This window comes from Chlamydotis macqueenii, chromosome 12 (genome assembly GCF_036417535.1).
Source record: "Chlamydotis macqueenii isolate bChlMac1 chromosome 12, bChlMac1.mat, whole genome shotgun sequence".
Lineage (NCBI taxonomy): Eukaryota > Metazoa > Chordata > Aves > Otidiformes > Otididae > Chlamydotis > Chlamydotis macqueenii.
In genome coordinates this window covers 5,704,130-5,776,218 of record NC_141567.1, presented here as the reverse complement: position 1 = coordinate 5,776,218, position 72,089 = coordinate 5,704,130, and the positions used below count along the sequence as shown (strand labels likewise).

The 72,089-nt window shown below is 40.1% G+C and overlaps 1 long non-coding RNA gene across 1 annotated transcript; it reads left to right on the top strand.

Annotated features, from left to right (window-relative positions):
* The first annotated feature begins 32,857 nt into the window (after window positions 1-32,857).
* Window positions 32,858-52,582, top strand: LOC147599224 (uncharacterized). The gene is made up of 3 exons (XR_015259931.1): window positions 32,858-32,967; window positions 34,967-35,049; window positions 50,798-52,582. It is a non-coding gene; the product is annotated as an uncharacterized LOC147599224 (long non-coding RNA).
* The last annotated feature ends 19,507 nt before the right edge of the window (window positions 52,583-72,089 follow it).

The following is a 72,089-nucleotide window of genomic DNA, read 5'->3' as shown; positions in this document are numbered from 1 at the left end:
CTGAGCCAAGGTTAAACTGAACTTAGCCTTTGAACTTTTACCAAGAATGTAAAATTAAGTTTAAATTCACTTTTATGGAGTGACCTCTTTTGACAAATTATGGCACATATGCACGCACACACATGCACATGCAAACAAAAATATACTTACATAATCCAATCAAAACATCCATTTAAATTACCGTGAATGGATTGCACATTTCCACATTTCCTTAGAAACTGAACGTCACAAAGTGATAGTGCTTTGGTAGCAATTGAATTATATCAAGTTTCTTTTCAGGTTACCGAGCACCAGATGAAATCTGGGGTGGAAGAACAGAAAAGAAAATTAGTCTAAAATGAGTTTTAAGTTGGTGTTTGTTCTTTTGTTCATTTTTACTATTACAGTGGTGAAATGGCAAGTGAAAATATATTAGGAACACTACAAACAGGGAATTTGAGTTTGTACCCCGAAAAGCTCAGAAAGGAATAAATAATTCCAATTCAGTATCCATTGGGGTCCTTTGTTTTATGCGTTTGCTTGACTATTTAAATCCTTCTGAGATAAGGGGGAGTTGTTTTTCTATTTGCTTTTTTCAAGTTAAAAAGTGCCTTGTGAGAAAGATTACCTGGCTTCTCCAGAGGGTTAAAAAAAATCCAAACAAAACAAAACACTTCGTAGCCTTGGAGCGAGTAAATAGAAAAGTAGAATAGGGAAATAAAGGAAAAAGCAAATTTGGCCTTGAAGGTGTGGAAGCTCTAGTGATAAGTGAGAGGTAACAAACAATGTAGGAAATTGCAGCCGTGGTTTTGAGTTTTCTTTTCTTGGTTCCATCATTTCAGACTCTCCGTTTCCTTTTGTTTACGTGAATTATCAGGCGCCCCAGGCGTACATCGGGCACCTGTTGCCTTATCAGATTGGCAGCACCATCTGACTCCCTAAGAGGGTGTCACTGACACCGCTTCTTCCCAAGACCAGGAGGAGGTGTGCTGAGATCAGCATCACCCCACACCACACACAGCAAGGTGTCCTCAACCCACCCAAGAGGAGCTTCGGCCTCTTGCCGGGAGGATTCAAGGTCGCTTTTGATGTGCGGGAGAAGAACAACTCTTGACCACAGCAAGACTGTTAAAAGCCAGACCTACTTTTTGCCAAAGTGGTTGGGAAGGCTTTTTGTTTCTCACAGCAAATGAGCCAAATTCTGAGTTTTAATTTTATATATATATATATATAAAATAAAATGCTTTGGGGTTGTTGCTAACTGCACAGAAATAAATCACTTTTTGTAAATCTACTGAAGTTGTTGGCTAGGGAACAATTTGCTGTTTGTCACAGTTAATGATGTTCGTGGGCCTGAGAAAGCCTTCTTTGGGCCTGCTAAATTATTTGTTGTAGCAGAGCTGTGTCACCACTGGTACATCACGCTGCTTCGCTCGCAAACATCTGTGTTTCTGTTGCTCATCCCGCTGCCGAGAACATCTCCACTGCCCTCACACGCATTAACGCCGTGCCAAGGAGGCGGTGATGCAGCCAGCCAGGCCAACGCACGCTCAAGCAGAGCTCTTAAAGAGCAACCAGGAGGCCTTTGTACACAGGCCACAAAGCCTCTTTTTATTTGTAGCCCTTCTCAGTGCAGCCGGCTCATTGCTGATGCTGATGCTGCAGCAATTGCAGCCTTTTCTCCAGGCGTGGCGGCACCGGGCTGAGCGTTGCTCTGGTGGGGTGCAGCGCCCCGGAGCTGCCGCATCCTGTATCCCTGTGCCCCAACAAAAGCCCCTGCGGGGGCTGCATCAAGGGGATGCCTTGCTGGGACCCCTCCTAAGGGTGGCACATACCTGGCAGGCCTGGAAAGGGAAGGCAAGTGGAGGAGTCTCAATGCGCCAACAGTTACCACTAGACTGGCTCCCCTGTGGAGATCCCATCATGATGCCCCATGAACAGGATTTTGGGAACTGCTCCCCTAAGGGACACATTTTAGTGCAGCCATTGGTACTAAGAGCTAAAGGAGGTCGTTGGCCGTGGTTATTTAGCACATGAGGGTATCACAGACAGGCTAACATGAGGAGATTCCTGTCTTTATTTGAAGCGAAGCATGGTAGGTAAGCATTTTCCAAAGAGAAAAAAAAAGAGAGAGAAGATATAACTCACACACCTAAACTAAGAAAGGAAATAAAATCGGGGCCTTTAAACTTCCTGACGTAGCCAGAGTATTGACAGAATGTCACAACAGTAAACTCTTTACATACCTGTATAGCACAAGTGAATTTGGATGCATCTGCAGCACTGTGTGTTCACCATGTCTGTGTGTTGGATCCCCTCCCTCCCTCCCTCCTCTATTTTTCCTTAGGGGAGAGATGGAGAATGCCAAAGGATTTGCCCAGAGCACGGCTACAGGAAAATAAAACCCGCCTGTGTAAAAAGGAGTCCTGCTTTTTCACCCGAGGATTGCATGGGCAGGCAAAAAAACCACGTGCCATGTGCACACTCGTAAGTTGTGCAGAGACCCATTGCGAGGACACACAAGAGGTGCAAGCCAAACAGGGAAGATGTGCTTGACTGCCTGAGTTACACCAGCATTTTGGGGTTTCACTGAGCGTAAATAGCCCAGGTTGATAAGAACAGTTTTAGCAAAATCGTTGATTTATTTAGGAATAAGGGGAGAATGACTTGCATCATCCTTTTGTAACACTGGAAAAAATCCAGGTTTAACTAAACTGAGTGGCACTGATTTAAAACCAATGTGAGGAGAATCAAGCCCAATGGGTTTTAAATTTTCTGTTAAAATGCTTACTTGCATTTCCTCAATAAATACAGTCTGTTTTAACGCATGGGAATTAACCTCTTTAATGGTGCGTGCTTCCTTCTGGTTGATGTGGGAGCTGGGTATTGATGTGTGGGTAAAGATTATGTGCTCGCTTCCATGGGACTGGAGCTGAGTGAAGTCTGGGGGGACTGCTGGGAGCTTTATGGCAAGCAAAGAAATTCCTCAACCTCTTCACTGTATTGAGGAAAACCCAACTAAATCTGACCAGGGACAGCTACAATTTGCTGTCCTGTTCTTCTGATATTACTACTGTGCTATATTTTTTCACTAACTTCCTCCATCTCCCACCCTAGAGGGTAGCACGTCCATATATTTCTGTTTTCTAGAGTTACACTGTGTTTGGGACATATACTCACCTCTTCTTCCTGGAATAGCTGTGCATCTTGGACAAAAAAAAAATATTTAAAAAAAAATTATAACATATCCCTAATGTTTTTCAAAGCTTTGTGGGTCTCAGTTTTCCATACACATCACTGCAATTTTCCTTCTTTCAAATAGGAGAAGACTACAGGACTTAAGAAGGGAGCTAAAGGTCTTAGTTTAATTCGTACAAATTTGGAATAACTTCTGCAATTTTTCCTATGTAGGGTCAGACTGCCATTTTTTTTTGTAATCATCGAAAGCAAATCTGGATGGCCAAACACACAACTTCAGATAAAATCATACATAAACCCTAGAAAAAACGGGATTGGCAGCTAAATTTTATATATGGTCTTTATCTCTATCTTGCCTCATGTTTTTGAACTTGTAGGAAATTGGTGACACTTAGAAGCAGATGTGAGTTGAGTGAATTGGCCTTTTTTTTGCAGTAATAAGGAGAAAATGTGTGAAAAATGAGAGCTAAAAATCTTCCCTATGCAATCTTAAACCAAACATTTGACTCTTTCCGGGGAAAAAAAAAAAAAAGATAAGACAACATACTCATGACAGATGTTGGTTACATTTTTAGTCACAGCACTCAATGCAGGAGGAAGTCAGAAACTACGTAGCGAAGCACAGACAGCAAGGGATCAGCAGAAAAGTTTCTAAGGTGGCTCGGTCACCAAAATGTTTGAAGACCCAGGGCTGTATTTCAATTAACTTGCTTAACATCAAAGAGAACACCTTGTGAAAAAGTAAGTTTTCATTATTACTCCCAAAGTTTGCTCTGAAATCTTGGATTTAGTCAAACTCTAACTCTAAATCCAACCTCCAGAAGTGGAGGTCCATACGTAATGAAGCCAAAATGGAAAAAAGTTGTATTGTGCACTGTCCCGGTTTCAGCTGGAATGCAGCTAATTTTCTTCCCAGTCACTGCTGTGTTTTAGAACTTCTGAAAAGTGCAAATGAAAGGGAGGAGATGTTTCTATCTCCAGTCACACACTGTAATTTTGTCCTTTTTCTTAGCGGTTTTAGACAAATGGACTTTAACTTGAAAAAAAAAAAAAGTAATTTCTTTCTTTTTGTTGAAAGATAAATTCAGATGTGTTGATGGAGAGTCCATGCCTGGCCTAGCAGAGTCTGCCCATGGCACTAGAGCTGAAATGTTTTACTCCTTCACGGTAAGGGCAGTTGAGGTATCACGTAAAGAGTTTGCTCAAGAAGACCTTCACACGCTCTCTCAGGAAGAAAGCCAAAGGTCCTATTTGCCTAGAACGGATCGATCAGGTCTTTGTATATCTGGTTTAGAGGATATCATCCTGATAACTTTGCCAGACTTTGCATTTCCCATATTAAAGGTGACCCAGAGCCTAGAATTTAATTCACCAATAAAAAGATGTGAACAATCAGTCAAGCAATTTTGGGAGGAGGAAAAAAAAGAAAAGAAAAAACAACAACCCTGCACATTTGGCTAGCAGGCCAACTGAAATTAAAATTATTGTTTTCTTCCTTTAACTCAAGAAATCTCATTATATTTATAGCTGATGTCACAGTAAAAACTTTTACTGAAAGCAGCATCCATTAAAAAAAAATAAAATAAAATCAGTCACGCTAGTTCAGGTGAACGGAACAATAATAAAATATCTTCCCTTAAACATTACCGAGTTCTCATTGCATACCCCAGGATTAAGCTGTGTGAACGGGCAACAGGAAAAACCCAGGAGTCTCCAATTACAGGAAAGAGCTGCTCTTTATTTATTTAATTTATCCCCCCCTTCTCACTGTGGAAGGGGGAAAAGGGGAAGAAAAAAAAAAAAAAAAAGAAGACCAAAAAAAAGCCCTTGTAACCGACTCCAAGAGCTGCCCCTGCTTGGGCGTTGGAACACAGGAGGAACAAGATAAATTCCTCAAAATTCTAATTGGGGAACAGTTGACTTAATTGGTGGCCATTTGGCAGACAATGGGAAAGGAGCCCCGGCTGGCGCTGATGGCACCCCGGGGGGATATAACCTTGCAGCGGGCCGGGGAGCGCCGGGACGGATTGTTTCCTGAGAAGAAACCACGAGACCAAGGGTTGGATTAACCCTCCGACTGTCAAGCTTTATTAGAAGTAATCAGGCTGGATATAGCAAGGGTTAAACGCAGGAAACTGAACTGGCAATGATGACATATGTCTCTTTTAAAAAAAGAAGGAAAGCGAGGAGGATTTGGGGAAAAAAAAAAAAAATTACATCTACATGAACCACAGCGTAATTCTTTCTGGTTCAGATGAGGGACCGCTGGCTGTTGGGTTTGCCCACGTCACCTACTCGGATTTTCTGGTTTTCCCTGGGTTTACAGGCCGTGTGTGATTCCTGGCTTCTTTTGAATAAACTGGAGTCAGCACTGAAAATAAATTTCTATGGGTCCGATCCTGTTCTGCGCTGAGCAGCCAGCATTACAAGCCAAGAAAGGGTCAGACATTTAGAGGTGCACAAAAAACTTTTAAAAAGTGGCTTTGTGCCATACTCCCAGGATGTGCAGAATGATAAGGAGAGGTTTTATCAATTCAGCAGATAAAATTAAATCAGATCCCAAGATTTCGGGAATTGTGAATCAGAGGTGGTTCAGATACTTCATAAAACCCCCCTGAGCACTCCTGTTCCTTGCACATCCCAATCCAGAGCCTTTCCCAGTCAGTCCCTTCTGGCCCTTCTGTGGGTCAGATTTTCTGGATGGAGAGAGCAGATTGCCAGGAGAATATTTTAGGCACCTGAACTCTTCAGCAAGCACACCGAGAGCATCCCACCAGCTCAGCTTTCATCTTTTTCAACGCATAAAATGGCAGCATATTTATATTTGTCACACACTTGTACAGCAGAAAAGAAGGAAGAGGGGGGTCTGTGTATGTGTATATTATTTTCATGATTTAAAATGGAAACAATTAACCTCAGGGTCAGGCATTCCCAGGCAGTTAATGACCACCTGGATTAAAAGCCCTTAGCTTTGCCTCAGGCCCTCAACTCCTGCAGTCAGTCATTAACTGCTGGAGATTCCCCTCCTGTCAAAAATCATTGTTTAATTATAAAGATGGGACTGAACTCAAATTGTCACTCTCTTTTGCCCCTGAATTTTGGAAAAAAAATCAGAATTTGAATTCAGATCCAAGCATTGCTGTTCAGGGGCATCACTGCTTAATTATAAACCTATCAGTTAATTACTGACTATAAATTTCTGACACCCAATTGGTTATCCAACAGCTTGCTAACACTGCGGCAGAGCCCATATTTTGGTCAGACCAGAGTGTCCATGGCAACCCACTGGCCAACATGGGGAAAAGGTAATTACTGGGGTTATTTCTCTAGTTTCTTCATCAAAGTCACTGCCAAATCCTGTTCAAAGTGAGCAATGTTGCCCTCCAGTTGGGGAGTTCATTGCCTGCTTCCATCTCCGACTTAAGGGTCCTCCATTTCCCTCAAATGTTGCAACAGGTCATCACTTCCAGGAATTTTTCTCCATCACTATTGCTCAGATGTGAGTAGGTTCAGGATGCCAGGGGAAGCAAGGAACCGTTCTCCAGTCCCTTCTCCCACCATACCCAGTCTGAGGTCACTGCCCTGCCAATCGTGAGCCTCCGGCAAAGCCAACAGCTTAGTTAACTTTTTTTTTCTCTATGTCCTGGTTCCAGCGAGGATAGAATTAATTTTCACCTGAGCTGGGAAGGGAGCTGGAGCTGGTGGCACCTGTGGCTGGGGGTCACAGTTGGGATAGGTTACCAATGAGCCCAAGGGCTGTTCCATCCCACATGATGTCAGGCTCAGTATATAAAGTAGGAATGGGGCTGAGGGGCAGGTTTTGCTACTTGAGATGGAGCTGGGCATCAGGATCCACTGTGACCTATTGTACTGTAAGTTACATGTTTAAGTATTTTTTTTTGTTATTAGGATTTTTTTTTGTTTTGTTTTCATCTCTGTTTTTGTTTCTCTGTTCTCTTAAACTGTTTTTATCTCAACTCATGAGTTTTGCCTTTTTTCTTTTCCTGATTCTCTTCCCCGTCCTGCTGTGGGGAGTGGTGATGGGGGAGTGAGTGAGCAACTGTGTGGTATTTAACTCCTGAGTGTGGCTAAACCATGATACTCTATTAAACACTGAAGAAAGAAAAGACGAAAATAGTAATTTAAAAAAAGAAAAGAGTAAAGGGTATCTGGGCATATGAAGTATTTCACCTGTGTTTGAAACTAAGAGAGGAACTACCAACTGAAAACCCATTGCAGAGGGTTGACCTTTACGACAGAAGGTTGCAGAAATCAGATTTGATCTGTAGTCACCTGTCTGCCTCTGCCCCTTCCCCGAAATGTCAATCTTGCAGGGAAATTTGGTTATACAAGAGAAGAAAAATCCTTGTAGGCAAAAAAGAAAAGAAACTGCTCTTTCTTAAATATAGTCCTCTCAATTCATATTCATTTCCAGTTAGCGTGGCAAAGCAGGCCACAAGTCTCCTCCATCTAGGAAATCTGAATGGAAGTTTCTCGTATGGATGTAGTCAGCAACTGCGTAGTTCAGTGGAGATTTTTAATTTAGGACTACGAGGGAGAAATTGCCAGCAACAGATCCAATTCAGCGTGCAACACGGAATTTAAAGGGGGAAAAATATGTGAATAGCACTGAATATCATTTGAAAAAAAGCAAATAGTGTGTTTGATTCTCACTATATTTCAGCAATGTTATTGAGCAGACATATGTTCAAAATGCATTTGGGTACCAAAATAGTACCTCAGCACTCTGCAGGCACCAAAGTCTGAAATCCAAACTTGTGAGCTGGGAACTCCTGCCGAGCAGGGATTGAGTTGTCCTGAAAATCCCCCGGGGGGTTCTGCCCAGCCCCAGGCTGAGCAGGTGGGACTCCAGCACCCTGCATCCCCCCGGGGTTGCTGCGCTGCTCTGGACAGAGGCAGGAAAGATAAATACAGCAGGGAGAGGATTCGGAGTGCTGGATCCTGGGAGGATCGAGGCATTTGCTGCCCTGACTCAGGGTATCTCACGATACCCCTATTCTTTGCCTTTCTAATTATTATGTAACTACTCAGCAAATTATTTGATCAGAAAATTGAGTTTTGAATTCACCTTATGAGGAGCCTTAGTTTTCCCAGGTGCCAAAACCTGGCTGAAACCCTGCCTGCTTCCCCTCTCCAGGTAGCAGCTAAAGCAGATCTAAAAAACCCGGGGTTGCACCCAGACTGAATTATTTCCTTTGTTTTCCCGTTGCCTGACAGCTCAAGCAGAGTCGGCTCCCTGAGACTTGGGTCCTTACCATTTGCATTCTCCGTGTACAGCCCTGCCTGGCACTTCCCATCTAATAACTGCGCCTTTGGTTTATCTATAATCCACCCCTGTCACCGTATACCTGTAGTGCACCTTTATCTCTAGGCTTCGTATCTCCCGTACAGAGACCGTTCAGCCCTGGGGCTTGTCAGTTTTATGATTCATGGGTATATTGTACCTAAGATCCTACAAAGAAGGTCTTGAAGTAATTTAAAAAAAAAAAAAAAAAAGGAAAGAAAACAGGTATTTCAGATGGCATGCTGTGAGAAAGAAATCCCTTATTGACTAGTCTAATCTTGTATAATGTAATCTAATAATAAAGCCTGTTCCCAGAGGTACTGCTCAATAGATGTTATAGTGTTAAAACATGTTTTATGCTGTGTTCTGAAACATATTAAGTGTAACAAAATTGTCCAGCTACTTCTTACATACCAGCTACTAAATATGGCATGAATGCTGTCAATAAAGTAAGCAGTTACTATATTTTAGATTTCTCCGAGGCATAGGATTCAGTTATACTTTCACTAATCAATTAATTGGCTGCTCATTACTGGCACAGATTGCTCGCAGCCTTTCAGGCTATGCTCCCTCTCTTCACTGGGTGCTGGATGCAGAGCATCCTGCCCCGTGTGCTGGGGCCGTCGGTCCAGAGGATGCTGGGCCACTGCCTGCTGCTTTAGGTGCACGTCATCCCTTCTGAGCTGGGAACCACCTCACAGCAGCGCTGGACAGGAGAGGACTGGTGCAACTGTGCAGTGCAGCCTTCGGAGGCTTGAGTGCCTATGTTTTACTCATCGTACTGGAGCAGGTTGAAGAGGATGTCCAATGTTTCAGGCAATCCTTATCTCCCCATCTCTTGGAGCAGCCTTTGTCTCAAGCACCATATCAGGTTCTTGTCTTGGACCAAAGAACATAAAAATCTCCCGATCATTCTCTCCAAAAAGAAAAGGAAAGAAAACTCCATGTTCCCAGCTCACACTGTTACCATAATGTGGTGTACAGAGATGCCATGCAAAGAATTACCTGAGCAGAGGGCTATCCAGCTGTGGGGCTGGGATGCACTGTAGGAATGGGAGTGACATGCAGGGAGGGGGAAAAAAAAGCAGAAATTTCTTCAGCTGGGCTTGGTGCCACTGGAGATGGTCGTATAAGAACACCTCAATCACTACTCCTCTTCAAAGGTACCAAACAGCATCAAAACAGCAATGCGGAGGGGGTCAGTGCATGCTGCCTGCCACCCAGCCTAGGCAGAAATTTCCAAATGACCTCAGTGACAAAAAAAAAATCTGTCTTTCTGAGATGCTTTTTGAACTCCAGACCCCATCCTCTTTCTCAGTACATGAATTTTCTTTGGACAGGTGCTAGGTCTTTTTAGTGTAGTCACAGATTAGAAATTCTATGTCTGGGATCCCTTATGATTATTTTTTACTGGGTGTGTGAATGAATCACACAGAGTACTTTCCATTCCTTGATTAAGTGAGTGCGACTCTTAGAACAAAGTTTTTAATAATAAATGTTCTATTTACAAATTCATAATTTGCAAATACTCCAGGCTTCTTTTAAATTGCTAGTTTTATGGAGGCTTCTTTCAGTAAACTGACTTGTACAAGTTTGATTTTATTTGTAGAAAGCAGACACAAAATAGGAGTGAAGGCAAGGAATGACAATGCTGTTGGGGTTTTTTTCCCTTGAATGAAAATTCTTGGAAAATTAGTTGCTAATCCTTTTATTAGGTCCAGGAAAGAATAAAAAATAATGTTGTTATTGTCATATGAAATGAAAAATTAAATCTAATGTATTCGGACAACAGCAATACTACTGACACGAATCTTATACTACTGATAGATTTTAATAGCAATAATTAGTACAAATATTATTAGTGACTTAATTGCCTGATCTGTAGATACATTGTACACACACTAGAAATTAGCAAAACAGAGTAGAATTACATACCGATATCTAGATCTTCCATATAATCATCATAGAAGCGTGCATGGACTCTATGTGAAAAGGTATACATGTTCTCCTGAAAATTATGCCAACAATAGTTTTGAAGTGCCAAGATATATATTGTTCCTTCCAGACCTGAGAAATAGAAAAGGACTGGCCATGGACAAATATGAATAATTAAAACAGATTCTCAGCATATTTTATATATGCAGTTGCTGCTAGCATCTGAGAAACATTGCCTTAAAATATGTGATGTGTCCTGACACAATTAGCAATTGCTTATCACAGAAACAATCCAAATTGTGTCCTCAATATGCTTAATTGTGTATTTAAATTAAACACAGGCAGTCCATGTAAAGTAGAAATCAATCAATATATTGTAATTAATATAATCATATCTCTCTGGAGGTCCAGCAGGTGTGTTGGATATAGACAGAGGTGCAGATTGTGTAGGTTCTTCATACAACAGGACACTCATGTGGTAGGAGGCCTGAAATACAGATGATAAATATAGGCATATATTAAGTAATATTAAACATAGGTACTTTGTTATGGACCATGAAATTGTTCGTCTTTGTCATCCTAGTATCTTTTCAGAGTATAGCAGAATCATCGCTCTAGAAAACATTATGTGTTGACATCCAATTGGTACTTAACAATAAAACAATTGCCTTATTAAATTTAAATTAAATCTTGTTTAAGATAAATTTAATTTAAAGTGTGGCTTAAATGGCTCACAAGAGCAACAAATGCCCTGAATGAAGCAGTCCCAAATCATTTGTACTGCTTTATTATTTCAGCCAGATAGCTGTTTATTATTTTTGTATTACCATTTTAATTTACTGATACCCCGCCTGCTCACATAGAGCTATTTGAACAACCAGAACTACAGAGCTGTCAGAGGCTTTCTAATTCTAACCCAGAGCTACGAACATTCTTCAGGAACTTTTGCAAGCAGACAGAGTCATTAACATCATTTGACCATTTCATTTCAGGATTCATTTTACGCAGCTGGACCTGAGCCGTTCTGCAAATAAGACATGCCTATAATCGACAAAACATAGAGCTGACCCTGAGCAAAAAAAAAGTTATTTATATCAGCTAAAGGTGCTTACGCTTTTTGGAGTTTCTTACAACAGATTTTTTTTTTCTGTGTTTTGTTTTGTTTTGTTTTTTTTTCCTGAAAAAGAACAGCTGCAAAATAATCCTCATCCCACACGTACTTTAAATGGTATCAGCATCAAATAATAACCTATAACTGGTGCAAGCTCTCTGGACATGGTTACCATCACAATAGCTTTTTAGATTGTTTCTGAAAAAGTGACTTTTCCTCCTTAAGCAAAAACATCAGACAGGTATGGTCTGCATTTTATATTCTAGTGAATGGAAACCCTCAGCATTCCAATTCCCTGAAAATTTTCCACATTGATTTGTAACCTTTGGGGGAAAAATTCTTAATTCTCCATGGTTTCTGATCACTTAGGCTTTTCTGGTCTTGGGTAACACAGCATGCCACATGTTTTCCTAACAAATTGCATTCGGACACTTTCCGACACTTTCATTATTTTAACTCAGGTAATAATTAGTCACTGTCAGAGCTAAGACTTAGGTTGTGCAAATCAGAATAAATTTACCTTGCTGTAGCAGCAGTCACAAATGAAGCAATAAATTAGAAATAGCAAATTGTTACGGACTTAAGAGATCACAACTCACAATCGCTACCTGAAATCCAGGAAATGTTACGGCGCTGCCAAGATTTCCTTGAGAGCTTAATTTTTCCAGATAACTTTGTGTTTCGAGAATGTTATTGCAAAAAGCCCTGGAGATATTATACTCATGACATTCCCTAAGAAAACACAATGGGACTCTGCTATTGCAAAAAAAAAAAAAAAATAAAATGACCAAAGACTGTTTCTTATTAGTATGAAACGCATGTCTTTTGAAGGTCTTCAGGGTTCAGAGTCTCTCCTCCTCCCTGGTTTCCCTCTCCCTTATTCTTACAGTTTGTATAGATTAAATGCACAGTGCAACCCCATGGGTTCTCTGTTGTAGAGCTGTGTCTAATATGAGACCACTAGACACTGTCACATAAAATCCATTAAAGTCCATCAGATGCACTGTCTTGGTAACATTCGGCTCATTGTCACTGGGCTGCTGCAATGAAGCATAGAGTGCCTGCTTTGAAACTTGATTAAAACAATTCATTAAAAGTAAGGCGACTAATCAGAACACAAGGGTTGTCTTCGTGGGACTTGAAAAGTTCATTAGTGCCCCCACTAAGGAAAACCAGGAACGGGAAAAAGAAAGAGCCAGGACAGAGAAAGAGAGAGCCCTCCCTCCTCTTCCTCCCCTCCTTTTGTAAGCTGTTTTCTGGGGGCTGAGGAGCCAGAGTCCTTCCCCAGTGCTTTAATTGGCTTGATCTGATCCTCCAGCATTGTCCCAAAGCCTTCATCTGAAATTGTTGGTCATTATGGTTTGGTGTCTCTTTTTTCCTTAAATAACTATAGAAATATTACTGGGTGCAGTTTTTCTCCTAATTTCACTTTTCTCACTAAAGAACCACATATTTCATTATGCCCTTCTGTATAAAAGCACAAGAAACAAGCAGAAACAGCATCTCAATCACTTTCTACAGTGAATTCTTTGCTTGTTTTCTTTCAAAACCTCCTCAGATTTAATTTTTAACTCCCCAAAAATAAAAACATTTGAAATTGAAAATTGTTTTGAATTCATCAAAACAAAGCAGTTCTAGAAACCATAATTTATGCTTTTGAATTGCCAGGAAAATATTTAAATTTTTCATTTTCTTTCTGAACAAATTTATTTTCAATTTTAAAATGAAAACGGCTCCAGTAAATCAGCGTATTTTGTCCAAGCTCTGATGTTGACCCTAAAATTCTAACTAACCTGTCCAAAACTCATCAACAGGGATACTTGAGCATAAATGTATTTCTTCAAAGTCTTGTTAAAAGAAAAAAAAAAAAACAAAAAAAACCAAACTCTTATAAATGATATCGGTGTGTAGAGGCTGCTCACCCAGCTTTTGAGGATGCGCGGGGCTGCTGCAGGTCTGGCGTATCGTGTTGGCTGTTTGCAGAGATGCATTAGCTCCTAATCTGCACAGGTAAATAGCAGTAAATTCACAGAGCCGATTTCACGGTGTTAATGTTCTCGTGAATAGTAATAGCAGAGCACCACTCCAGACATCCTTCAGGAGGGCTGTGATTTACGTGATGTGGGAAAGGTCTATTCTCTTTGTTCAATATAAACCATAAACAAAATTTGTCCAAATTACTATTATGAAAAGTAGCTTCACAATATTGTATGAATCTTTCTACATCCTATATCTGATCTAAAGTTTATGCCTGGAAGATGGACTACTTGCATTGCAGGAACTCTATAGATTATCTCCATTACCGATTAAATAGACCGGCTTTTCCTGCGCCTCCTGCCTACCCATTTGTTACCTCCTTAAATGAGTGAAGGGTCTTTTGATTACAGGGTTCTTTGCTCAGGAAACCACCATATTTGCAAACACAAATGCATATATACACTCTAATGAATAATGAAGGTTATTTATGGCTTGTGCTTGAAATAATGGTTGATTTTGGAGTGCCTTTCATAAAACCCACATCAGAAAGTGTGTTATGTCCTGACATTTTCATTGCAGTTCAAGTAAAATAGTCCTCGGAAATTGTCTTGCTACCAAATTGCAATCATAAAGGCATGGCTTCAGACTCTGAGAATCACTTCAGATTGTGAACTTCTGGATAATATATAACATAAAGAGTTTAATTGAATCAGCCAGTTGGGTTTTTGCCCAGAAAAGTAGAAATTTAAATGCTGATGCAGCTTTAGCTTCCAATGACACAAGTCAGCACTCCTTAGATTGGATTGTAAATAATCTTATTTGAGGATATGCAGTATGATAGGGATACACTTGTCCGTAAACTTGCTAGCAAAAGTAATTAAATAATTCCATTGTGTACTAAGACATATGAAAAATCACTGACCCCAAAGAAAGATTCGATAAGTATTTACCAGCAGCTAGAAGAAAATACTGACTTTTAAGCTACACTTGTCTTATTTTGGAGTTGCTAGGACAAAAGAAAATGAAATAATAAATCAAAATGCAGCAACAGCAGAATCTGTTTCTGCCCCCTGTTTGAAGACACTTGTGGCAAATGCCTTTCAGCCCACTTGGATGGCAATGCAAATCCACTGTCTGAAGGCAAGCTTGGTTCACATCCCAGTGTTTAAAAGTTCATTTGGATTGGTGTCCTGAACATCTCAAGTGAGGTTTTTCCATCTTCACCCATGCCTGACAGAAATAGGAAAATACATACAAATATATCTTCCACCTGATCCAACATAAGGTATCACATCCATTCAATACCAAAAATAAGGGAATCTGGTCAATGTTTTTTACTGAAAACAATAATTATCCCCAAGTCACAAATATAACTTTTTTTTAATTATTTCCCAGAATTTTTGCACTTGCTTAACAAGAAATGCTAATAGTGAAAAATGGAACAATTCCAAACTGTACCTTTAAACACTTGTTACACCTGCAATACTTTCTTGCTTTTTTTTTTTTCTGAGATAATGTGAAAATGAACAATCGAAAGAAGGGAGTAAATAGAAGTGGAGCAAAAGTTCAAAAAAGTTAAAACATTGGTTCTGTATAAGAAACACAAAGCTGCATATTTTAAGCGTTGAGGTTTTTACAATTTAAAGTATGACTCTCATTTACAATTTTTCAAGAAAGTAAAAACATGAGTGAAGGGTTTTCATGAAATATTACTGATCTCCAAGTCCAGTGAGGTGCAGTTGTTCAAGTAAGAGGCACCTCATCTGAAGTACAAGGGAAAAAAAAAAGTTGCCTTAGTCAGAGAGAGCTTAGTTAAATGGAGATGATGGGTCTTTTTACTTAGCAGTGTGTGTAGGAAAGCTAAAGAATTTGTATCAAGTGTGAATTAAGGATTCACACTTCAGATGTTCTTATTTCCCTAGCCATACTACTCACAGAGCTTAAATGCTACAGCTGCCTTGATCCATTCTGCATCATGTTGGCATGAAGCTTCATTTTATAACATCTTTATTTTATTTCTCTGCAGTCTTTCTATTTCTTTTCCCTTTACCTATTTCTTAGTTATGATTAGCACTATGCTTGCAAGGAAACCATCTGTAGCTGGTGCAAACCTCAATGCACTTGTTTCATCCAACTGAAGATGTGACTAGCTATGCCTTTCACCAGAAATACTCGAGATGCCTCCAAAATATCAAATTTGCTAGGTAAAATATAGATGCATCTCTTTTTTCTAATTACCATCTTACCAAAAACCTCTGAAGGCTGAAAACCTGATACACAAGAATATATGGATAATATGGCTAGGTCACCTTGGTCACTGCACAAGGTAAAGGCTGTTGGCCAAGACAGCATGGCTGTGTTACGTTCATTTTCTTAGTAGTCCACATGCCAGTAGGGACCACAGAGTTAGGGGAAAATTACATCCACTATACTTTTTTTTTTTTTGGTGCTAGGCATACCATCACCTGCCTCTGTAAAGTAATTCTGACCCCTCATCTTGCCACAGGTCTGTATCAAAGGTAGCTCAGCCAGGATGGAAAACCAGCACCCCTGTTTATCCCCAAAACTTATTAGCCACTAGCCCTACTTCAGCTCCAAAAAATGTGAATATGCATCCAAAATCAACTTTGCAGATGGATTTTGCTTCCATTAAATTCCATGGTGAAAAAAAAAAAGCCATATATAGGGTTTAATTTAATTATGGGCATACAGCACTTGCAAAAAAATAGCTTCATATTTGGATTTATGGAATTATTTTACCGAAAAAGAATTACGTTACATATTTAAATCCCTGGTGACTACTAATGTTTTATTAAATACAGTGTAAATCCAGCTGCGACCATGCAATAAAACCTCCAAGGGGCAAAAAAAGAGTGTGTTTTATATTTGATTTCTGCATGCAAAAACTTGGTCTCCTGAATACTGCCCATATGCCATTATGCTCTCCTTGACATTGATCTTTAATAGGGGCTCAATATGCTGAACCCCTGCTTAAATGTACAGAAGGAATATGGTAAGATTGTGCACCGCTTCTAAAATTTCATACATCTGGCCCCCTCACAAAACAAAACCTTGTGCTAAGCTATTGTACAAACGTATTTAATGTTGGTTAATAAAACACACAGCAACTCAGCTTGTAGCAAGAGAAGTTTGATTTCATTACAGAACTTCAGGAAGTAATGATGTGACTCTGTGGACAGTCACCCATAGTAATTAGCTGGAGAGTAAATTCATTTGTTTTTTGCTTTTTTTTTTTTTTTTTTTTATCAGGACATGCATTTTCACTCTCATGTGCCCGGGGTTTGAAAGGTTTACATTACATAAAATTAGGACTATATAAACTATGAGCTTCATCTGTTTTCTAATATGATTGCCCCTTCCCTTCAGCAGAGTAGCCTAATTGATAGCCTCCATTGTATGCAATGCACGTCAATAAATACTGAACATGAATGTGAATCAATATTGTGTTAGCACTGGGATTAAGCAAGCTATTTTCTCCTTTTTTTTTTTTTTTTTTTTTACCAGAAGAGATGAATATAAGTAAATAAAATGACTGTTTGTCTGAAATTCTGCCTGGGGATTTAGTTTTGCATTTCCCTATACAAGCACAACATCAGAAGTCACTCTGGTCCCCAGTACTTTGGCCCAATGGGGACAATAGAAGCAAACACCTTGGCAGACTGCTGGGAAGGACAGCCTTTTTCACTAAAACAACAGATGCAGTTGCAGAGGCAAAGAGATTTGACTTCTGATTTTTTTTTTTCTTTTTCAAGGCACAAATTAGAGGACAATTTATGAGAGCCTAGGCAAAAATTTATAGGACCTATATTGACTGCTCTTGACCCTGTGTGTTATTTTGCAGTCTAAACAATGCCAAATAGCCAGGATGACCCAATACCATGCCAAAATCCATAGACATCTGATATAAATTACACCATTTTTTAAAGCGTGGCAAAAATACAACCTAGTGATGAATGACCTCAGTATTTTAGATCAGTTCTTGCAAATGCAGAACACAAGAGCTTCAGCAAGTCTCTAAGGTTTTGGGAAATAAGGATTGGAAGAGGAAGGATAAAATGTTAGGACCTGTTAGTTGTTAGATCCAAATTCGGATCTAAGCCCAGAAAGACAGGAGCTTACAAAAAAAGCTCTAGACCAGTCATTGTCCATAAACACTCAAGTGTTTCAGATGTAGACTAGCTTCCTTGCTAAAGTGCTTGACACTGCTTTACGTGTCCTCAGAGGAATCACCTCTGCTTTCGAAGGGATGAGAACTCAGTCTGGTCAATCAAGTTATCCCAGTGGTGACAGGTTGGTGGAGAAAGCCTGTGTGTCCTCCTGCCTCCTTCCAACAGGCACTGCAACGTCTTGCCTTGCACTTATCTCCTTTGAGACCAAGGGTGATTATTTGGGGTTTGGGTTTTGTTTTTCCAAAAACACCTAGGTGGAAATAAGTAGATCTTAGATGTTTAAGAGACTTAGGAATTTAAAGTAATTTTTTTTCCAGAAACGTTTAACTATACAATCACCTCCAAAGACCTGATCTTCAAAAGTGCTCAACACTATAGTAAATACCAAGGTTAATGGCCAAATTTTCCAATGAACTAAACGCTCCAAGGTGGTAACAACGTTTGCCTTTGTGAGGACTAACTTTTAGACTGAATATGTTCATTATCAGATTTATTTAGGAGGTAGAAATACTTCACTATAAATTCTTTCTGTCCCTATTTTTTTACAGAAGCAAAATCCATACCAGCCACATCTGAAATGACTGCCCTAACCACAGCTCTTGGTAGGGAATAGTTCTTTTTCAGTATTGCCATTGTAACTATTATTTTATACAGAATATTTTCATTAGAGGAGAGGCTAGGTCACAGGTCCTCCATTTCGCTGCCATAATCATACAACTACAGAATCATTCCCCTACTTCCTTTAGTTGAGATTTTGGGTGGATATTTTTTCCATTGCACAAAAATAAAATTATTTTCATTTGTTCTCAAATTAGGTATATAGGCATTTCTATATTGAAAGTTAGCAAAAACTTTTTAATTATATATATTTGAACATATATATGTATTTATACATGCAAATCTACATTTGCTAAGACTGTATGTTGCATATGCACAAACGCATACTAGGCAGCAGGTAAAAAAAAAAATCATTGTAGTGAACTCTCAAAAATGTGCTGCTGAATTTATTTACCTTTATACACAGAAAGGGGAAAGTACAATATTTTGAGGATGTGTTTTGCAGATTTTTCAGTAGTAGCAAACCATTTCTGCACAACTACTCATACTAGATGAATTATCATTTTCCTAGCTTGCATCTACAACAGTTAATTTAAATGGTGACTTGTGGAGAGTGTAGGGCTAAATCAAGTCTTCAGTTGAAGGGCTTAGCTTAATTTTCTGTGGCATCTTTTGTCACAATATGTCACATCAGTATAGCTGCATGGGTGCATGAAATACTCTTAAAGAAGGCATCACTCTTAAGTGGGTTTTTCTGAAAAGCCAAGAAACCAACCAAACAAAAAAATGTTAATGAACTGGATCTCCATGTGTCAGTCTGTTCTTATGGTTAATTACTGTACCAGTGGAAGAGTTTGGGGAGAAATGAGGACGCAGGTTTGCAGTGCAGTCATTTCTCATGAACCTTTTGAGTTCCAGTCTGAGTTGACAGGGTCTCTTAACCTGGAGTACTGTCCCGAAGCACCTGAGACATTAATAAGCCTGCAAATTCCAACCTTTTTTTTTTATTTGCCTCCCACCCCTTTCCCCTTTGTTGCTATAGTAAAAATGTTTCTATTTCTCTACATCTGTCTGCTGTTGCCAACAAAACACTGGAGAACAGGAGGTGATCTTTCTGTTTTCGTTCCAGCAGCCTGGCCCTGAATGAGTTTAATCGGCTGAGAAACGCGACTGAAAAGGGCTTTGCTACCCTTTCTAACTTCACTGCGCTCAGGCTTTCTGTAGCCTAGAGAGTGACACCCTATGCCTTATTTCACTGTGGATTATTTAGAATGCTTCAATTGTGGCTTGTCAATGTGGTCCAGGGTAGATCAAGGCAAAACCTCCAACAAGAAAACAGCAATGCGAATATGATGTGACTGACTGCCACACAATGGACTAATACCTCTTAATTTGGACTTTTAGCAATCGTTTACCATCCTTATGCCCTTGAAGTTTCCAAATCCACTCTTACAGAAAAGAAAAAAGTCCTTTTCTTTTTCTTCCCTCTCCCTCCTTCCTCCCCCTTCCCCCCCATAACTCGAGTGTATCGATCAATGTCTCCATATGCATTTAATAGCTTTATTTCAAAGCACTTTACTCTTAAAAGCCCCTCTCACCAAGGCGTGCTATTGAAATACTGTGCAGGTGTAATTAAATGAGCCAATTTTTTGCCCTGGACTGTATCCTTGTTCTCTCTTTGGCAGTAGCACCACACTGTGAGGCTTGGTCATTTCTTATCTCTGGGCACTACAGATTTTGGGTTTGTCTTTTTTTTTTTTTTTTTTTAATAATTAAAAAAATAATTAAAGTGAAATTAATTGGTTAAAGGTTAATAGATGTAGAGATTGGCGTCCTTAGTAAAAGTACTCCACCTGAAATGACAGTGCAGTAGCCTTAATATATTACCAGCTAGTTATGCCTGTACTACACCCAGGAGTAATATGGTCAGGGCATCAATGAATGCCAAGTATCTTGTGACTTTGCTGTGGAGATTGCTTCTAAGTTATTCAGTTACTGCTCGATGCTGCGGCTATATTCCCAATGTTCACTAATAAATTGAGGGAAACCATTTATTTCACATGGGACGTTTACACGCAACAGTTTTTTGCTCACTTCAAGATCTAGGGAAACAGTTTTTAAATAGCATTTCAGACCATCATTGTGAATAAATTTCATACATCTCTTTTGATATTAGTTCTGTTCTTTATCAGGGACTTTTCACTAACCCGACTGCATGAAATTTTGCCCACAAAAAAAATAGCTGCAGGAGAGCCTTGTGGGCACTGGTGCACGTATATTTTCACCAAAAGGGTTAGAAGGTCACTTGAAAGCTCTTTGCAATTTGGGTGTCATCCAATGAAGACAGAGAAACATAGCTATGCATCTTAATCAGGCATCGTGCACAGGAAATACTCAACGCAACAGTCACGGTGAATAGTCTGTGATTAGTCCACAAGCTGAAATCAGCTCACATAAACCATGTGCCAAATTATTTTGAATTGTGAACATATTTGTAAAAATAAAAATTCGTCAGTAGATAAGTCACAAGCAGGATAAAGGTATAAATTTATCAGATAGATTGTTCACAAAGGCTAGAGTGCAGAGCTACAACCTGGGATGGTATTGAACCCGATGACCTAGAGGTGAAGGGCTGGAAAGCCTATAACCAATCACCTTTGAATTCAGTGTACTGGACTGTCTATTTGAAAATTAAACAAAGACCCAACTGTAGTAATTGTGTCACCTTATGTACTTAAAGCAATTTCCCCAGCTCAGCTCAATATCTAGAGGAACAAATGGAGAAATTGCCTGTTGTGTCACTTCTCTTCTCTAAGGTTTTATATCTACTCAATTTTTTCCTCAGTGCTTTCCCACTGCTCTTCACAAAAATGTTGCAAAGTTCTTTAGAACAGGCAATAAAATACACAGATGGCTGAGCCAACAGAAATAAAACTAAAATAAGACCTTCACAAAAATGTGAAAAGGTGAGACAAAAGACCCCACCTTTGCATAGCTGTTTCCTTTAAGTGCTGGTCCATTTTGGCTACACTGGAGTTACTGAGAAAATACTGAGAAAATTTATTTGCCAGATCACTGTTGTAATAGAATTACTTTATATATTTTAATTAAAAAATCTGAAAATAAAACTTGCTATGACGTGTGTCAGTTGTCAAGATGTGGCATAAACATGACCCTCTAATTCTGTGTGGTTATTGACTGACTAAAACCCCAATATGCCCCAGAATGGACTAAGAGCATGGTTGACCTCCTCTGTAGCCAACACCGGGTGCTCAGAGAAGAGGTTTCATTCAGACTGTTCAGGCTTAGTGTCTTCTTAGGGTGCTAAGTAGGGTTTTCCAGTTCATGGAGAAAGTCAGACTTTTGCAAACCGTTTCTTGCCACAAACCCCTGAAAGGAGCTAAAGCTTCTCCTAGATGAAGTGTCATTAGCGTTGCTGCCACCTCTCTAAAGCAAATATGTGAATTGCCTCAAGGACCCTGAATCCAGCAAAACAGCAGGGCTAGAGAAAGCACTTAGGTTGGTTCACAGGCCATGGTAAAACAAAGTCTTCTCTCATGATCTTGCTTCACCCCAGCAGTTTGGCTTTGAGATCATTTCTGTATCTGGCAACCTCCCACTCTTCTGGAACAGACTAATAATGAGGGCCAAATACTGCTAAATACACCATTACCTTCTTGGAGCAGAACCGTCTCCTTCACTTAGCCTGTGTAAACAAGAGATCCTTTCTACCTTGGGAGAGGCATGTTCTCAGCCAGGGTAAGCCAGCCTAGAACCACTGAATTTCAATGGGTGCATATTGCTTTATAATACTCAAAACACTGCCAGAAAGTGTAATTATATAATAGTAGCCTAAAAAAATAAATTTCCCTATTAACAGGAAGATGACTTCAGTTAGATCCTGATTTTTTGTACTCCTATTTTTCCATCATATTCCAAGCTAACAGGTGACTTAAACCAGAACAGAACTGGCTTTAAAGTCTCCTTCGAGACTAAAAATAACCCCTCCAACTAATTGTGCTTGTTACCTCCTTCAGCAGCAATTATTTGGTTTCATCCCAGCCTTCCTGCTTACCTGTAATTACCGTCTCCTTTGATATTGTTAACTAAAAGTGAGTATTAATATGGATTTAATGTTGTTTCAGAAATTGGTGGAGCACAGAGGGTGCCAATGACCCTACTTTCACTTTGTACTAAAAATGTGTTGATCTGTAGTTTTTGGCTGCTGCTTGAATTTGACTTGAAGGTTGAAAGTAAACACATCACTCAAGCACATGGTGCATGAATTAAGGTCTTTCTGTCACCAGCCTCTGCTTTTTTTTCCCTACTCCCTGGGTCAGGCACCCCAGAGTCCCCCCCTTTCCCCTTTCCTCTCATGGGACCCTGGGGAAATATTTCTCTTGACATGAACTCCTGCGTGGCTAACACCTGCATTTCTTTCAGTGCACATTTCCATGAGGGAAGTTTTGCTTTTTTCTTCTTTTGTTTAGTTTCTTTTTTTTTTCCCCTCCCTAGAAAATATTTCTCTAAGAATGATCAGATTTTCCTAGCCACTCCAAACACAGAGACCTGTTGCATTTCCAACAGTGGAAAGCACACTGCTTGACTTTGAATTCCCTTTGGCCAGGAGATCATCTTCCAAAAATGTGTGCTTTAAATGAACACAGTCAATTTTTTTAATCTGCAATATTATGGGTTGCGATGGAATTGGAGACACAGCAAAGCCAGGTTTTTCTGCCTCTCAAAATAGTAATAATAAAATCTAATGTGGCAAATTTCTCTTGGCTTCCGGATATTAGAAGGCATTCAACACATCTTTGACAAGTTTACACCTACAAGGGTTTGCTGTGTCAGAAACCTCCCTCTTAGAGGACGCAGTTTTTAAGAGAAAAAAGGACCACTGTTTGTTATAGTTTGAGGTAGTTCCTTGAATAAAGTAAAATTATCCTGTAAAATAACTTTTCTCACCATAACTGTCTACACCAGGGCTTGTGCTTGCATAAATATGTTGGTCAAGGTGTATGGAGGGAGGATTTTTTTTTTTTTTTTTTTTTTTTTACACACTAACTGACATCTTTATTCTGGGGAACAAAATTAAGTGTAAACGAAGCATTATTGTCTACAGCATTTTCTTGGGGTCAGGGTTTCCAGGGAATAATAGAAGGAGAAAGCTTCCTAAAGACATATCTTTGAGGAGTAGGGATGGGGGTTCCAATTTACTAGTCTTCATCTTATTGAGGGCAATAATTTCCCTGAAGACTTTATTGGCAGGGTATCACTGCAGAAAACGTTTGCTGCCGGCAACCCTATTATTTTCCATGAGAAATACAGTCCCGTGAGAAAGCACGTTCTCACTCTATTTCTGTGGGAAACACCAGGAGAAGAAGAATTCCAAATCCCGCGAGACCAAGCAACTGGAAACAACACCAGAAGCCCTCTTGTTTGTGTAACTTATTGCAAAAATATCAAAGGGGAGGGAAGAACATGTTTTCATAAAATTTTCACTTTGCAAGAGCTCAGTTTTTAAAAAACCCTGGATTTATATTTGACAGCCCAAAATCCCAAGGATGTTCAGTCTATTTCAGTTGTCAATTTATGATCTTTAAAACATTTTTAAAATTGACTGAACCTTAACTACATCCTACCTCATCTTGTACTCGCCAAGTTTTACAGATGCCATCTTAAAAATCAATTCAAAGAACAGCCATAAACTTGAAAGCTTCCTATTTGAAGTGTATATGGCAGAATGCAATTTTGTTTAATTTTAATTGACAGAGATGTCAGCCTAAGAGAATATTTTAGAATATTAGTAGGAACAGTAAACTCATGCCTTGACACTTTTATGATGTAATGGTATAATTCTCGGGAAAAAAATCACCACTGTCAGGATTTACACAAAAGCGGTACATGTTTTACTTTTTCCTCAGCAAAGGAGTGACAAATGTATTACTAATTACAGAATTACTTTATTATGTAGAACCTGTAATAAAACCCTTGACATACACTCAGAAAGTCTGAGTTTCATTAAAAAAGACAGGATCTTTTTTTTTTTTTTTTTAATTAGTATTACGTATTTTCTGGTGAGGTTTCAGCCTGTGGGATGTAGTTCCGTTCACTGCCCTCTGTATTTTACAACACAAAAAGCATATTTGCAAGGCCTGTTTGTTCCTAAGGAGACAAATCCTCAAGTGGTGTAAAACTGCTATTGCTACCTATTTGAGCAAGCTGAGAATCAGGCTTGAAGAAACACAATCAGTCACTGCAAAAGATCCAAACACAGTGATTTCTGTGGTTTTCTTGGATATTCATTATTCCATGTCTTTGTATTTTTGGATACGACAAAGCAACTTCACATTAAGAAATAAACGCTTCACCTAATGTAATCTACTCATGGTCCAAGTCAAGTCCAGATGAAATAGAAGTAACATAAATAGGAGCACTTCCCTAATTTTGAAAGTGACTAGATTCTGAACCTGCCTCTTTTTGGAAAAGTCCACAAAACTGAAAACTGAGTCTTCAGTCCCCCAGTCTGGGAGTGGATGAAGTCCTCCTCCAAACTACACCCTACTGTCCCTTTGCACTACTGCTGTAAAGAAAATTCCCAGGCAAGGAGGACCAAAGTGATGCAAAGGCAAACTGAGGAACTCAGTTCTGCTGTACAATAAATGTAAATGCTCCTTAACTCCTCAAGGGCTGATCTAGCATGCTACTTACTCAAATATGCAGCTAACTTTAAGCACATGAGTAATTCCTTTGACTTTAAAGAATTAGTCATGTGCTTAAAGTTAAATATAGTGCCCTGTTGTATTGGGATGTAGCCTCCAAAACACAGTGTGGCAGCGGTTTAGTGATTAATTACAGCCTACAGATGGACAAGCCAGTTGGGTTAAACAAGAATTGGCCCAACCCTTTGCCCTTCTCCAAAACCAAATCTGAATAAAGGTCAAAAGAGTTTGGTTAAGGATGTACTTACCAAACTTTCAAACCTTTTGAGAACTATGCACCACTAGTAAAGGCTCTCACATTGTATCCCTCCGGGAGTCCCATAGGCGTAGTCGGTTGTAAACTCATTTTCCTATATGGTCAGGCACGCGTATTGCGGGGGGAGGAATGAATGACAATGTAGCACGGCCAAAGCTGGTGTCCTGTGACCATGGAGCTTTTAAGATGGAGGCAACGGAATCAGGATTAAGAATTGCAGCTGCTAAGATGCTAAACCCCACATACAGCTCCTATGGCTCAGATGTTATCAAGCGTAAAATCTTTTGAATAAAGCCTTACATGGGGGCACCATTGTAAACTGCTTTCCCAGTTAAAGCCTTTACGTAGCAGTAAGAGAGAAAAGGCTGTATTTTACCGTATTATTTTCAGTAATATGTCAAAGGCCACTGAAATCAATTCCCATTAATTTTAAAGGACTTTCCATAGTAAAAATAATGCCCAGTAAAAGCACTATAATGAAACTATATAATTAAACTATTCCACTCCTTTAATGATGGCCAGCAACTAATTTTCTTCCATGAAACAACATTGTACAAATTCCAGTGTTCATTTCCACTACAGAAGTTAAAGTCAGACAGGTTTCTAATGAGTACGCTCTGAAGGAGTGGGTGTGATTTTGGAGTAGTGTTTGCTATAGTTTCTGTTTATGTTTGCTTATATCTAATCCAAATTCCCTCTCTTTGGTATTTATATCACTCTCGGCATGACATTGGCATCAAATCCTAATCCCAGCACTGCCACTAACTGGAGCTGTGGCTGTGATTAAGTTCTCATCTCAGAAATGGCATGAGGAAAAAATGACACAGTTAAGATTGTAGTCCATTTAGGAAAAGAATATAGAAGTTAGAGTTATTTAGAAAATTGACGCAGGATTTCTGTGTCCCGCTGCCAAATGAATTGGTAAATTCAGGTGAAGGCTCTCCATCAGGGATGTAAGATTAATCCCTTTAGTTAGAATTATGTTCAACTAAATGCTCTAATTCTAGCCATGTGTGCCTTCCCAACAATCTCAGGCTTGGTCCCTACACCAAAGAGCTTCCAGTTTAATAAAACGTTTCCACTGAAACAATTTCAGATTCCTGGAACCGAAAAGTCATTATCACACTGAATCCTAAATTATTCCCCAAGATGCCTTAAATTGTCCGAGGCAAGTCCAATATTCAGATCATGTTTTCCAGGATACTTGTAACCCAAATGAAAGTTGTATCTAGTAGAATACTTACTGTTGGTTTTCCTTACAAAAGTTGTTCTTATTGCACATGCTAGAAGAGAACACCATGGTGAAACCATCAAACCATTTTCCAAGGTTAGCAGCTACTCCCTAAAGATCAAGTGCTTGTTGTTAACCTGACATACAGGTGATTGATTAGATTAACTACACACCTTGTATTAATTCACAACCTGTGGTCACCCTCACTTAGGTGTATTTAGCAGATACATAAACAAACAAACAAAAAAAACCCTAAGCTGTCTAATTTTTTTTCTTTTTCTTCTCAATAGACAACACAGTCTTTGGTATTTTTTCCTTAAATATTCTTGCCCTTTTCGATGTTCACTTTCCTGGAAGAAACATATAGAATTTCACCCCATGCACAAATACCAATAGTGTTTTCAATTTGAATGTTTTATAGAGTTTTGTTGACTAAAGAAACACAACCAAGAAGAAAATCTAGGCCACGAGTTTCCAGGACTGAAGCCACAGTGTATAAGGAACCTCTGTAGCGAGCAGCATAACACAAACAGAAGTCGCTGACTCCTTGAAAAGCTAAACTAGCAGCAACCACATGGGTGGAAATACCATCAACAAGAGAAGACATTATAAGAGAGAATAAATGGACTGGCGAGGGCAATAGGAAAGCTGGAGATGACAAGATTCAAGAAGTGAGAAGAGGAAACAAGGAACTGATGAGGGGTTTTCTGTTATTTGTTTTGTGAAAGAAATAGGTGGGAAAATAAAAGCCTCCTCCATCAGACTTGTCCCTCCTTATTCACAACAGGCACCTGGCCCATATGAAGGATTAACTGGCTACTTGTAAACTGTTGTGTTTTGACATTAAGCCATTTTCAACTGCAATTTGGCCAGGTGATGTGTGTGCATCTGCCACCCTATAACTCAGCTATGACTTCTGTCATGCTTTGAAGAGAGCACCACACCTGGATGGGCATCTCCCATGCCAGCTTCCAGCCCTCTGAGATTTGCATTGAGTTTAGGGATTATCACACTTTAAAATGCAGGCTTTGTAAACAGAGTAAAAGTAGTCATCTCTAAAGCAGTATAGTAATGCTTTGTGCAGCTGAAAAACAACAGGGGAAATGGTAGGTGGCACGCCTTTCTCAGGAGCTATTTTTAAATGTATCTAGTGGTTTTTTGGACAGTATAAAATGTTTCAGTCCATATTATTGACTAACAGGCCACAAAATCTCAGGTTTGAACAAAAAAAATTGAGCTCCTTTTTGTGATCCCTAAAAGAACTTCAAAGCCACTACAAATAACTACATAAATGCCCTTTCCTTGATTTTCCAGAACTTTATATAGCTTCCTAGATAGAGACATCTGAATCAAAATCTGTTGAAGTGAATGAAAACATTTTTAATGACCTCAGTGAAAGCTGCATTTGGCCTAAAAAAAATGATCCATTATGTCAGGCAAACTTGCTAACTGAGTTCCAGTCAGATCTAGTTTTATGAGTTCAATTGGAAATCATCCCTGATTCTTCTGGATGCTGTGAAGAAAAAGGCTTCTTTTTTCCTTTGCTCAGACTCATTAGGTTTAAGATCTACCATAGGACTTACCACATCTGACTAGCAACTATTAAGTAGCCTTCCTTTTTCATAGCTTTCAGCTTCTGCACTGCATAAAATCAAGCTCTTTGTGTTTGAGGATGGACTGCTTGTAGGTTTTTCTAACATCAGTATCTTACCCTGCTTTATTGGCTCCGAATTTCCTCATAAGATGTTGCTAGCATGGATACTCGACAGTCAAACCCTTCCTAAGTAATGTCAACATTACAATGTATTCTAGTAGCACAAAAGGAAAAAAAAAATAAAGCTGATTTTAGTAGTATCTGGCACGATACTTTAAGGTAAGCAATAATATGAATGTGTCATATAAGCGTATAAAAGAATGCAATTCTGAAATCTGTAAGAAAATCTGATTTGGCCAACAGTTTTTACACAGATTAGCTTCCATTTCTAAGAAACCATGTTATGAGATCATGCCTCTTTGTCTCATCTGTCAGCCAGTTTCAGTTTTGATGACAGAAGGAAGAGGAAAAATGTCTTGAAAGATAATAAAATCTCTCATAAGTCTCACAGATGTTTAAGTTCATGGAAACGGGTGCTGCTTAGCAAGAAGAGACTTAAATTGGAGCCTCCACCATAGAAAAGAGTGAAGTAAGCCATTTGAGGAAGCTACAAAGGACAAAGCTGTGAAAATTCCGTACAATTCTTTGTATTTGGCTTTTGCTTCCAAGCAATGTTTTGGGATGCTCACATTATACAGATAAAACAAGTACACTACTGAGGCAATACACATGAGTAGCGATATTTTCCCATGATGATTGCATCACAGTGGATGTAGAGACTTGGTTGTGAAGGCAAAGTTTTGTGAATGCCCAAGTAGTCTGAAAGGCCAATTTCCTAGCAATTGCTATTTCCATTGAAATGCTGAGATTCGCCGTTATGTAGAAAAACCGGAGTGGTTCATGGGCTTTGTTGCTTGCAGGCAAATCTCCCCACACAATGACCTTCAAAGTATATTTTTACACCCCCATGGGCTTTCACATTCAAAACCTACTGCAAATATTGCTAGTCAAAAGGGATTTGCAATGGAGCTAAGATGCAACCTGCCTTTTGCAGCCTTTGTTCACCCTAAATAACAGTTTGCTCCACAAGGATTTCTGCTGACTTCTGCAAGGGCATAAGACTCTACTCCACCAAATCTGTCCCAAAGCCTAGATCAAAACCTGAATCGTGGTTCAGCTCCACTTTTCTAAGAGAGTACTGGTTTACATAAAGAAAAAAAAGTTAAAAATGAGGAGGCCACTAGATTTAATTCCAGATGGCCTAGGGTCTGTCACTAGTCTTCTCAGTAATTCGGGACAATTCACTTCATTTCCCATGCCCTAGTTCCCTCAGCAATAGGTCATAACAACCTCCACCATGGATCAGTACCAGATTTTAAGATGAAAGTCACTACACAATACACAGGCATTGTTAGTTGTTATTTTTCAATAGGATACCAAAAGTGGTCTGTAAACCCCAGCAATAGGAAGCACACGGGAGGCCAGAAGAGTAAAATTAGATAAATTGGATCACTTAAGCAATAGAAATAGAAAACCTTTCTTTCATTTTTATGTGATACAGAAGGTTCATTATGTGCTGTATCGACAACATAGTATTTTTCAGTGTCATCTGTTCATTAAAGAGTCATTTTAAACGCAGTTGATGGGTTCCAGTATCATACAATTCATCTAATAAAGGTATTCATTAGTTTGTATCTTATACTTCTTTTCCTGCTGGTCTGGTAATCCTTAAATAAGATATCCCAAAGGTACAGATTCTGATGTCACATCAGTGTATATTAGTAAATCCACTAAAGTTAATAGGTTATCGTCCACTGATGTAAGAAAATCAAGGCTAATGAGGCTACGTGAGTATGCAAGAATTACAGGATCAGAACCTACTGTCATTTAATATTTTGGAAGGTTGTGTGCCTTTTCAAGATAGGACATAATTTTCCTTAACATAGCTTTCAATAGAGGTGCATTAGCCTCTAGTGGCAGTAGAGGTGATATATTGTATTGCTAATTTAAAGGATTATGCATGAAAAGTGAATATATTGCAATAATTATGAAGTCTTGTTTGACTTCACTTTTCCACAAGTGTACTTTGTCATGCTTTAAATACTTCATGGATTTGAAAAGCAAAATCAAGACGCTGTAAATTGGGGTGAAATAAAAAGCTTATTAGCACATACTAGGAGCATATTTAGGTTTGGAATATTTTCTATGTGATTGCCATCATTACGGCATTTATATCCAAGCAATGCCTCTACCTATTTGATTGCGAGCATGTGTGAGTTCGTGTGTGCACGCGCGTGCAGGAGGGGTCACGACATTTATTAAAGCAGTCAATAAGGCACGCACAGGACAGGCGTCTAACCCTGGAATATATTTATATTTATACTCATTTCTGATATGGAAACTAAAGAGGAAAAAATCAATTGGAATCTAACATTTCATTGTCCTTCACCTTGACTCTTCGGTTTAAAGTAAGCAGTTAAATAATAAACATTGCTGGGCAGAAATAAATAAATAAATAGATGAAAAAGCCACTCTCTAACATTATTAGGACTTCCAAAGTAAATAAAAAGTGGTAGAGCTGAGAGCAAATTGCTGCAGTGGTGCCAGGGAGAATCCTGATTTTAGCACCACTGTACCAAATTTGTCATTTAGGAAAGCTCTTGTTCCCTTTATTGAGTTCCACTGTAGTGAACAATTTCTGCCTGCATCCCTCGTGTGTCCTTTTGGTTTATTATCTTTCACTGTGAATTGAGCATCCACAATCAGTTTCACAGGAAGCCTAATTTCACACACTGCTTATACATATGATGAGGACTTCCCTCTCCCTCCCCCCTTCCCCATCCCTTCTCCCAATGTTCTTATCAAATGAAGAATTGTGGATAAGGGTTAGGTGCAGATAAACATGAGTGTAGCACTTCCAGAAAGGTCATGATCCCCCCATAAGGTGCTTCTTGTTATGCCTGACCTTCAGATTTTCATCATCAGCCCGCCTGACAACTTAATAATGCAGAGGTGCAGGATTCATTTCTCCCCTCTGAGAGAGCCAGTACGGGACGCCCTTTTCCCTGATTATTTCCCTGCACTCCCGGCTGCCCTTTATAAGCCAACCAGAACTCCATCAATCATGCTCTTCTCTCCTTTCCTCCTCAGCCCCCAGTCCTGAAAGCTCGCAAGCTGCAGTGTCCCCTTTTGTCTTGCGCTGCTACACAGCTACAACAGCAGCAGAAAGGACTCGCCGCCTGAAAACACCCTTGCCAGGCAGCCATCCACCTTCCTACTGAAAGGAGAGAGTCTCTCAGCTTTCCTCCATGCTGATTATGTTATCTTATAGAATAACTCTTCATGGGCTCTGCTAACTGTCAAAGGAGGGAAGAAATTTAAGCCGAAATTAGACGTTTTGATCCCATTTTAATTGTTCCTTTTTTACTCATTTCCCTTTTTACTTTTTTCCTTCCTGTTATTGTACTTGTTTTTCTACAGTTTAATACTAATTAAATGAAGGGGAAAAAAACCTGTCCAGAATGATTCCCTCTCTTTTTTTTTTTTCTTTCTAAAGATGAGGGAGAAGCAAAGACTTAATATATTCAGGGTACTGAGCATATTAGTTTATTGACATGAAATAACACAAAAAAGTTTGGAAGAAAGTCTTCTTAGGATAAGGGGACATTGATTCAGATCAGATTTTAAAGGCTGCAACAAACCCATGTTATAAAATATGTGTTCACTTCACCCGCAGCCTTACTAGTGCTTTTTCAGCCAATGATTCCTAGAGTGAAAACGGAATGATAACGCACCATGAGCATCTGGTGAGAGCGAAGTACAGTATGTTCCCTGACAGAGCAGGGATATGCCAAGGCCATCTCCTATTGCCTAAAGCAGCTGCCATTTGTGTCTCCGAGAGGGGAAGTATCCCCTGGTAAGCTACAGCTCAGCTGGGTACGAGCGCTACACCGTACCCTGTAAGCAAGCTTAGATCCTACCCCTGCCCAGTGGCAGCGGGATGCAAATCTGCGCCCAGCTGGATGGAGAAGTTAATGCGCTAGCCCAGCTCGCCCATTAAGTCACTGTGCTGGAGCCATAAGAATAAATAAATAAATAACAGAGCTGCATGAAGCACCGTAAAACCACTCGTTTGCCAAATATCAGCGTTGCGGCTGAAATTAAGTTTTCCTAACTCCTCCTGTGCCTGGATGCACTCGGGTAGCGCTGGTGCATGAGAAAGCCTAAACTTATGGCTGTGGGGTTTTTTAACTGAGCAGCCGCCTCCCCATGGAAAGTAAAAATCTGCTTGAAAGGAAAGAAAACAGTCTCAGCGCTATTCAGTCTCCCAAACAGGTATTGTGGGAATAACTGGGCAGCCCCTGAATAATGTTTTACCACCTGAATTATTTCATACATCATAGATTTGGAAAATCCCAACACAGATTTGGAGCCTGTAGTGAACTATGGAATTGCATTTACTGAATGGGAAAGCTAAATATCTCTTCAGAGCCTTCTTTTTCTTAATAAAGAAAACAAAAATCTTGCTGTGAAGTTCTTCCTTGAAACTAATAACGTGTCAAAGACTGCAAACTGCCATCAGAAGAGAGCTGGAGAGACTAGCAATTGTTCAGGAGATGCAAGAACAGGGAGTTTACCCTAAATCTCATTGAGTCGATTAGTGTTCCTTCTGACTCCAGTATGCTTTGGACAAAATCCCAAAGGATCATCTGGTTCGTCTTCAGGCTTTCCTCCAGTTCAGCCAAGGGTTTAAGACAAGTCTAAAGAACATCTTAGAAAGACCAGAAAACATGAGTCAAAAACTAAAGAGTTGGGGAAAAAAAGCTTAAGAAACAGATGAAAGAAGAAGGAAGGATTGAAAGGCACAGTGTGAAAAGATCACTCTGAGATGCTGGAGGAGAAAAAAGGGTGAGTGATAATGATCTACGGGTGGGGGAGAACCTGGGGGAGAGAGGCAGGTTTGGACAGCAAAGGGAAGCACAAACAAATGAAACAGAAAAACAGGAAGGAAAGCGAAACAAACTTGTAGATATAGAGGAAAAGCAACAGGAAACCTGCAGCGCCCAGTATCCTTTCTTGACCAGTAGACGCAGGAAATCACACTTCAAAAGGACAGCCAAGAACTGGGGACCTGATAAGAGTGATAAAGAAGCCATTGCCACCAGATCAAAGTGTTGGAGGGAGGGAGGGAGAAGGTAGCAGGAGGAAAATAAAAGGAATAAAGCACAAGAAGCTGATCTTAAGAGAGGCTGGAGTTCTTTTTTTTCTTAATTTTCGTCCCAAAACACGTCCAGCCTGAGTCTCTAGGTAGTGAGGGGGACTCCCTGGGACATTAAAACCATTCCCAAGCCAAGCTCCATTTAAGCTTCACAACCTACAGCAAATGCAAATCCTTTCCTTGGCACCTTTTCTTCACTGCAGCCTCCATCCGCTGCAGTGGCAGTGCCAGTGGCTGTCCACGGCCCTTTGGCATGGCTTTCCTGGCCGTCCCTCACCTGGGACCCAGGCTGCTCCGTGCCCCTCCAGCCCCCAGCCTTAACGCTCGTGGGGTCAGCATGGGGAGCTGCCACAATCTCTGGGTGACATCTTCGTATGGCCCCAAATGAATGCGGTACAGAAGGACACCCTGGGTCAGGCTGTTCTTTGGATTTGAGTTTCCCTCCGTGAAACACTGATTTTGTAGGGAGGGGGGAGATTGTCCTCTTCTGACATTTGCCAAGGGAAAATGAGGAATAGTTTGGATCCCGACCAGAGGGCCATGGCTACATCCAAGCCCTTGCAAATTGACTTGGCAAGAGAGGATTCTCTCGAGGAGTGAGGAAAACCAGAGAGATGTCAGTCAGAGAAGTAAACACCATATGCTTGTCTCACAGCATCTGACGGTAGTGAAGTGGACAGAGCAGAGAGGCTGGCAGATCTGAGAAATAGGGCAGTGTAAATAAAGACACATTCTCCTTCCTTTGCTTCCCTTCCCAGAGGAGTTCCACAGACATGAGCAGTGTATTCCTCCTAAATCCAGGGGCTCTTCAAAGCCGATTGGTGTTTTCCATACTGATTATTTACGCTAAGCCTTGATTGAATGAACTATAGGTTACAGAGAGGTGACTTTTTTTGAAATGTATGAGATAAATCCTTCTTTGTCTAGAGGGCAAAGTGTTAGTGAGAGAAAGGGAGAGACTATAGAACCATTTAATATGGTGTACTTGGTTTTAAATTTTAAAAAAATCTTTTCTAGCTATTTTTTTTTATTCCCTCAATGCTGAAAATTTTGCAGGCAAAGGTTGTCCAATATCTTCAGTTTTCATAGTAAAATATTTTCATTTAACTCGTGTGTGGTTAGTTAAGTTGGGGAGGGCAACTGTTCTCTGGTGCTCCTTTGCTCTACTTTTCTACCTATTGCCTCCTTGAGTTGAAATTTGTATCGGGGCCACAATTCTCTCTCCAGCCTTCTCCAGAAATGCTATTAAACAGTGGAGACAGGCTGCAGAGACGCCAGCAAGACTCCAGTCTGCAAGCAGGACTCATTCCTTCAGTTCATCAGTAATTATCCATGTGGCATTCAGCCCATCAGGTTGCTATTGTTTTAAGAATGGGGTTTAAGCATTTTGAAAGCTTTTGGAAAATGCAGAGCAAAGATGATAGCTATGGAAATAAAGAGTTGAGAAGCCAGCCCGCAGACAAAAAGGGAGACTGTTGATAAGACAACTTGGTAAGGAAGGAAAAAACTTGCTAGAAAAAAAAATTATTGAACTTCAGGTTAGAGCAAAAGCTTCTGAAATGTGTAGTGTTGTATTAACTTATCCCAGACATATTTTGACAGCTATAAGAGGAAATAGCTGAATTAGAAGTTTTACAAGTGCAATCTCTGACAGGTTTTACACCAAATATTTACTTTTTTATTCATCAGGTTAATAAACTCGTAACCTCCTCTTGCACTGGTCATTTCCTGATGGAATCCAATTTTCTCCTATCTGGCTGCAACATGCCCAAGTAAGTTTCAAGCACAGGTATCTCTTCAGAGACACCATTCAGCTCGGAGAAGGTGGCTCTGAAGCCAGTAGCTCTGAGCCATTTCAGCTCAAAAATCAATGGGAGATTTACTCATGTGGTGATCATAAATTTAAGCTATTCAGGAGTGTCATTCCGTTCAGCAAAGCTCTCTGTTCCTCTTGTTAGCTCAACCCAAGAGTTCCCTGCCTTTTAGCTTACAATTAGGAAAGCTTTCTGAGCCTTGACTGTTCTGTCTCATTTCATAGCTCTAGAAAACTGATATTGAGTACAAAGTTCTTCCTTTTCCTCTGATTCTTCCCTTTTTATTTAACATGTATGCAATGCACACAATAAGTCTAACTATTTGAGTAGCTAATATCCATATGACTTAGAAATGACTCTCTAGGACAGGGATTTTGTTTGACAATGCACGTTCTCTCCGAGTATCTAACATGAACGGCCATTAAAAGTCTCCTAATTCTCTGGAGTAGGAGTATAGCAGGAATGGTACCTGTGAGCAAGTGGATAGTAAGCAAATACAGAATATGCCAAACTGGAGAATTATTTTTACAAACCCCAAAATTAAATCGCCTGTACACTGAATGACTAGTTTAAAAATGAAAACTTTTATCAAAAAAAGCTAATAAAAACTAAAAGCAAAAGAAAATTATTGCAAAAAGAATCTGAGCCATAATCAATAACACACAGAAAACTTATTTTTGGTTTAAATACACTACATGTTCTAACATAATCAAGTTCTTTCATATCAAGTCTAATCCAATGGCTTTTCTTTACTGCATTCTATTTTTGATTTACTATTTTAATGTAAAAAATGCCTCCTGACCAAAGACATATGAAAAATCCATATTTTGTCATTGTATTATTTTTATATTCTTTTTTAATGATATGGTATAAAAATCCTATTCTAATAAAGGATATATGTAGCATAAATACACTAAGACACTTTTATATCAATGGCAAAAATCTGCAGTCATTTAATACCCTGCTATGATGGATAAGAGCTCAAAAATAGCTTCAGAGGAGTAACCTTTGTGCTAAATTAACAAAAATAAATATTAACTTCTGAAATATGTGATAGAAAATCTTTAATGCAAAACCCCCAAAGTATTCATTCAAAAAGATGTATCAGTTCCTAACCCAACTCAAATGAAAATGGTCATTTTCATCTGCTAAATATTTTCCCAGGAATAATCATTTTATTTGGTGAAAAGTTGAACAAAAGATCATGTCAGAGCTAAGATTTGTGTGAAAAGAGCAAATCTTACATGAAACTGAAATATCAATTTTGTTAAGACCTCTTTATGCCTTTCTGCTAAAGCCCTTCCTCTTCTGTTCTGTCTAACAAACTGCATCCAGATTCTTCATATCCCAACTGACTGATCAGTACCACTGCATAATCTGAATTTTATGTCTTTTTTGGTGGGAGCACTTTATTTCTCTGCCTTTTTTGCTGATATGTTCCAAGTTGGGTGTCTTTCAGTAAACAAACCTATATTTTTGTTTTTAAAAAATAATTTAAAAAGCAAAACTAGCAGAAAACTATTTTTCTCTGTAATAATACATTATTATATAATTTATAATATTTTCTATTAAAAAGGCAAATTTTTTTTTCAAACTTCAAATATATTTTCCAATCAGTTTTAAATCGCTTCATTCTGCCACTCCACTGCAAAGTCTTCCTAACACCTCCCAGCGTGATTGTTTCCTGCTAACAGAGACATTTTGCAGACAGATTGAGTGTCAATATTATTAGCAGCAAATTATTCACATTGCGTGAATAGCCTTATAATCCTTATTTACTGTGAATATTCAGGAACCTATTGTTTTTAAAAGAATAACTTTTAATAGGCTCTCAGGGTTCTGATCGCATCTTATGGATGTTATCAAGGTTTTAGGGCAGCAGAGATAAAAATGTTATTCTCCAGATGCAGAGTGACAGTGACACCAATACCAAGTTAGTCCCTAAAATGCTAAAGACTGCAGAAAACATGTGTAGCAACCTTGTGTCCGTACTATCGGGCGCTAGTACTTGTCTGCTTGTGTGGTACGCAGATAAAGGTAGGGAATGAGTAGCTGTATCAACCAGTTTGCTGCTAAAATAGCCTTTCGCTGTTTATTTTCCAGCTAAGTCAATTAAGCAAGGTGGTGCATCAACATTCAGTCTGTGCTGATTTCAGATATATTGGCAGGATTTTAAATAAACACCAATGAAAGGAGTATACATCGTTAAAAAAAGGCAAGCTCTTAGGGAAATAAACACCAAAGATGTCATGCTATAACCCAAAAAACACAGGAATTGCAAGACTGCTTTGTTGTTGTGTCAGTATTTTTTCTGCAGATGACTTCATTTCCCAAATAGCATTGTTGGTTTTTTTAAACACAAAACTTTAAGCTTTCTCAGTTACAATGTCGTCTTGTTTGAATGCACGCATAAATAAATTTTGATAATCTGCTTCAAATCTAACTTTATGTGAAAGGATAAAGAGGTAGTTTTGAGCTATCTAATTAAAACACTGAGACCTGGCCCATTAAATGATTCTAGTTTTATGTCAGCATGTGTGCTGCTGCAATTCAAAGAACCTGCTTGTCCCAGTTCAGGTCAAGGTTCGTATAAATTGTGGAGGCAGAATTTGCAAATACATTTTCGGAAGGACACGCCCTGATCAATAGGGTTATGTTCTGTAGGCACATTAGCCCAAATATGCATGGATAAAATAGAAGAGAAAGTGAAGTGTTCAAGGTCAGACAGCAAAACATGACAGGATCAAGAATAAAACATGGAGATCCTAATCCCCAGATCAGCGTTCTACCCACTGTATCTATAAATCAATAATTATCTCCGTGTAACACCTAAAAAACATTTTTGATGCATTTGGCCCACAAGTTGATGCTTACCATTGTCTCTTCCTCTTGTCTAATTAGTCAAAGCTCCATTTCATGGATTTGTTCCTGCCATGCTACAAAGGGTTAAGAGATGAAGCCCACCAGAACAATTAGTTTTATGGACTGTGTTTCTCCTCCTCATCCCCCCAGCCTCTGCTTTGTTAAACACTTGATCAGTTGGCTTAAAAATTAACCATATGGTGCTGTTTGTAGGATATAGATCCAAGGCTCAGGAAGGGCATGATCTGTTTAGCCTGTCTGGGCAAATTATTTCAGTATGAACATCACAGTCTACTTACTGTCATTAGTAGCACATGAGCAAGAGAGGACTAGGTAACTTTTTGAACAATGAATCTACAAATAAAGAAACAAAAGTGCCCTAAGAAGTCATCTGATGACTGAAGACGGTAGCATATAGAAAAAGTGTGAGGAGCTGTGAGTGAGCTGATTTGTTTCCAGTGCATTACTCTTCTTAAGTCCGCTCACCACCACCTATTAACTGTACAGTCACTGGAACTGGGTGAACTACAGCATCTGTGAGCACCCATCTTAATTCAGAACATTTGTTTCACCCATGCTCATACCATCTTACTATTTGCTTTATGGAAACACACAGGCGAATAGTTTTTGTTCAGATAAAGGTTTAGGGAATAGATATCCTTCCCAGGGAAGCGGCTATATTCACACAAAGGTAGTCTTGCATGGACTGAATAGTTGATGTTCTTTCTTCTCTGACTCAAAAAAAAAGTTATACTAACCCAATTAAAGAGGAAAAAAAAATGTGATCTAGGTTACTAATCATCTGCCAATTAACAATTCTGAGTATTAAAAACATGAACAGTTTATAGGATGAAATCTGTCAGTGCAAATAATTACTAAAAAAGAAATAATTTTTTTAAAAGGCTGCATGACAGCAGGAAAAATATTCATCCCAAAAGTCGCTGCAATATAAATAATTTAAGCAACTTGAATAAGCATCCTTTGCAATCTCACTGAAATCACAGAAATGGTAGTCAAAATCTTCCGTACTCTGTGACCCATGGGAAGCCATGGTACCTCTAGGTGACCTGTGAGTTTGTCTGTCTGTAAAACAGGTATTTTAAATAATATGAATCTAATCTCAAGGCTGTTCTCAGTCCAGTTAATGTTTGGGAAGTGTTCTCAGATTGCTGGATGAAAGTGCTATATTAGTTCAAACAATGACGATTATTATCTTTCACGGATTTTTATCCTCAGTGAAAAGCAAAAAGAATTACTGGCCAATTTTGTCTAGTAAATGCTGGATACTTGGAAGACTTCCCGTTCATACTCATTCTGTGGCTTTCCTGTGTCTGACTTATGTTTATCTTCATTAAGTGGAATAATGCAAGTCAAAATAGCTACAAGTAAACTGTCTGCTGGATGGGGAACAGTCGTTAGTTCATGGGAAATGGATTGTAAAAAATATGCTCCTCTGACTTCAGAAAAGAGCTCTAAATTGATCCATTTCCAGTTCAAAGCTCCTTAAAACACACTGAGCAATCTCACCTGATATTTCATCACCATCATCACATGTCTTTCTAGTTCAACAGGGGATGGATTACTCTGAAAGTTTTTGTCTCTATCAAAGTTCACCAGAAAGTCCTGATCCACACAGGAAGGCAGGGAGAACATCTTCTATACTTACTGGAAGCCCATTCAAATAAGCAATTGTCCTGAGTTCTTTGAACTTTGGAAGAGGTGGAGATGCAGTCATATAGAAGATGAACTACTTCCCTTGAAGGAGTACAGCACATATCTGTGCAGATTGATGGAGTCATAAGTCACCAGAAGCTCACCTGGGTACAGCCTGAGGTAAAGCTGATAGCTAAAGTCATTCCAGCTGGGCTGGTGGAAGGGAAAAACAAATCCTAGGCATTCACATATGAGGTCGTAACTTCTGTTCCATTGCAGCCCACATATAAATACTTTAGATTTATATTTTAGAAGTTTTAAGCCTCTCTATAAAATGCATTTAACTTCAGGTTTTATTTTAAAATGCCTCTCGAGTCAGTGAGGTGCCATGCTCTCTCAAGGATTTCAGGCAAATCTCTCTTGACCAATCCAAATCCATAAGCCAAACCATATGATTCCAAAATACCTTCAATTGCCTCCTGGATCATATGTCCACATCTGGAAATGATGGATATTCTCTTCCCAGCTGCAGAAGAGGGAAATTCTGCATTAGGCTAAAAACACTGTGTAAATTGCAAGGGAGAAGGGTCAACTTTCTAAAATTACAGTGGTCAAGTCAAGTCAAGCACTTTAACGGCAGGCTCAGATCCAAGATCAAAATCATTTTACAAATCTCCAAGTAATTCTAGCTAGAAACATGCAGAACTTTTTGGTTGGTTTTACAGCAAACACAGCCAATGGGCAACAAATTCTCAAAGCTAGGGTCTAATCTCCCTTCACAAGGGAAACAAAGCAGGTGTGCTCTGTAAGGATGAAACCGTGCCCCAGATTTGGTTGACATAAAGCAGGAGAGAACTTTCTGATGGGAAATGGTTGTAAATCACAGGAAGATCAATAGAAAAGAACAATTCAAAGCTGAAATTACAGTTTTGAGCTCACGTTTGTCTAAAATATTCTTAAAACATTAAATTATTTGTTCATCAATAACAACAGGGAAAAAAACATTTAATAAAGAAAACGTGAAGAAACGATGGAATTTATATGAGGTATGACTGAATTTAAATCAGCTACTTGTGTTACCGTGTTGTACTCCTTTTCTCAACTTTTTGTGTACAATTATCCCTGCTGAGATGTCATCTTCTATAGTCTAATAGGAATCAATCTTATATTAAGTGATACACAAATAGAGGAGAATTCATTGGAAGATAGGTCATTATATATTATCATTAATGATAACATCACATTAATAATTAAAATGAACCCACTAGTCCATTTGTCTGTCTATGCCTCTAAGCCATTATTTCACTAAGTCTTGTCTGGGTAAATCTTACTACTTCCAAAACCAAGCATCAGACCTCAGGTAGAATGCAAGCAGTCTCTAGAAAGGACAACAGTATAGATTGCATTTCCTACAGGTAACAAAAAAAAAAAAGGGAATTTTCATGAGGTTTTTTTCTTATGTTACATTTCTCATTTCAGCTAGCTTGGAAATACATGAAAATGGCAAGGCAAAAGAAAAATACATTGTCTGAAGATCTGTGAAATTACAAGATCTCAAAGCTCAAAGCTAGGGTATGCAAATCAAAATGAATTAGTACTAAGCTAAAGAAAACTATGCTGAAGTTTGGGGATTGTTATAATTACACATTCTTACCAGATATCCATCTAAAACTCTTGAGTGGGGAGCAAATCTTGCAAGATAGCTTTCTCACAATATTTCTAAGAGCTTCTGGTTTTAGAGAGGCTAGAGATAACAGGAAAACAGTACATATCCATGTTATTTTGACTCCTGCAGCTAAGTGCTGGCTGGAATACAGGGGACTAATTCCAGAGCTGACGTAAATAAGCTTACTCAAAGACAGTGAGACAACATCAATTTACACAAACCATGGTTCAAGCCTGGGAAATTCAGATACATGCAGAAGTTTAGATAAGATACATCTAGGAAATATTTTAGGTATGTATACACAGCTATATATAACGCTTTCTAAACCACTTTAATCTCAACCTACGTATATGAGCTGCTTAAAAATAAGAAGAATCCACTTTTGGGAACCAAGCTGGAAGGATGAGAAAAGTTCAGAGAAGCTCCTAGTACATCTGATTTATTTCATACCCACAAGTTTAGCCCCACCGTGCCCAGTGAAGAAGGCTACTATTCCTGTGTCATCACTGGAAGGAGAAGGAGGGAGGAAAAAGTCCTTCTGCTAGGGGCCAGTTCAGAGGTGCTCTGAGCTATGCTCTGGAAGATCTTCATCCCCCATTTTCTAAAGACTGCTCCTTAGGAATTACACTAATATAATTTAATACTCTTAAATAAACAGTTTCTCTAAAATTATGCCATTTGATAGCCCCAGGAAATCAAAAATATATGAAATAGAGATTATTAGCTTAAGCATAAGACTAAACATTCCTGACTTTTAATTCCAGTTGGAAGAGGAGACATACTTCTACTGCTCTGGTCAAGGAATAAAGTTGTTTGACTCAATTCCCCAGTTATTAGAAGGAGAATGGGCCTATCTCCCAGAAAAACATGAAGGTTTCATTAGTACTTGAAAAACATGTCAAAGATGGATTCTTCAATGTGTTTTACTTGTTCCAGTCCCTCATCTTTCTCAACCTATTCCCTGTCCCTCTACCAGAGTAACATGAAACAAGAGCATTGCAATACTGTGCATTTTTCTTGGCAAAAAAAAAAATTAACCATAAAGTCCAGGGTTTGTATTTTTTTTAAACAATATTCACACAGGGATCAAATTATGCGCATAAACATTGCTAATGTATTTGCTATTAGTCTGTGTGACACCTTATTCCTTTAAGTTTGCATCTCTTGGCACGGACGAGAAAAAGTCGCTCCTCTCTGAGAGGGCTAGTTAAGATGTATCTTGCTGTTTCCCCATATCTTTAGTATGCAGGGAGCGCAGAGATGGAGATAAAAGGAGAAATGTCTATCTTTGAGTCCTCTGCAATACAGAATAAGTTATCAACCTACTAACATGCATGTCTGAATAGACTCCTTTGGCAGGAGGGAGATTTTATCTGTCCTGACATGCGAATTCCTCCCTCATGTCAATCCATGAAAGTACTGAAGAATAAACTCTCTAGTAAAATGAATGTGGCATACCACTGGGACTTAGAGAGCATCATATTTTCCCCTAGCTACTTTTTTTTAATTCTCCAACTGAATCCTTGATATCCATATAAATTAGTCACTCTGAAGAACTACTTGAAAATCCATTGCTTTAATCTCGTAGGCTTGGGGAGGGTGGCTCACTCCACTAAGGCTTGGGAGTTTGTTGTCTCTCTATTTTTCCTCTTCAACTGAGCAACGTGCCATCACATCCAACCCCCGCACAGAAGCGTTCGAGTAGCATTTGTGCTGGAAGCTTTGCAGCTGTGCAAGTAAAATGAGCAGGCACTACGTTGCCGTCAGATCTGGTAGGCCCCAAGGTACAGATATGAGCAGTCAAAATGTCCTATTTAGCATCGCGAAGTGCCCACCCATGCGCGAGGGAGAAGGATGCAATGTTTTGAATGAAGCTGAACACAGCTGCAGTTATTACATTGTGGGGGCATGAGAGGGAAAGTCACATTGGTCTGTTTGCAGATGAATTATCAATCTGGTTTCACAAATACTTGTCCCCATGCTCATCACCAGTGTGAATACTCTTCATTCACCAGTCTCTATAGCACCTAGAACAAGGCTGCCTCTCTGCTGAAACGGATCCCTTAGTCTTTACTTACGCAACAATTCCACATCAACAGTGGTGCTATGAGAAGAATAATAATCATTTTTATAGAGCAAAACGTAACTGAAATAGTAAAAAAAAGCAACAAAAAAAAAGAGGTAAAATAAAAATGATCCATCCTTTCTTCTTTTGGTCTCCAGTGTTTATCCCTAGATATTTGTGATGTACTACATAGCAACATAACAGTTCTCATTCTATTCTGATGAAGGCAAGAAGTTATACTTTGATTTGTGTTTTTCCTGAGCTTTTGTGTCTCAGTTAAGAAATTTAAAAGCCAGAAAATTATTGCCACTTTTTATTAATATTTTTTAAAGTAGTCTCTTCAGAATCAGTTGTACTCCAGACCATAATATTCTTCTTCACTTTCCCTTATTTTATTTGCACTGCATACATTATTTTCACCTGTTCTTTGTGTGTGCTACATCTGATGCTAGTCGTAGTCCACTGAAGGGCTTGTCTTCCATTCCTTTTCACGTCTATTTGTGCATCTACAGCCAGAGTTTTGATTTCAATATAAACATAAAAACTCAAAGCAAATCCATCAAGGTCTTAATGGGCTGGGCGTGAAACTACGAAATAGGCTCATGGACATGGACAGCTTCTTCATCTTTGTGACCTTCCAGTTAGGATTTGTTAGGGATCTACACATTGAGCTTATTACCAGAATTCCAAATTTCAAAAAGTACACAGCTGAGGACTACCTAATAATAATTGGGTAGCCTAATAATCCTGCAGACAAGGAGGACACGAAAATATAGGAGTCAGGTGAAGACACTGGGTGCAGATCAGAAGCATATTAGATAAACAAGAAGCAAAGGTATTGAGGCACTGCTACGTAACAGGCCAAAGGACTGCCCTCCAGGATTTCTGCAAAAAGTCTCTTGTTTCTTCTTATGATTTTAGGTGAGAGACACTCCCTTTTTTTTTTTTTTAATAGGCTCAAGGGATGGATGATCCACTGTGTCAAAAAGAGCCACAAAAATAAATCCATGGCAATGGGTTGTAATGGCACTTCGCTCATTGCTTTAAAAATAATAATTTCCACCAAGGCTGACATTTTCAAACTTCTGTTTTCAGGTCTTTTCAGCTAAGCTAAACTAAACCTTTTGCAAAAACTTACAGATGGGAAAAAAAAAAAAAAACCACCCCACAACTCTTATTTCATGGATCAAAGGTTTTCCCAATACATTAAGACTTTTCATTTCTAATATTGCAAATTTCTCATTTTGAGTGCAGAACTAGGAAAAAAAAAAAAGAGAGAGACTCAAGTGTCAGGTTTGGAGTCTGGAAAGGTGTTGGTGGGATTTTCCTTGGACCTGAAAAGTAGTGAAGGAAATAAACATCCAAAGCACGGGTACTTATCCTCTAATTCTTTCCTTTACCCTGAATGCCAAAGCCTGGAAACATACGCAGCATTGAATGAAAAGTTGGAAATGCAAAAGCAGCCTGCTCAAGGAGGAGAGTCACATATTGGGTTAAATCCAGACTGGAGGAAGAGAACAATGCTGATCAGCTGTTTCATAACTGTCTCTCTCTAGACACATATGCACATACACACACAAACACAGCCAATGTGCTGGATTCTGCCCTTTTCTATGCAAGAGCGTATCTCGGAGTAGGCGATAAATCATCCGCTTGCGCATGTGCACACAGAAGCCAGTTTGAAAAATACAAGGAGCAGAGGAATTGCCGTATTGAATCAGACTATTGGTCCGTCAAGTTTGGTATCATGCCTCCAGCAGTGGATAAACCCTGATACTTCAGCAGAAGGCAACCCTCAAAATCCGCAGAGCACTTAGCTCGGTTGGTAGGAGGGGGAGGGAAAAATATTCATCCTAGCCCCTGCGGGCAGTAAATGTGTGTCTTGTAGAGTGAGCATGGGTTTTCCTTATGCAGAGCTGCAACTGTAATTACTAGTTTGAAGCAGGACAGCAGAGCAATGTTTGCAAACATTCGTTCACATAAAAACCCGCTAATTCACTTTGACATCATTTGTGACCCCTTTTCCAGGAAGGTTCATTGGAGCAAGGAGTTTTGTTTATGGAAAGCAAAAGTTTGCTAAGTGCTCTGGAAGTGCTTCTCTGAACATTTGTTGCAGAAATGACGTACTCAGACTGTTCATTGATCTCTACGCCTCTCAGTCATCCACAGAGGAAACAGAAACAGCGCCACACAATACGCACATCGGCTCAGGCAATGAAATCATGGCTTACAAATGACAAATACTCGAAGTGAAAGATAAAAAAACCTCACAGCAGAACAAAACCAATGTATGGGGAATTCTTGAAGAGGGATGTTACTTTTTCAAATAAACCATCCCATGACCACAGCTCTCACAGGGACAGCCTGACATTTCTGGAAAATAATCCAGAGTATTTAACCTAACCTCCTGTGTCAGCAAAATTCACAGGCTAGATACACACTTCTGGGCCGAATCCAAACTTAGCGTGAAGGGGACAGTCTTCATCATCTATTTCAAGATCAGTTTAGATATGCCATGTGCCACTGCAGAGTTAAATGTTCAGGAAAAATACTTTGCTGTGTGCTTTCCTGCCCATTTACACTCACATCTTTGATTGCCCCTGCTCACAAAGAATTTCCTTCTGCCAAAGCCCATCTGCAACAGAATCCGTCTGCAAACTCCCAAATCCCTTCCTTTTTAAGACTAAGGAGATAGCAAGGAATCACGGTTGACTTTCATGAGAAATTGGTGGTGTATCTAGCTTAACATCACATAAAGCTTAGATAGGACTGGTCTTCCTTGTTATAGACATGGGTGTGAGGGACAGGAAACCATGTGGATAGAAAAAGATGCAAAAACAAAGGTTGGGCTCACAAAAAAAAAGTTAAGTCTCTGGGGTCAGAATGATCCTGTTGCATTTGTGTTATAAAAGATTATACAACTAAATTTAAAAGGCTGTAACTGTTAAAGCTTGTAGGCCCAAGTAAGCACTGACTTGGACAAAAAGGTTTACCCCAAAAACATTTATCTAATTCAACAAGACATATTTACTTTTTATTCATGCTTTTTAGAATCCCAGTGCCCCCAGAATTACAACCCAGACACTGGATTTCATAACTAGGTTTGCCAAAATTTAGTCTGGGCAACCTGGCTTAGGTCCATCCTGGCCTCCAAGGGGTCCACAAGTCTCAGGGAACTAGTTAGTCCGCTTGACTCAAACTGGAATTTCTCAAGCGCAGGTTAACTGCGTTAAAATTGAATAAAACTTTTGTAGGTGAGCAACCCCAGGATATGCAGAAATGAGGGTGTGAGCCTCACCTGGCTTCTCCGAAGCCCCTACAGTCTGCCTTTCTTCTCCTGCCTCTTTAGATCAGGCTTATCAGCATGAACTACGCAAGGCAGGGAACAGAACTCAATGTGATGTTCTTCTGTTAAATCAATTCCTATTACAGTTACAATTTGTTTTGTAGCTTCTTTTGTGGCTTCTTAAAAAAAAAAAAAAAGAAAAAGAAAAATGTCTCTCCTGTTGTGATTTTTTTCTCTCCCTCAGTTCCCCATCTCCTCCCTAGGGCCTCAGCTTGTGCCTCTGTGCAAGTCCTGGGGTCCTGGGTGTCAAATGTCAGGCCTTGTACAGAGCTGTCAAAGAGGAGAATAGGCCGAGATGATTGATGACTGCAAAGCCTGAAATCCAAACCTCTGCTGCAAATGCTTCTTTTACAAAAAAAGCTGGGGCAACCCACAGTGGCTATATTCAAGGTCAGATCGCATACCATTACACCCACCGCTTTGGGCTTCTAACAAGCCAACTCATTCATCGAGGATTTCTCGTCTCTCTGTCCCTGTGTGTGTCTTTCTCTCTTTCTCTCCCTCCCCTTACTCTCCTGGCAACCCCCTGCCAAAATTTTCAAGCACTTAATCCCAATAAAAAAAGGCATGGCCTTTTTTTTTTCTTTTTCCCCACCCCTCCCTCCCTTTCCTTCAGGCTGCATTCGCTATGAGGAGCCACGGGCTGAAGCTTAATGCTGCACAAGTCAGATGACAAGATTATTAATGGGAGCAGGGCAATGTCATATCTGATTTCATGCATATTCATGAACGGAGTCATACAGCTGGGACCGTGCGCCATGAAGAGACAGCGCGCGAGAGAAACTTTTACACCCCCTCCTTGCCGTGAAGAATCTGATCCTGGAGATTAAGAGTCCTGCTTTGCAAAATTCAATTGTTCTCTTTATATGTTAAGAAAAAAGGGGAGCTGCTTGCATGATAATAATGACGTCGTGCCAAGATGGTACGAATATCTCTTTTTTCCCTGTCACTAAAATAATTGCCCTGAAGCCAGTCTTGGCCTAGCGAACACTTTCTGCAAGAAAAAGGACATACACTGTCACCTAAAACCAGAATGATCTCCAAAAACTCTTAGCATAGGGTAGAAAAAAAAAAAAAAAAAAAAAAGATAAAAATAGGAAGCTTTGAAAATAATCTAGTGTGCACCCTAAGCAAAAGGGGAGACACTGAGTGCAGGAGAACTTTATTAGGGTTCTGATTTGTACTCAGATAACGCCTGTTCGAAAGAGGCGAGACACAAGGGTTTAAGTACTAATAGCATTTTACTCTATAGCTTTACTCTGCAGCTAGCTCCTTTTGCTTTTCCAGTAGTGTCTTACAAAACATGAGGAATTTTATTCGTGTTTTACACCTGGGTAAATTGAGGCATAAAGTTGCTACAGTTTATTGGCCCCATATCTGCCTTATCAGAAAGGTTCCCATTACCTTAGCAGGATAGGACCTGTACGCACTTGAGCAGAAGTCAAGAAGTGAAAAGCAGAGCAGTAGCACAGCCATACCAGGGAGCTAATTCCATCTCCTGTTCTGTGTTGAGAAATAACACATCTTCCTACAAGACACCAAAACAAATAGAAAAATGTAGGCACTGTGACACTCAGTAAGAGATCTATGGTATTTTTCCCCTTTCAAAATCCATCAGTATTATTGCTGAGGCTTTGTGAGAATTAAACTTTGTTATACCTGCCTCACACACTATTTCTAAGTAAAAGTCTATTTTTCAGGCACTTAAAATATTCCGTTCAGCTCTGCGGCAGCATCTACTTGTGAAGAGACAGAGGCACCTCATTCCCTCGGACAGGTGAGGGCCAAAATAAATAACAGAAGCAGCATGTGCAACTGTGAAATCAATTTAGAATTTAATTGCTGAAAGCCATCTGACAATAAACTATAACAGTGCATGAAATGGTCCTGTAATGGAAGTGGTGGCTATTCCTGGAGTCATTTAGAATTAGCTGTGGATAAAGCACAAGATTACAGTAGGAGACCAGACTAGATACCAGCCCTAGCAAATAGACAGATGACTTCTTTGCACCTTTAATTGCTATCATTCAAGGCCAGCAGCATATTCTCTCATGAGGATGCCAAACAATCCACGTGATCCAAATGCTCTTTGGTACAAGCTGATCCGAGTTGCCCGTAGGGCTATCACAACAGGCTCCCTGGCACAGAGCGACAGAATGAGAATGCCTGGGCAGATTCAGGCTTTCTGAAAAGCGCTGGGTTTATTCTGGTTTGGGGAAAGGGGATGAAGACAGGGATCATTGCTATTTTTCCTAGAGGGCTCATTTCATAACTGTACACAAATATATTCTTGGCTATGCAGCCCTCATTGTGAAGTATATGTATTTAGAGAGAGCCCATATCCAAATAGGAGCAGGAAATAAAACCAGAAGTATCTCTACTAAGAACAATTGAAAACTTGCTGGGCTGTGGCTCCAGCAGGTACAGTTTAGCACGGGTTGGGAAAAGTGACTGCAGTGCGCAATAAATCAAGTTTCACAGCAATAGTAGGGCAATACATCTTCACTGGGTAGAGCGAGGACACAGCGCAGGAGTCTGGCTCTGCCACTGGACTAGCAAATGACCTTGAGTGACTCACTTTACCTCCTCATCCCCCAGTTTCCCCATCTATAAATGAACAGCAACAACTACCTTCATTAAGAGCTTTCAAAGCATTTTTTAAGAGCAGGATACAGCTGCTACCACTGTGCAGATGGCTGTGACTGTCACAATCAACTATCAGATGATAGCGACAGTCTTAAGGATTCCTCTTCAGCCCATACATAGCATACTGTTAAATATCAAAACGTGTTTTAATTTCTATGTTTGAGGATGCCCTCTCCTATCTCTAATCGTTTCTCAAGTAGTGGTTAATTTAAAGGACTGAAAAAATGTCATTTTTCTCATTCAAACAAGCAAAGAAAAAAAAAAAAAAAGCCCACAACAGATAGAGATTAGACCAGTGGGAAGAACATGACAGTGATCTCAGAACAGAGGAAATAACATGTTAATGACATTCAATATTCTCCCTGTGTCAAGTCATCAGCATTTTTATTGCCACTTTTCCTCCGAATACAGTATCAGAATTTATTGAGACAATCTGTCTCCATCACCTGTGATATAATATATTTTATTCAATAAGATGTGGAATAATATTTATCTTTCAACTCCAATGACTAGTTTTAAGGGCAATAACAGCTTTTTACACAACAGTTACAAGTGTAGAGTTTATAAGTTTTAATGCCAGACCTGAGGGCTGCAAAGACTTTCCCGCCAGGCAGGCAACAGTGAAACCAGTTTTCTGATTGTTTGCCCTTTGCTATGTTTCTCATTCATAAAATAGCTGGTGCCAAAAGACAAAACAAATGGTCCAAATGCAGCTCCTGAGAGCTAGTTGTTAATGGAAACTGAGGCTAGAAGAAGCTGGTCCTTGTCACAAATTCAGAAACTCTGCAGCAGAGCCTGTATTTGATCTCCAAGGGGGAGGAGGACAGCCAAGACATTATTGTGAAAAGGCAGACAAGCAGAAGAGGAGCTAGAAGAGTGCAACGAAGAAGGTGAGGGTTTATCAGCTCTGGCATGGAGTGCACATCTGCAGATCAACAGAACCAAGCCAACTTTTCAACTGGCCAGTCTGGGTAGCAATAACTGCACAGCTTTGCAAGTGTAGATGTCATATCCCTGACTCTGCAAATTCATGGGTTTCTCATGCTCCTTTTTTGTACTTATCGAGTACAGGGCCGTTCCTCTTGATTTTGGGGAGATACCGTGGAAGGAAAGCCTAACTGCCTCTGCCAGACCCTCACACTGCCTTCCCTCAGGGCTTTCTATATCAGCACTTTGGCTACTCTATTTTCATCCTTGGTCAGCTTAGGGTCCCTACACAACCACAATAACATTCACAGTTATCCCTTAAACAGCTGTAATTCACTCCACAGCCAACCCTAAGCAAGCCGTAAGAACCAGAGACAGAGCTGAGATTGAGTTTAAAACAACTCTTTCCATGTAACTGAGATATCACCAGTCTGGGGCACCTACCCTTAAAAAAATATAAGGGGAGGGAGAACCACCAGAAATGCCTAGTTGTATTCTTTTTTTTTCCCCCTCCTTTTTCCTCTTTTTTTTTTCTTCATAGGGAAAGAAAGAGCAGTAACACAAGAAAGAAGATGGAAACCAACCCTGAAATATAGCCACAGCTGCTCCTGTTCTTGCTCTCCTCCTTTCCCTCAGTCACTCTACAAGAAAAGGCTGTGTACTTCAAATCATTTCCTGCCTGCAGCATCCTGATAAAGGCAGGCTTCCTGCCATTTGCCCAGCAAGCTGGCGCTCTGTCCTGTGCTTGTTCCCCTTGACATGTCCTAAGGCCTTCAATCAACCTGCTCTGCAGATCCCACAGCTCGCTGTGATTAGAAACACCAGATGCCATCAAGGGCAAGAAGTAGCTATGTTTGTGCCTGCAACAGCATCTCAGGCAGCAATGCCACCCCCTAAAACCAGTTAATCCTCTCCCAGCACTGCTATGCACCCCTCTTTTTTGAGCAGGTCCAGCTTGGCCGACTGGCTCATAGTTGCCTTCAGCAGGTTGCTTGCTCTGCCTGGGCAGCCCTGGCTCTTTCTTCTTGAGCAGCATTCCTGCTGCTCACTGGAAAGAAAAATCACTTGGCCAAAAGTGAGGCCCATCCCTTTCTCAGAAGCCAGAGCTTTGGAACGGGGCTGAAGAGCTCTCATTCCTTTTGTGCATCTCCTAGCCCATCAGGGACAGACCGGCATATGGAGCAACAGCCACAGCAACCTCTTGTAAAAGTTGAGGTTCTCAAAAGGTGATGTTGGAGGAGCGAGGAAGACATCAGCAGAGAGCAGGCAATAACCTAACAGTGTCAGGGTGGGAAAGCAGTCAGGTTTTTATAGCCCAAGTATCTGTGACTCCGCATATGCTGCCAAGAAAATTTAGGAGACTGCAGAGTTGTGTATGCACCTCTGGAAACCTAGAAATGCTGATCTGTCTTCTGCTAATATTATTCCTTAAAAAACCCTAATCTCCCCAGGTTTGAATAAGGGACTGATTCGCAGTGGCTGTGGTGGAGGTTTGACCAGGTGTGAGCTTGCCCGGGTACCCCTCCATCCACGCTCCTTGCGTTGCCCACCACCCTTCTAGCAAAGCGACAGGTACGAGCAGGCCACATCTGCTTGGCAACAGGCAAATGTCATTTTCAAGCACATCATGTTAAGCCTTTGTCCCTGTAGTCACATCCATCTAAACCTACTGCCAGTCCATTCCCTTTAACTCATCCCCTATTAAACAGCCAATGGCAAATACAAACCTTGGTTTTGAAGTTGCCTTTCACAGGCTAATGGAAACGACATCGCCAGTCGGCATCGGTGCCTGCTCCCCAGCTGCCCCGGCCGAGCTCTCCCTGCCTTCCCACAGATCACAGATTTTAGACATTTTCAGTGTGGCAGTGCCTGTATCCTGCCATCTGCTCCCACCCAGGTGTCCAGGACCCAGTGGAGAGGCAAACATGGAGGCCTGGGCTCCTACCTTCTTGGGGTTCTGCACACCTGGGTCCCTCCTGCATTCACAGCCACCGCCAAGGAGACGGGGCCTGATGCGGTCAGAGGACCTCTCCAGTGCCTGCTAAGGTGTTGTCTCTCTCTCCCTCCCTCCCCTTTGCTCTCTCTCGCACAGACTCACACTCCTCCTCTTTCCCCAGCAGCGTGGCTCCTTGCCAGAGCATTGCGCTGCCTCCGGGCATCTCACACTCCCTTGGCTTGGCTGGCTCTTTCCTCACCTGGCCCCGTCGAATCGTTCCGATTTCATTCCTGCCTTCCCTTTAGGCACAAAACTTGTCATTATTACATTTTCCACTCCCTGACGGGCCATTGCTTTGCCTTCCTAATAAATCAGGATACTTTCAAGTAATTTGGGGTATTTAATTTGAATTGTTCCTTTCTTCTTCCTCAGCTCAGAGGGAGTGCGTGTGTATGCAGAGGAAAGGAAGCTGCTGCTTCCCTCTCCGCACATGGATAGCCTTGCACGTGTGTATGGGTGTCATATGCATGTTCTAGCTAATGATTGATAGAGGTAGTCTATATGCATATATATACACGGCATATAGACATATATATGTCTATATGCATATATATCACGGGATCGCTGTGAAGCGCTCGCCACCGCCTTCTCCTGTGGCACTGAGACATGTTGACCCCCCATTGCTTCCTATTCACTTGACGCTAGGGTGTCTGGTTTTATCCAAATGAGTGGTTGAATGAAGTTCTCTGCACAATTTTTTTTACTGCAGAAAGGAAGACAAAGAGGTCTTTCGTGACTAACTTGCAGAAGGCACTTCCTTACCTCTGCTCCCTCCCTCACGCACCTCAGGCGGCAGGCAGCCTGGTCAAACCAAAGAGGGAAATCTTGGGTGGTAAAAAAAAAAAAAAAAAAAAAAAAAGTCTGCTACAATTGTTTGACATCCAATCCTCATTTACTGTGCACACATTATCACAGTCCCAGCTCATATAAGAAATCTGGTGTGAGCAGTATGGGCTGGATTTGGCACATCTTATTTATTCCAACAGAAGTACCCACAGAGTTTTATAGGGCTTCAAATATTGCAGAAGCATTAAAAGTAAACCAAACAGGTGGCCTTTTATTAAAAAAAAAAAAAAAAAGCTGAATCTTTATAGGCACACAATGTCAGACGATGTACATAGGAAATATAAAACGTGCACGAGGAGGAGGCAAGCAAACACTCGTCAAATTTTCATTTACAACCCAAGTTCCCAGTCCCATGCCTGGTACGTGAAGTTGGACTGCTATTTCCCAGCGGGGTCCTGAGAAGGGCTTGCTCTGTCCTGAGTTTTCTATTCTGCACACAGTCGGAGGCCCCGATTTTGCATATGACTGTCTGATGGTCTGCTCTCTTCCCCCTGCATCACTTCAATGGTTGCAGCACTATACTCTCATCTTTTTAAGATATAAGGAACAAAGCACCTTCAATAGCAAGACAGTTTTATCGGTTGATATTCCTAAGCCCAGGCCAATTTACTTTGAGAATACAGTTTAGAAGGTACCTGTTCTTCTATCGTTTGTGGAATTTTGCATAAGCCTTTTATCTTCCATTTCTCTTTGGTATATAAGTCCCACAAAAAAGAAGACTGGACTTCATAAGAGTATCTTTAGTGTCACAAAAACATACACAGAAATGTAATGTGACTCCCAAAAAAAAATTTCCAGAGGGCAAACTGTAGAAATGCTGAACATTTTTCTGAAAATAGGCATTGCCTTGCACTCCTAGAAAACTTCTGACCACATTCAAACATCCAAATTCTACCCGTGTCTGTATGCCCAATGTTTCTTACTAGATGATTTTACGTTCTTTGGAAGAAAATCATTAAAGAAGATTTATAACTTACAGGGCCTTGAATGAAGTTTGAGCCATCTGAAGCTGTACCCTGGTGATGATTTCTGGTGGGCTTCAAGTTGGCTACCTATACAGCACCCAGCTTAAGCAAGCTGTTTAGGCTCCTTCTGTAGACCACAGACAAAAGGTGGCCCTTTGAAAGGACAATTTTTCCCTGTAAATTACAAGTAGCTCCATTTCTCCAGTGACAACAATCAACCTGGTTCCATGGTCACTGAAGAAGTGGAGGTAACTGTGTCCTAAGACAGGTGTGATTAATTGTCCTGTCAAAGGGCTTTCCTTTCTCCATGGTCTACAGAGACAGCCCTCAGAACTATTGATGACTGAACTAGAAGACTAACTTAGATCAGGATAAGACTCAGAGATGAAACCCACCTTTGTGGCTCTGAGTATCCAGTGAGATCCAGCTCACACTTCCACTCCAGAGGTGCTGTGAGGCCAGGGACGGCGCCTTATGTATATCAAGGCATTTCAAAGTGCTATTAAAACTTCATGAACCCGGGTGCCAGGTAAGAAAGCTTGGAGCAAACTTGTCTTCCCTGTGCGCGCCATAAACATCAGTGATGCCACTACTTGTGGACATTAAAACATTCCTGCTGCTTAATTTTTGTACTCTCTCTTTCTAAAGTAGGCCTAACAAGCTCCATAACACTTCTCAAGTAGACCCATGGCAGGCAGTGGTGGAGATGGGTGAGGTTACAGACCCCTGTCAGTGCCAACTGGCATAGGGGCACCACAAAGATTTTAAATTTGCTAATCCCTTTTCAAAAGATGTAAATTGCTAAGTCAGTTCTAATGCCAACTTGGCTGCTTCTCTACAACCAAAGAATTTAATACAGCAGAGGTCCCCTGAGAAGGAAAAATAGATTAACCCCCCCCTAAAACTTTGGTAGTTGGTTTTACACACTGTGAGCCTCAGGCTGCTACTTGAATTTCACTTCAAACATTTACTGCAATGTATCAGCTAATTTTTTCTATCCGTCTGGTTACTCTTTAAAGGAGAAAATTTCATTAACAAACCATGGATATAAAATATGAAATCAGAGATCAGCTACTGCAGAAGAGAAGCCAAACATCACTAAAAAGGATTAGTTTCTTTCACTGTCTAGAAATTTCTCATGGAAGACCTTGGCTGCCCTTTTGATATTAAAACTTCCTAACAAGTATTACACAGGAGTTTTAAATTAGAACTTGCTGTCATTGGGACAGTTATAAACTCTTAAATATGTCCCTTTGCAAGTTGAGCTCCTGCAAAATGCATGTATGCGCAGTGGAAATCACTGGGAAATGGGTGTGTATTTGTGGAAGATTGCCAGTCGGACCCATTAATTACGGCAGGAGTTCTGCCAGCTGATTTATAAAATGAGCACCCAAGTTATTCCAATTAATTCCCATAATTCCACTCTGGATAGTGAACCACTAGTCAAAGTAAAATAAAGTTTGCTCCTGAATGTGACCTAGGAAAACCAATTTTCTTTCCTACGGTGAATTCAGTAGAGTTCCTCTGGTTTATGCTGGGGGAGAGGATCATTGCTTCCCAGGTTGCTTTCTAACTAATAATTATATATAGTGCAGTTGGGCAAGGTTACAGGCCCCCTCCAGTGCCAGTTGGCACAGAAGCACCAGGAACATTTGAAATTTATTAATCCTTTTTTTCAAAAGATGCAAATTGCTTTAAAAAAAAAAATTCAGAGAGAAGAGAGCAGCACTGTGAGTTTTAGGCACAATCACGAGTCAGGGGCAGAGGCACCTGCCTGCTACTAAGAAATAATGTCATTTCCATTTCCATGGCTTGCTTTCACCCTTTACCTTCTGATATTGGCCACATTCCCAGCCGTCACCTGAAAGCTTAAACAGTGTTCCAGGAAGCTGTAATGTGCTTGTGTGTGTGTGTAAGGGACTTTTGGCTCCTTTGAATGTCTGTATCAGGTCTAGGAATATATGAACTGTGACTAGCATACCAATCACTAAAGGCAATTGGAAACCGTCTTTTCCATGGAAATTTAAAATTTGTATGTGAAAAGTCAAACCATTTTGGTGTTTGAGCATTCTGTTTCAATAGGACATCAAGGTTTTCTGCAGAGGGAACATTTTATTTCAAAGGGGGAGAGGGAGAAGATTATATTGTTAGCTCAGAAACAGTTTCAGACTTTCAAGAGAAATTCCAAGCAGGCTGCTAATAACACTTCAGCAGTATCTGGCATAATTGAAAACTCCACTGGAGCCAATCAAGTTAAGCCAGTGTAAAAATGGCATAAGTGAAAAGAAGCCAGTCACGTTAAATTGGAACGAATTTATAAAACCGCACTTCCTTTTCACCTGTTGTAGAGGGTCTTTTCCCCCCTTCCTGGGGAGTCAATCTATTCTTCATTCTATTTCAATTCCATTTTCTCATTCTTAAGCCCATGAGCAACGTGGCCTTCTCTGGCTTTGAATGTTTTATAAAAATGACTTTAGAAGTACTGACATAATATTTTCCTCAAAAATACTTTTGTTCTAAATGTACAACTTCTGTTTTGGACCCCAAGGTATTTGCTTTCAATGCGTAAGGGCAGAGTCAAACAGAACCTGCTTCTACAACCTGTTATCGAACGAAATACATGAATTTTCCAGAACAATTTATTACATCTGTTCTATATCATCATATCTTGGGGGTTTTGTGTTCATGGTGTCATAATCTTCCAAACCCACAAACAAAGCAAAGTTTACCCAGGTCAATTGCAAATCTTCTCCTCCTCCCAAATTTCTTCTTTGTTTGTTTTGTTCCATTTCTGACAACAATAATCTCCTTTAATTGCCAGTTCTGCCAGTAGCACAATGGACCTTGCCTTCTGTTATCTGACCAGTAGAGCTCATAATTAGTGCTTAATTATAGTTTATAGAGCCACTTTGGTCTGATAGGAAAAATCTGCTTTGTTACAGTCAATGAAGTATTTAAAGCTATGTCCAGGGTTGGGATAGGTTTATTAAACACTTGGGTAAGCAATAATAAACTAACATTGATTGAGCAACTCGATAGCTTTCTTTTATGTGCTGGTTTAAAAAAAAAAAAAAATCCAGATAGAATTAAAAATAACTTGGCATAGTAATGGAATGTCTCCGCTAAGAACACACGGCTGCCAGTGGGGTCTATCGCGTTGGATGTAACTCAATCTCAGCTCCAGAAAAGAGCACTTTGCAAAATATGTGGCAGCATCATTGCTATTATCTGAAAAGGAGGAGGGAGAAAGAATTCACTAAGGTCCTTCAGTCTGTTCAGAGCTAAATAAAGAATGATACTGCTGAGCATGGGTGTGTTTCTAGGGGAAGCTGCCAGAACTAATGAAAAAGCACAGAGCTGATTTTCTTTTTAATTTTTCTTCCCTGCTTTCCAATTCTTTCAGGGGAAATTGGAGATTCTCCTGAAATCATGACAATTTTGAGTTTTACATAGCAAATTCTGATACAAGCACATTTTATCTGCCTGCAGGTGCCCTCACACCTATCAGCTAACTGAGACAATATTGTTCTAGGCTTGGTTCCAGCCAGTCTGCCAGGCCACACAGACTGAAATGGGGAAAAGTGAAATAAAATAACAATTTTTGAGAAGCAGAGGAGGGAAAGGATTGTGCCTCATTGTTTCTCACTAGTTTTCATGGCAGGTAGTAGCCTGTCTAACCACATCATTCAGCCCTCTACATCAACACAAAGATGAGCAAGAGGTGCCTTTTAAAAGACAAAATGATTTTTTTTTTTTTTCCCACCAGATGTGATTTTCAGAAGGGAAATTATTTTGAAGATCCGCATAAGAATTCAGTATATTATCTGGGGGACAAAACTGCTTGTTGAACAGCAAACCCAAACCACCGATTATTTCAGTTATATTAACTCCTTTCCTCATATAGGTATTTTCCTCAGTTCTTCCCTTTTCTCCTGAAAATGTGATGCACTTGGCCATCTCCAGATATTATGAGATTCCCCCTTTTTGACAGGGACACAAGTTTTTTTTTTAACCTTTCTTGGGGGAAGAGAGATAAAGAAAGAAATACTCCAAAGAAGGTTTTCCTAAAATGACAACAGCATTCTTCCTTGTTTAGCTGCGGACAGATGAAAGACCACCGAAATGTGCAGCCTCAGACTGTAGTAAGTTTATTCATCTCATAAGTTTTATTTCTTTGTCAGGGAGGGTGACTTAATCATACTTGAAATAAACAGCTAAAGAGACGATTTATTCATCACACAAGATAGAATGGTGATTATATTCGACCTTTTTTGATACACGTGGTTGTGGTTATTTAAATGGAGTCGGATTAGTACAGGATTGGACACCTCTGAAAGTTGCATTTGCCCTGCTGCTACTGAGTTTTCTTCTTTCTCTTCCCAACTGATGAAGTCATATTGTTGTCAGCGGTATATATAACACTGTAACATGGTATCACCATATCTTGGGGAAATGGAATTTGCACAGAATGTCTGTGCTGAGCTCATAGATGAGTTTCTATTGTCCATTATCGTTTATATCGAATATGAACCGTTCTACACAGCTCGTCTCTAATCCCCATGCTTGTTAAGGAGCTTAAAGAGTAAAATCAGTTGATTTCAGGGCCTTTTGGAGTTCAAGGTCAAAGTGATTATTTCCTTTTTTTTTTTTTAAAGGCACAGACTCATCACAGTTTCCAAAGTTCAGTTCTTTCCTGGTTCCCTAATTAGAAACTGTACCAAGAGCATATCTGGAGGCTTTTATACATGAGATCAACCCCTTGCCCTGGGACCAATTATGGAAAAATAGCTTTACACATTTCACTGTTTGAATACCCGATGATCATACATGCTGTCGTGTTCTACAGTGAAGCCACGATAAAAACCATACCATTAGCAATTTTGGTCTATACCATTATTGTAGTTTAAAAAGAACATATTCACACCAAAGCATAAGCTCATCAAAAACCAGTTGCACAAATACAGAGTCATGGCATAAACTTGTATGCATTGTCACATGCATTGGAATGTTATAGGAAAAAATATTCATAAATTAGAGTCAATATGAGATTTTCCTCTCTTGGACACCTCTAACTTTCCCTTACCAAAATGCCCCGTTTTGTGGAAAAACCCCCAGAAACTTTAAGTTTTCAAATGAAACCAGCCATTTCCACAGAAAGTGTATGTTTCCCATGACTTTTTTTTGTTTAGTTAAAACATGATCATCCTTAGGTATATACAAACATACATTTACACAAATTCCAAATTCACACACACTGCTGGTACACACACTGCATTGTTACACAAATTAGAATTTGAATTATTGCTTTACAATCTTTAGAGCCCTGACACGTGTATTTGTACATATCATATAGGTAAGTACGGATATACATACGTAGACAAGTACAAAGACAAGCAAGGCAATAAGCACGTGAACCCATTATCAGAGCACGTCCCTATGTGTAAAAGTAAAACCTCCTGTAACCAGTGATTTTCTTTCCAATTTAAGCGGTGTCTGAATGAGTTTAAAAAAGGGTCAGAGATTAGAAGGGATTGTTCAGGATTCAGGAGAGAGCTTTACGTTCCCCTTTTCGAGAGCTAATAGAACATATAATGCATGAATGTCCCTAAAACGCTCTTATTGCTCCCTCTCCCCATCAGTGCTTTAGTCCCCAAGTTGCTGCTGGTGCTGCTGATCTGAGCCCTGGCCATTGACCTCCTATTAACCTTTGTAGCAACCCACAGATATTTAAATGGAAGGCACACCGTGGAGCAACGCCTGATGTGGTGAGAGATAGAATCAGCTCCGCAGGGCTTGAGCTCATGTCCAAACCAGAGGGGACAGGAGAAACCCCGGGAGTCCTCCGCTAAAAGGGTTCTTCCATGCCATGAGCACCAGGGACCTTCGCAAGGGCCTGCTCTATCTAGAAGCATATTAGGAATTCAGATCAGGTAGTATCGGCATTTATCAGACATTTAACTTTTAAGAAAGTGCTGCCTAAGCGTGACTTCGTAAGTGGCTCCATGCTCTTGAAGCACTGCTGAAAGCCTAATGGAGACGGCTCTGTTACTTTCACCAGCCTTGTTCAGCGCTTTACCAAGGGACAAAACACTTGACTTGTCTTTTTTTGCTTTCTTAAAGTCCATAATGAAGACCAAATACCACTTCTTCCATTAATTAGCATGGCTAGAGAGTCACAAACCCCCTTTGATCCTTAGAACTGGTGCCGATACTGAGAGCCTGCTGCCTCTAAGCCTCAAAGCCATTCGCAGTATCTATCTTCTTCCTTCTCTGCTGCGCACAGCTTACAAAAAAGAGTTGATACTAGGTCAATAGGGTCAGGATCTGCTGTAATCCTGCCAGAGAGTTCATGATAGAGCCTGAGCATATCAAGCGAACAAAAATGTTTAGATTACCTCTCACACAGATCTTTTTTTCTGAAGTGATTTACCCCTAGGTGTCACAGTTACTCCCAGGGCAGGGCATCCTAGAGAAATATAAAAAGTAATAGACTCCAGACCCATATTATTTCATTGGGATATTAAGAAAGGAAATCCAACCTTGTATAAGGACTTAAGTGGCTCATAAATGGTCCAGGCCATCTTCACTGGTAAAAGTTTAGCAAGATTAAAAAAAAATTTAAAAAAAAAAAAAAGGTAGTTGTTCTATGAGTAGTGGAACTAATGACGCCCAGTTTCTTCAAGCATGTCCTGCACATTACCTAAATCACCGTGACACAATACTCTGTGCTGCCTCCTTCTCCTTGCCATCGCTCCAGAGACCCTTCTCACAACACGTGCCTATCCAGCTCTGTAAAGGGCCAAATGCACTACAGCTGGTTCAGATCAACCTATAAACAGTTCGATCTGTATGTCTGCACTGCCTGAATTGTCTTTTCTTCCAACAGGAAAACTCTCCTCTCCACCAGCTGCCAGTTCTTCAGCAGCATTTAGTATCATAATGCTAATAAATACCTCTACTCCTGTGCCAAATGTTGCTGAAACTAACCAGCAAGTTCAAAACTTACGCGGGAGAGGCTGGCAGATGGATGGACAGAGTCAACGATACGTTACTCAATATTAACAAGTTCTTCCCCAGTGCCATTTTAGCTTAATTACTCATATCAGCACCTTCTCAACTAAACAGATGAGTTGCATCATGGCCAAAAGATCATGAAATAGGACCCTTGTTGAGCCAATAAGGGGAAATGGGTAAAGGAGTTCATGACCTTCAATTTGAATCAATCCTTACCAGCTTTTTAAATTCAAACAACCATTTAAAGTAATTCTAAACAGATTCTATCTGCCATAACAGTGACTAGCATACCCAAGAGATGGTATTTAAAGTACCCAGTCACTACATTTCATAGTGCTTTATAAATCAATATCAACACTGTGAATTACTTCTGAAAGCAAACTTGGCCTCTTGCAAATACTGGGACCAATTCGGAAAGCATAGAAATGTTTCTGCCCACTTACATCAGCCCAGAAGCAAGGTTGATTTAAATGCCTGGAAATATTTACTTTTATAAACCCCACTGAAAAGTAGTCCAGTGAAATTACAAAGGGGAAGAGGAAATGGCTATCAAACTACTTTCATTTTGTCTTGGAATTAGGGGTGCCTGCCCTTGCCGGTCCCTCAATGCTGGAGCTGGAGAAAATTGTTTATTCTCACCACACCGGGAGCAAACAGTAGGAGATGGGAATGCAAGAGGCGCTGTGAAGAAGGCAAGTGGGAGAAGAGGTCAGTTGGGATGGACAAAGCCAAGAGCGTTCATCCAGCTCACGTTAAAAACGACATGTAAGGCTTGTAACATATTGACAAATCCCTCACCAAACCAAAACACAAGTTGCAACTTGAAAAGCTAAAGCATGCAAACACTTGCAAAACACTATAGCACTAATTCCAGCCCTGCGAAGCCAACTAGGATACTACTCCTTTGCATGAAGCACAGATAGCTCATTTCTGAAAAATCATCTCCCAGCTCTATTAAGGAAACACGCCAGTTTCAGGCTTCCAACAGGGAAAGGGACTAATAACCAAAATAAATAAATAAATAAATAAATAAAAAGGGTTTATAAATTATGAAAAGCAAGTTGACAGTACATCCTTATAAATATGAAGATTACCTATGCTACCCTCATGAATCTGAAAAGTCATAGTTTAAAAAAAATGATAAAAACTACAGATTCAGCAAACTGAAAAATAATGGGCAGGTTTTGCTGACCAGGGAATAGTCTGCAATTTAGTTCTTTTCTTGTTTAACATTTACTGTATATTTCACCATCCAGAAATATTATTATGTTTACAGGAAAAGCCCCATTTTCCACAGAAAGGTCCCACTATTGACAATGTGAATATCACAGTGAAATACGGTCTGATACCTTGGAATATCCTCTGAATCTATTTAAAGCCCCCAAGGAAAATCCTCTTTTTCTAAAAACAAAGATATTTGTTATGTCAGCCAGTATATATTGACACGCAGATATATATGAGTGTGTGAGTCCGTATGAAAAAGTCACACGTATGGTTTCTTGCTTACGGCATCACTATTTCTAATAGCTCACCAAATCACCACAACATGAAAGTTTACAGACAAAGTGATGGAGTGATCGGTTTAAGAAGGAAATAAACATGCAAATAAAAGTGTGCCTCTCTCTCATTCAATACCTATCTATATAGTACATTTTACACTACCAACTATGCTGATCTCAATGGAAGAATCTGGGAATTGCTGTTACTAACAGTTAATCTTGTTCTAAGCCATAGCAAGTGCTCGCTTTGTGTTGATAGTCACCAGAGTCACTGGAGCCTACAGTGTCCCGGCTAATAAATGGTTTGAAATGCTAAAAAGTGCCTTAGTGGTGAAATGAAAGTTTCATACCAAGAAAATTTTCACAAATTTAAAGTGGATAAAGTGCTCCATTAGTGAAGACAGTTTGAAACTGCAGTGTCAATTAATTTTGGCAATTTTGGAACAAAAAGGCCACATATACTTTGATTAGGAGCACAAACAACATTGATATGGGTCACCTAACGCTTTCAAAACTTCCTCATTTGCAATATTCAAGGGTTGAGAATTAAATTGAAGCTGGTCTTTTTCAGCAAGAAAGGAAGGAGAGTCATAATTCCCTGAAAATTTCCCTGCTACATCTGCTGAACACAGCTTTGGTTTTCTTGGGAATTATTTTTTGAAGCACACCAAGTTTTCTCTATTAGTGCTATATAAATATCATCTCCAGCGCAGAGCCTGGAGGGAGTTCAGGAGTATGACTTAATCAGAATAACTAACATGTATTCAGAAGTTTGGTTTGGAAAGTAGCAGAGAATACTGAATAGATTCAGCCAGCTCTTCTTTGATTAAATAGCTTCATACTTTACAAGGAAGACAAGTTCTCTTCCCCATAAAAATAATCTTTTCAATCTGAAAAGGTGCCCACCAGATCTGCATTCATCTTCAAAGTCCTGCTGCATTTTGGAAGCATGGAAATAAAGAAATGTTGTAATTAAAAAAAAAAAAAGTAATATTTTTGAATTTTTGAGCAAGGTTAAAATTTACATTTTCAATTCGGGAGATGAAAAATTTTCTATTAGAATGATTTTCTACTGGGAAAAAAAATAAATCACTCTTCCTTAAATAGACCCTTTCTATACGAAAAAAAAAAAAAAATCTACTTTGTTCCCCAAAGTTTGATTTTCTGTCAGGAAAGCTGAAATTATACTTCCTGAAGCCAATGTTGAAAGTTTTTGTCCAGTTTAGATTAAAGCTTGTGAATTAATCCCACTGTGCAAAGCTGGAACTATAACTGCCTTGTATGGATAAACAAGGATAAATGCACAAAAGAAGTCTGTAAATCAACTGTATCCTAAGGAAATAACCCAGCTGGAATCAAACTTGAAGGATTTCATGTTCCACTCCAAACACTTGGTAGAAGCCTGTAAGGTACCTGCAGGAGACCCATGGGAGACTGTACCTACCAATGAATGCGGGGGAAAAAAAAAAGCAAAAAGTTTCCTCCAAGAGAAGCAGGAGATGCTTTCGGGCACAGATTTCAGCTTCATGGCCTGGACCCTACCTAGGAGTGAACAACCTTGTCCATTGTATGGTAGATCCTGACAAATTTGCAGGGTTTAAGAGCCCCTCAACACCAATAGGCAGTGGTATAATTTCATCTGGGCCTTTTCCGCAAGCTTTGCTTACCCCTCACCATTTACATCCTGAGGGAGTTTTTGGTCTGACACGTGCAGTTTCACACGCAGTGATCAACTACAGGAGTGGATAATTCAAGACTGATTCACAGCCCAGTTCAGCCTGAAGAACTGGAGAACAGGCGTCCAGAAGTTGTGAAACATAGTGGTCGTAGCATCTTGTTATCCCTTCACAGGTCATTTGGTTTTGTTTTGTTATGAAACACTCGAAGTTTTGAAAGTTTGGTTTTTTTTTTTTGTCATTAAAGAAATGTTATGAGTTTTGGTTACGAAAAAAAGAAACAAAACTTAAAACCATCAGTTTTCCACAAGTTTTTCTTTGTTCCCTAAAGATACCATCTTAGGGTTAGAGAGAATGGAACACTTCCTGCAGAATGCCACGAAATTAATTATAAAAATCATAAAAATAAGGGGCGCAATACTCAGTCAAAGATCTCATCTGACTCTCAATATACGAAGTGTGGAGATGTTTCATTATGCAGCACAGGGTCCTGGATCGAAGCGATAGAGGAGCACAGGAAGGGTCACTGCCTTCCCTCCCAGCTCCACAGCAGAAACCCCTGGGTTGCCTTGGGACAGCAAAGGTTTTGCAGCAAACACAATTTTCTTGCTCTGCTGCTAAATCACGCAACAAATCTGGAGACGCTGGGTGCAACCACCCTGGATGAAGGAGCTAGGCCACTATTGTGGCACCAAGCCCAGCAACCTGTGACTGAATTAAAGAGGCGAAATAAACACCGCCCCAGAGGGACGTGACCCGCCAGCTTTTCGATTAGTCATGAAACTTCCTGGTGCAGTGGCCTTGCGAGCAGTTTAAGCATGGTGCAAACAGAGGCACAGCACAATGAATGCTCCCATTGTGAACCGCTATTAGAGTTTGTCATTTTATCTCTAGAGCTGTCTTGTGTTTTCCTCTTTTCTCATTTACATTCTGGATACAGGATTTTCCACAGTGTACATTTCCCCTCTAGTAAGCACCTCAAATTTTTTAGCCCAGCTCTTACAAAAAAAAAAAAAAAAAAAAAAAACAAAACCCCCACAAATATATGGACTCCTTTCATCCTTGACAATTTGTCACTTCACCCCTCCACCCCCACCCCCCCACCCCCAAATCCTCTTTGGTTCCAGCCAGCTCTCACCCCAGTCTCCATGACTGGAGGGGATCCCAAAACAGGGATGCCGACGCCATTGCACCGCAGCAGCTCTCTGCCTGCCCTGCTCCCTGAGCCCAGCACAGTTGGGCTGACGGATGGTCTTAGAGCACCCCACCACCACAATTTGGGACCTCACCCCTAGTTTAGCGACTCCCCGAATCTCAGATCTATCAAAGCCTCTGCTTGCACCCTGTGAATCCAGAACAAATCTCAGGGGATCAACAAATGGCTTTTAAAAGCAACTTGATCATCGAGTTCAGTTTTGCCTGAATTTGTTACACAGCTTGGAAGGTGGCGTGTTTAACGTGGCATGACGGATCACGGCTGGGGCTGCCCCGTCAGGCTCTCCTCAGGTGACAGATGCCTGGGGGAGGGACAAAGGGGGTGATTTTGGGGGAAAAATCCTGCCCTTTCACCAAAACCTACCCAGACCTTGCTCCTTAACCTCCAGCGATTCAATAGGCTTTGGCTACGGGCAAGTCAAAAGGAGGAGGAAGTCAGGAAGTCAGGCTCCAAAATTGGTTTAATTCCAGGTAATACTTCTCACACAACAATCTGTTCCCTTCAGAAGGACACAGATTAGGGAAGTATTTGGTCAAGGGGCAGTAGAGGGCACTCCAGGCCAGATCAGGTTAAGTTTTGGTCACTTTATCTCTTCTTGTTGACGTAAAGGCTTGAGGCCATGGCCTGGGGTTTTCCTGCAGAAATGTGTTTACAAGCAGGTCAAGGACTTGCAGACAGATAACCATTAGCAAAACAACTTTCCTATTGACAAAAGAGCACAGAATAGTGCGTTGGCAGATGAATTCTCTTGTTTTGTTAAAAAAAAAGAAAAAGAAAAGAAAGGGAAAAAAGAGAAGTTAAATCAAACGGCTGCACCCCATCTGATTCTCACAACCGTGTTTTCTAGCTAGGATTTAAGATTGCAACGTGCTCCCCTTTCGCTTGCAAAATGACACTGAGGACTCTGCCAAAGTACTGTATTCAGTAATAAACGGAGCTGGGATTTACTACTGGTCAGCAAGCGCGTGAGGCTTGTTAACGGATTTGTTAACTCCAATTCTGCTTCCAAGTGAGAAACGTCTGCAGGTCTCCAGCCTGAGGAAACGCTCACCTGGTTTCAGGTTTCCCTGCAAACCCCCCCACAGCCAAGAGCCCTGCTCCCATTCCTTGCCTACCCTCCCCTTCAGCCCCCAGCAGGTTCATCGAAAGGTTTTGTGAAAGTTCAGGAACCGTTCGAGCAAACCCTGGCCGATTTATGGCGTTTGTGCACACAGCACAAGAGAGCTGCAGGTGTGTCTGGAGGAAACACGAGCGGATCAAGTCGAGTTTTGCCCTGGCATTCGGCGTCCACTCAAAGTCTCTAGCCTTGGAGCTTAAAGTCGATCGATGCCAATATTTCCGTAAAAATATAACCAACCAAAATTTCTACAGCACCTTTCTAGCAGAAAGCACTGTTCTTTATGAACATTAGAAGTAAGGGTTTTAAACAGCCTTGAATACAGCAGATAAATATTTTAAGAAAAAAATAGTCCAAAAAAAATGCCACTCAAGAGCCATGGTTATTTGCTACCTGTCAGTCAGGGTTAGGACACAGCCAGTGCGGGAAGTGGCTTCTCGGAAAGCCTTGTTCAGTCTTACTGGAGGAATTTGTGGTCTATTCTGTATACAGTTTGTGGTATCTGAGTCACGACCTGACTCTAAGGCATGCTGGATTTTAAATGACAAATGCTGTCTCTCTGACGGAGGCCTCACATTAGTCAGAAACCAAATGTGTGTGCACTTGGGAGAGCTGGGACATTTGATGCCCAAACAATAAAGCAAGCAAAAGAGAACAAGCTGAACCCACTGGAATCGGCAGAAGAGGGTTCGTGTAATTCAGCCGGCTGTACTAGAGGGTTAAAATTCAGCCCGTGGTGCGAGCAACTTATCTGTGAGTTGAAGGGAAGGACTGGTCTGTGCCTCCGGGTGCAAACCATGTCTGTGGTTTTACAGATGATGCAGGAAAAATGAAACTATTTTCAACGAAGTGCTGGAAACTGAGGGGAAAATACAGATGGGCTATGTCTGAATTCTCATTAAAATAGTGACTCTCCGTTTGTTTTCTTGAACTACGACAGTTTCTTTTTGTTCTCCCCTCCTCATTCCTCTCTCCCTCGCGCACACAAGCGACCTTCACGTCAGCAAAGGCTCAGAAGGATTTTGAAACCTTCTGCCCATGGAGGCTGGACAGTGTGGCATGTGCAGGCTCAGCACCAAAATACCACTCAAAACCCCTGCCTTCACCCCAGCCCTCCTTTTTAAAGCGACAGCCGCTGTAAAATAAGCTATTTTTCCAAGGAAGAGCTGCCTTGTCTCTATTAATCAAGACACCAAGTGCCACTCCACTGCAGCAGCATTCCTGTTTCTCCAATGCCACTTCCCTCCAGCCCCATTAATACTATTAAAAACACAATATTTTTTTCTATCACCTTTGTTTAAATCATATTCCTCTATGAAGTATAGCTATTAAAAATGCCTGTAAACTCTTCCTATTAAAATGACATTTTAAAAGGCTTGATTTGAACACGGCTATGTCACTTAAAGTGGAAAAGTTTCTGCGAGTTCCCTTCCAAGCTGTTAAAGATTAGCTTGATGTAGATAAGACTATTCCCCAAACTCATTATCTGTCTTCAAAATGCACCTTAAGGACTACTTAATAAAGTCAAGGTTACGTGAAGAGTATTTCAGTGAAAACCAGTGAATGACTATTAATAAGTCTGCATTACAGATTGGTTATTTTGTCTCTGTCTTTCATCTGAGCAACGGATGGTCCTTCTGGTTGTGTTTTGTTTTGTTTTGTTTTTTTAAAAACAATAAGCATGTGTTCCCTCCTTGTAGTGGTCACCAATGAATCACAGACAGAAGCAGTAGCAGAGAGCATTTCAGCATGCTTACAATCAATGCGATCTACACTACGTGAAATATTTTGCGGAGAAGGGTCACAAATCTCTGGCCAGTGCAAATTAAGTTATGAAGATTCCTGATTGGGCCAAGCTTACATTTAAAAAGAAAATCATCATGGTACTCTTTGTATAACTGCATTTTTCTTTCTCTTAAACTCATGTTTCCTATTTATTTCAGTGCTATGGATATGAAATATTAGTCCCGTGGGCTCTGATGCTAGACAGCAGCAAGCCCATCCAGAAGTGAAGCACTACAGCTTTCTGAAATAGGAAAACTATTTGGCAACATTTGTTCTCCAGACCTTTTCATCTGTTGTCTATAGCACTGCAGAGCCAGTGTTTTAGGAGATAAACTGGTGTTGTAAGGTTTTGCGGCGCCCAGTGCTGGAGACAGTCACAAAGCTTCATTGTCACCTGTTTCTGACATTGGGAAGTTTCTGATGTCTAAGGACTGAGGTCTCGTCCTGCAGTTGTTCTTACTGATCCACCCACACAGCAAGGGGCATTATTCTGCCCTGGGTTCACGTGAGGAGTTCCATCCCTACTCCTCTCCTTGGAGAGGATCAAGCTGCTCCAGGACACACTCATATGTCTCCCTATGGATGTCAAGAGGAGTAACACAGGACTACAGAAGAAAGGGAGGAAAACCTATCACAGCCAAGCTTACTGGAAATTTAGAGTGGAAATCTCAGGATTAATTTAGTCTATCTTTTAGATTTCTCAGTACCTATAAGGTCTAAATGGGGGGGGGTTTGTTTGTTTTTAAACTATTTCTAGTTTCAGCTGAAAGCAGTCAACACAGAAGCTCACAGCTGTGTATGCATCAAAAGGAACCACGCAGATTTTTGCTGGGCTGACTTGCTGGAAATTGTTGATTCACTCTACATGGAACAGCTCCAAAATATAATCGTTTACCTGTCATTCAAACATTTCAGAGGAATTTGCATAACACAGATGTTTCCATATTGGTCATGCTCTACCTTGTGCAGTAAAGAATAGCCTGATTCAAGGCCAGCAAAAAAAAAAAAAAAAAAAACCAAAACCCAAACCACACAAATATGGGCACATAATCACTAGCTGCCCCTTACCTTTATCCTTAAGTACTTCCATGAATTCTATGATTTTTCACTCCGGAGCATTTTTGAGATGGGACTATATTTTTGTGATGGATTTATCTCAGGTATCAGGCCCCTCAAAAAACTTTTAGGTACATCCACAGGGATTGCTGCACACAACTGAAATCCTATTCAAGCCTACGCTCTAGGCTTGCCAGATGGAGAGCAGCTCTTGTCCAAGAGTCACATACTTTATTAGCATGATGCTGAACCTGAGCAGCAGGGTATTTTGCCTTGATCAGAGTAAATTTAAACCTATCCACACTGCCAGCAGAGGCAAGCCCACCGTGGCCTGCATGTGCAAGCATAAATAACAACAGCATCAGCCAACAATTACTCTGCAAAAGCTTGGATCTGCTTACAAACCACAACATAAATTTTAATGCTGAATTTAGGCTCTTTGGTTTAGGGGATTTACACATCAGTTATGGGAAATCTGGTAATTAGGAGACAGGCCTTTGCAAGTCGCCTCATTCTACTTTCCAGATGAAATCTGATTCACCCTAAGTTTCACCTTTAGGAATTTTTTTACTTCATGAAACTGAAAAGACAGCACAAGAGCAAAACCATCTCGGCTCTTCTAGTGCCTGCCACTTCCACTGTGTTGAGACACAGAAGCACATTAGGGTGAAGACAGAGCAATACCAATACAGGCACTGGGGCTTACAGGGCACAATTCCCCTCACATAACTCATGGATTCAAGGGAGACATGGCTTGACAAAAGGCTCAGAGACAACAGGTTGAAAGAAGATATAAACCCCCCAGAAGATCAGAGCAGGACCTTGCAGTACTGCTGGGAGCTGGGGTCGTCACTGCCTGTGAGAAGAGCTGGGCCACCCTGAATTATCCTGGAGGAGAGCTCTTTCTGTATTTTTTCCACATATAGCAAAAGATTTAAAACAGGTGAGTGGTACCATACAACCTAAACCTTTTATTCTGCATTTCACATCTTCCTGGTTTATCTAAAACTCATGCTACATTGAGTGAATTAGGAGGCTGATTGAAAAGTACATTATATACTGGTTACCTGCGAGATGTGCACTTTAGAATGAAGGTTTAGGGGCAGAGGAAAGGCGTATAATAAAGAGTAGTGTACTTTGAAAGGTCTAGGCAATGCTGCAAGAAATGGCATTACCTCACAGTTGTCAAGGCTCAGAAGTTTTATTACCAAGGAATTTCACTTTTGCCTCTTATTCTTAACACAGTGACCAGTTCTGGGACTGAGAGGATTTGCTGATCTAATATAGATAGTGATTTCGTAGGTTTGTTCAGATTTATATAGACAGCACCCTGGGATCAGGAATTACATTTAAAATGTAATAAAATGTTCTTGTGCACTTTTACTCACAAATACTGTACTTAAAAAAGTAAACATCAAATAATCTCAGATATCTTTCAAGAAAATGTTGACATAGCTCCGAGAGCTCATACAGATGACTGAATAGTTTTCTGAGTAAACTTAATAAACTCATATTCTTATTCTTTCAGTGTAGCATGAAGTATCACATCATGGAGAAGAGAGAAAACTAAGCCATATAATTTAGCAGAAATCTATTTTAAACATACATTTCAACATAAGAAGATGGAATATAGACTTTTATGTAGGCATGTTTCTATATACTTACAGTCTTAGAGTTTAAAAAAAATGATAGCAGTTAAGTTTCACCCATGTAAATGAATCAAATCCACACTGTTAAAAATTTGTCCCTGCTCCTAAAGCGAGACATCAGTCCTTTCCCGCTCAGCCGCAAAGTAACAATGATTTCAAGGGGCAGGATTTGACCCCCTAATGTGTTCAGAAGGACTTTGTGTAAGTTAGGAGTTTTAGCACAATTGCTCCTCTAAGTAGTCAAAATGATTCATCTACATTATCTGTCTTTATTAAACAGTCATTTACCCTAGTGAGTCCCACTCAAGGGAATCTTTATTATTCAGACAAGCCCTTACAGTCATAACACAAAATATATCGGAATAGTTAATAATACTGTTATTCCTATGTCTGTGGATAAACATCAGCTGGTAATTTTATATCAATAATCCATCAGAGCAGAGACAAAAATCTATAGTTTACACAAATAGGCAACCCATAATAATGTGCCAGGGATCTGGTGAATACTATAAAGCAAGACAGACCCCTGAGAGACACCAGATTTTGATTCTTAATGTATTTTGCTCAACAATGTAAAATGAAGTCTTTCTTACAAGAACTAATGAGACTGCTGAAGACTGAGCAAAAAGTTGTGTCGTTTAAACCCTACTGGAGTCCATAGCTGTGCCAAAGCTGGTGGCATGACTGGTATTATCTACCTAAAGTCATTTAAGAACCAAAATACCAAAAAATTGTGTTCTCTATTCTGTAGGGGATAGATTCCGAGTCAGAACCTACCCAAATCTTTGATGATGCCAAGGACACCTCCAGCTGAAAAACACTGCCTGTGCAATGATTTCTCCCTCAAAAGACTGCACATGGACAGTGCAACTTAATAATATTGGTGTATCTCATGTCAGAATCCAATATGAAGTCTGAAGAAAGCCCTCAGGGAGGCCTTTGTGTGTTTGAGAACATCTACAACCCTTTGAAATTTTTATAATAATGCCAGACAGGGCCCCCACTTCTACGTCA